Source organism: Eucalyptus grandis, chromosome 9 (genome assembly GCF_016545825.1).
Source record: "Eucalyptus grandis isolate ANBG69807.140 chromosome 9, ASM1654582v1, whole genome shotgun sequence".
NCBI classification, from domain to species: domain Eukaryota; kingdom Viridiplantae; phylum Streptophyta; class Magnoliopsida; order Myrtales; family Myrtaceae; genus Eucalyptus; species Eucalyptus grandis.
The window spans coordinates 11,749,773-11,804,999 of record NC_052620.1 but is presented as its reverse complement, the minus strand read 5'-3'; the positions used below and the strand labels follow the sequence as shown (position 1 = coordinate 11,804,999).

The window sequence follows — 55,227 nt, the reverse complement described above, 5'->3', positions numbered from 1 at the left end:
AATCAAACCGATGCAATGCGTACAATCCTCTCTCTTTCACCAACATCCTAAAAACATGTGGACTGCGTCGGTTGGCCCATAATAGGCCGAAGAGACCTAATCCATTCCCCAACAAATCTCGCGGCGTTTAGACAGCGACAATCAATTTAACCCAATGTTCATTTCCAACCCGAGCCATTAGGGTTTTTTTCTAACTTTTTCGTTTGAATGGTCCTTTTCTTATACCTGTTCTTTTGGCTAATAAACTTCTCAACTGTATCACGAGAATGTCGAGATCCGTAATGGAAATAAGTGCTCGTCATTCACCATGACATACGCACCCACGTCGTAATCTCTCTTTCGTTGTCCATCTTGCGTTCGATCATTAGACTTTTCCGATCAAATCCTCGTGCAGTCGGGTCTCTTGTCAAGCACATTTGTTGCACGTCTTATCATATGGATCAAGGTCAACGTCAAAGTTTTAATTCTAAAGGCAACCAGACTTTTCTCAAATTCCTTTCCACGCAATTTTTTCAGTTCTTTTTGTTTTTTTTGTTTTTTTTGGGTTTTTTGGGTTTTTCCGATTTATGGATCAAGCCAGCTGTCTCTGAACCTTTTATGTACATTACAATTGGATTTTAACTAGAAAAGAAAAAAAATAGCAAAATACCACAAGTTCTTGAGCACTTGAGATTACCATCATCTCATGTTACCTGAAAGGCAGGAATGGTTAGATGATAAAAATTCTCTAATATAGATTATTACTCAATGTTAAAAAATTGCAGCCATTGTTTATCTTATATACTTCATTCAATTGAATACTTTATACTTTTTTTGTTCAATGAACTATCTTGACATTTCAAATGTCAATGTGTACGAACAATGCTGGTGTGGGCACTAATCCTGCTGCTATATTAATATTCGATGTGACCTCTTAAAATGATTTAGGCTGTGTTTGGTTGCAAGTTGTTTCTGTTCCCAGGAACAAAAATTTCTGTTTTTTTGTTCGTGAAACAAAAAAAACAAAACGCGTTTGTGTGCGTTTTGTTCTAAAATTGTTTTTTTGTTCCCAGAAACACATCTGGAATGTAAAACAAGAAACAAAAAAGTTGTTTCTTGTTTCAAACAAAATTGAGAAACACTTTTTATTTTCTTCTTCTTTTTCTTTCTTTTTTTTTTTCGCCGGTCGCCGGCCTTGGCCATGGCCGGCGGCCGGCCGACGAGGGCCGGCGGCCTCGCCCGGCCACGGCGAGGCTCGCCGGCCTGGCGAGGCCGACCTCGCGTCGGGTTGGGCGAGCTCGATCTCGCCCCCGGATCCGGCGAGGCCGAGCTCGCCCGGCGGGCGGTGAGGCTCGGCCTCGCCGGATTTGGGCGAGATCAAGCTCGCCCGGCCAAGCGAGGCCGAGCCTCGCCTAGCTACGCGAGGCTCGGCCTCGTCGAGGGCCGGCAAGCCTTGCCGTGGCCGGGCGAGGCGGTCGCCGGCCAAAAGAAGAAAAAAGAAAAAAAGGAAAAAGAAAAAAGAAAAATAAATAAGAAAATAGAAAAAATAAAATAAAAATATTAAAAAATAAAAGAAATAAAAAAATTATACAAATTTTCCAAACATGTTTCGTTTATTTTTTATTCCCAAAAGTTTACCAAACGCGTTTTTTTGTTCAAAAATTGTTAACATAAACACTTTTTTCTATTTCTGTTTCCTGGAACAATTTTTAAACAGAAACGTTACCAAACGCACCCTTAACTTCCTTCCCTTTTCTCTTTTTCATCACAAAAAAAAAAAAAAAAAAAAAACTGTTCATTTAAGCAAATGGTCCACTGTCCGCCACTGCTAACAGCAACATAGTCATATAGTACCACCGCTCCCAACCTTATCAACTGTCGGCACCAATTCTCCGCCTCCACCATACTCTCTTACCACCGTGAACCTACTTTGTTATCTATGTCTTGGATATACCTTCCAATAGAGATTGACCCATGAGTCGAGGCGTGCAAAAGCTGCACGACCAATGGTTAGGAGTCATGCCTTAGATCGGTGGTCACGACCTCCAAATTCAAGTCTGTGGAGACCGCACGACCTCACCTAAGAGTTGCGACCATCCATCAAAGGAGGGAGGGAGCATGGTGCTAATGATAAATAATCTTGAAACAAAGTTCACTTTAGCCCTTATTTTGAGATAATGGCTTTAGTTTGACGTTTTCTTTGAAATTTTCCCAAAATGAAGAGACACTCTCCACTTCAAAGAGACAATGTGAAGTTACACACAGATTGGCCTGGCGGCCACCCTTCCCACATGGTAAAAAGAGGTGGGGAGGCCAATTCCCCAACTTTTCAAAGAAATTGTGGGTGAGAATGTTTATTTTTAGATGTGGCCTTAAACTCACATGCTCTACAAAGAGGTGGAATAAAAATCTGAGAGTAAGTTGCAGGTTACAATAGAATAGACAAAAAAAAAAAAAAAAAAAGAATTACACACTTGCAATTATATACATAATTTCTTTTTATGAAATTACAAATATATAGATAGCTTGGTAACAGCTTTTGCACTGTTCCAATAGCCTGGTAAGTATTAACCTTCCATAACTACTAGAAAATCAACGGATCATTGATGGTACTTTTAGTGGCTCTTCTCAATGGAACTTGAGAAGGAGAAGAAGAATAATTTGCTTCCGAAAGAAATTGAAGAGTTCCTCAGCGAATCTATGGTAGGCAAGAGAAAATCCAATGAACTGAATTGAAACGTCTTAGTAACTTAAGGAAAAGAAAGCGAAAATGACTCCAAATCGAGTATGTTTTACATGAAGAAGATTTGGTTTTCTTGGGTGTCCGACTTCATGTCATAAATTTTCGTGGGTTGTGATTTTCCAACCAACAGCATCATAGGGAATCGCCAACAACCTTTGAGCTCCACAGCCGCAATCTAATAGGGAATCACTCTTGATCATAAGTGTAATCGATACAAATTTTAGTGACATTATTATTTCCACAACCTATGTGATGCTTTGATTTGATAATTCTTATGCAGGACTACTAAATTGGAAAGTTAGAATGAGTCAACTAAAATTCTTTTTTATGGTGAGGCTCACCTAAAATCGATGAATCAGAGACCCTTGAAAAATCTTATTAATCTCATAAGTCCGGTAAGATTTTAGTTGAAATCTAGTTAAATACGTATCACAATAATGAAATTGCTTGCACTCGATGTGACCTAGAGGATCAAATTGTTGCTAATGCATACAATTCTCTCTTCCACCAATAATCCTAAAAAAACACTACAACATGTCAGACTCGTGGATTGTGCCAACGGGCCATAATAAGCTGAGGAGACCTAATCCTTTCGCCAACAAGTCCTGTGGAGTTCAGACAGCGGCAATCAATTTAACCCGACCCATGATCATCTCCAACCCGAGTCTTCAGGGTTTTTCTGGAACTTTTTCGTTAGAATGGTACTCTCTTATGCCTTTTCTTTTGGCTAATCCACTTTTCAACTGTATCACAAGATTGCCGAGATCCATGAAGGACAAATAGATTCTTTTGACGATAAGTTCTTCCTTACTTTTATACTCCATTCATACGACCATAGGACTTTTCTGTTCAAATCCTCAAGCCGTCGGGTCTCTTGTCAACCAGTTCTATTACACGTTATCACATGGCTCAAGGTCAACTACCTCCAGATTCGAGGTAGTGGAGGCCGCACGATCGGGGGAGAGAGAGAGAGAGAGAGAGAGAGAGGTGCTGATGAATAACTACAATAACATAATACTTATGTTAATATAATCACGTGTGTGCTAGAAATTTTATTTAATCATAAATGAACTATTAAAATATAGATAAATATATTATCTATAAAAACTTGACACACAATAATTTACATTTGGCTGAAACTTATGAATCACGGTTGACTCTGAAAGTTATAAATTTCATATTTTTTACATTCTAATTCGGATTTTGGGTGTATTTTAAGAATTCCGATGTTATTACCACTCATTACATTGTCATTTATGAAACGAAACAATGAAATAGTGTCGCATAGCTTAAGCCAGACAGCGTAATAGCTATCATATTACAGCCTCATTTTATGATTGCATAATCGTTGTTTAAGAATCAATTTGCTATGAGGCTTCTTCGAACATGGTCCTCTCTAGTCCTCTACAATTTTGAGATGTACCTTAGGAGAGGTCACGTTCACAGTGACGTTAATCGAACACCCGAAAATGCAACACCCGTGAAGCCGTGACCCTCCCCCATTTCCTCACGAGCTCAAACTCCCAAAAAGTTGATGGGCCATTTCGCATATAATGTGCATTCCCCATCCAATATCTCTCACTAAACGACATAGCTCTCTACACATTGGCAATTCTGTCTCTTGCTCAACATCACCAAGAAAAGAGAAATCCTTCGCAGGTCCAGAGAAATCAAAGAAGCCATATGTCGATCGAAGCACTGGCAATGGCCGGCGTCGACCACGCGAAATGCGACATCAAATGGCAGGATTTTGATATGGATGCTGAGCCGCCTCCTCCACATCTGCTGGATGAAGACAACGATATATTGAACTCCATCGTCGATGCACGAGATGATTGCCGGAGGAGGAGTTCGGGGATTGATGAAGATCGGCGGATGAAGTTGAAGATGGTCAGATGGGCCAAATATGTTGCTTCCGCGCATGGAATTCCACTCGAACTCAAAAGGAAAGAGGATCGACTTAGATAAAAAGTATTGCCTTTCTTTAAATGATTCTGAAGGGTTTTTTTTTTGGGGCTTGTACTGCCGTGTAATACCTGTGTTTGACTTTTAATCCTATACATTTGAAGGCTTATATTAGAATGGCCATCGGAATGCTTTTTTATGTGCTCATCAAGGGTGTTGATTTAAGAGCGAGTGTGTTCTAGATCGGGAACTTAAAACTTACCAGGTCAAAGCCACTTCCTAGTTATTAGAATTGAGAACTGAATTGATTCTAGGTTGATGCCAAGGTCAACCCCAAACCGGCCAATTTCTTTTTTTTTCGATTTCATTTCTTTTATTAATTAATCTATCATATACATGTTTTTGCAGAAGTTCTCAATTATTAGACCATAATGATATGCTAGCGTTAGAATGCTCAACCTCATTACTTTTCTAGCAAAATTTCTGAATTAAGAAACTTGGAGGTTTGGTTTTCAAGTAGTAAAAACCGGTTCTACCCAAGAACTGGCCTTGAACTGTTTCAAGGCCAAGAACCGAGATCCAAACAATCAAGGCTGGTTCCTAAATTTTTTATTTTGGAGCTGAATTGGTCCCCATGTGAACCGGCTTGGAATTAGCTGGGCAAGGCCAATTCCGTTTGATTTCTGAGTTGAATTGACCCGATTGCTCACTCCGAGTGCTCATATAACTGAAACTTGAGGTAGGTAATATAATGCGAGTGGAATTACTTGTTTTGCTGATGATCTGATCAATTAGTCTATTCTAGGCATGGTCTGCAAATTAAAAACTGCTTGTTTGAGACAAATTGATACTTGAGATATAGCTTGATTTTTCCATTTGACTTGCAAAATATTGGGGTTGTCAACCGCGGGGGTAAAAGTTATTGATATATTAAAAAATTAATATGTCTATAGTATTCTTATAATTTAAACCCAATGTTTATAAGATTTTCATTTACTAAACTAGGTTGTATACATATCACAAGGTCAGTTCTGCACCAGCAAAATGTGACATTAACATGTGATGACTGACGAGGTTGAGTTTGTCGTCCTCTTCTTGTCTTTTACTTTGCTTGTTTTTTTTCCTTTTTTTCTCTGTTAAATTGCAAATATAATCCTCTGGAGTATGAAGTTGCAAAGATCTCTCAGCCTGTTGAGTCTCAAGGACAGATAATTCCGAAAAGGGAAAGTTCATAGGGCATCTTGTATTACACTGCAGCTACGAGACAAACTTTTATTTCTTCGGCACTACAGAATACAAGATCACGTATACTTCTCCTATTACCTCAAAAGAAATGAACTCACAACAGAAACTGAGAATGGAATATTTCTATATAACCAAAATTTCAAGATTGACTGCTTTGCTTCAGGTCATGAATTAGATCTTCTTGTTGTGAGCCGATCTCTGCTGTCCGAGCTCTTGAAGCAAAGCTCCCAAATCAGACCAAGAAGACCCACCTTTTTCCCCACCCCCTCTTGCTATCTCTGCAAGTGCTTTCGCCCTCCTCCTCATTTCCTCTTCTTCCTCATTCACCAGGACTCTCTTCACTGCCTCCTCCACTCTCTCGCTCTTCACACTGTTGCCGAAGAACCTCGCCCACTGCTTAACCCCGATGTCAACCCCAATCTTGAGGGCCCGGGTCACAAACTTCTCGTTGTAGAATTGCTCTGCCGTGACGGCCAAGTACCATTGGCATGCCGGCCGTAACTGCCTCCAGGGTCGAGTTCCATCCGCAATGTGTCACAAAACCCCTGATTGCCTCATGATCGAGAATCAGCACCTCAGGAGTCCAGCCCCCGATGATGAGGCCCTTGTTTCGGATTTTGATTTGTACCCATCGGGCAACTACTCTTCTTTGCCTTCTTCCACATTCGGATCCTTCTTCACCACCCAGATGAATTGATGGCCTGATGCTTCTAGTCCGACTGCGGTCGCATTGAAATTTGCAATGCTTCTGAAGCAAATGTAGATTACTGAGTTGGGTCGCTTCGAATATAATATAATAGTTGGACTCTCTTTTCACTTGGTAGTGGGCTCCACTTTATTTTAAAAAAGAAAACAAAAGAAGGTTTGAAATGTCAAAAAATTGAAAAAACAAAAAGAAAGAAAACAAAAAAGAGAAAAAGGGTGAACAGTGGTCACTCACTTTTAAGAGCACGAACCACTTCGGGAGAGAGAGAAGAGAAGAAAGCAAAGAAAGAGAAAAGAAGAAGAAGAAGAAGAAAGGGAAAGAAAGGAAAGAGGATTTGGCGTGTGCATGCCGCGGACGCCTCGCCAAGCTAACTCGACTTCGTAACGTAACACCTGGCAGGAGATTAAGCTCCCCTTCATCCAATCGAAGTATTTTTCGAGTTTAGTGCTCAAATTCGGAATTTCAGGAAAATTGAGCGGCGAAGTCTGATTTTTGAGTCGTTAAACATTGTATTTTTGTAGAAATGATAATTTATGGTGTGATGGAGTCGTGGGATTCTACAGATCTTGATTTGAGCTTACGATTAACCTGAAACAAAATTTCGAAGTTTCCCACGTGTAGTGAACAATGTGCGTCTAGCAGATTCGGGCTCATATTTTGTTGGTTTTTGGCTTGATTTTGAGACGGTCAAGTTGGAATTCTTGTAGCATGTGTGAAGGGTTTAATATTAACTATAAATATGTTTGGAATGAGGTTCGGAGGCGAAAGTTATGGCGTAATCAAGTTATGTGCCGAAACTCCGTGTTGCGGACGGCTTGAATAATCACTTTGGGTATGCGATTTGTTAGATGGTAGGAGTCATTTTGTTAGCATTAAGGCGTAGTTTAGTCGATTTGTAGTCAAGGTAGAGTTTTATTTAATTTTAATATTATTTCTTGATTATTTGATAGGGCCACGAGTTCAACGATATGAGTATCGTTTATTGTTTGGCCGTAAGAGATGAGGTCAGTGGTGCTATATATTCTTTGGTTTTGTAAAACCATGCCTCGAAGCATATATGTATATATTTAATTAAGAAGCGCATTTTTATTGTATAAAAGCCGGATTGAGCATTTGTTAATCTTTGATCGATTATGAATGTTTCAAAAGCGTGTTATACAAAGTGTGTAGAGTAATATATATGAAAAATTGCTTTACAACTGGTTTATGGAAAGATTTATGATGATTTGAGAAATATATAGGAAATGAATGATGGGCTATGTTGCAAATGGTATTTGCTTGATTTATGTTGAATACTGGATTGGTTTTGTTGGTATTGGAGGATAGTTGTTTATACTCAATATGATTGTGAACCCAGTTAAATGTTTTTGGGGTATGCAGGGTAAGTACACTGGAAATACCAAATTCGACCCCCCTTCTTCTTCCTCCTCCTCCCCCCTTGCCTCATATTCTTCCCACCCCTTCTTGCTTGAGCAACAATCTCAGCCTCTCCTCACTCACCTGGTCGAGCAACTACGAAGGTGGTTGAGCGATGGTGCCCGAGCGACGGTGGGCGAACGACGGTGGGCGAACGACGTAGTCGAGTGACAGTGAGCGAACGACAAAGAAACCCTAATTTCAGTCCCCATATGAGCTATATTGCGTCATTTTTGTGAGGTTGTCCATGTATGATGACAAAATGACGTCGTTTCTTAAGGATGATGGAAAATGACGTCGTTTAAAAGCCACCATAACTTTTTTTTTTTAAATATAAAAGCCACGTAATTAATTTGGCCGAATCTTTTGCTAGGGGCATCAAAGTGATCGTTTTATCTCCAATTTGGCATTTAAGTAATTCAACGGAAAGTTTTGGCACCAAAGTAAGCGCCGTACACAACTTTTGACACTTCTAGTGTACTTTTCCCTAGGATATGCATACTGAGTTTAGGATATCCTTTTAGGCCAAGCAACTAGCTTTGTAGGTTAGACCTTGCCAATGGGGGAATCTTGGTCACTTTATCACTAGGCATTGTGTTGTAACCATGGTAGAGTATTAAGCAATAGATTAGTTAATGGATGGACCATTGATATGTGATATTTGATAGAGATTATTCAATGGACTTGACCATTGATAGTTGAATTGTGATACTGATTTAAATGAGTTTTTTTTTTTTTTTTTAGTATAAAGCTTTGATGATAAGAAATAATTTTTATATGATTCAATATGTATTTTATATATTGAGTTCGAATTATGAAGTTTGACATTGTTCTATATATATGCATAGTGATTGCTTGATCTGCTTAGAAAATATGTACTACTCACTGAGCTGTTGTTGCTTATTCCACTCGTCCTTTAATCTTTTAAGGTTCCCTGGTTAGCGGCGAATAGAGCAAGGACGTCGTCACTGGGAAACTTTTGGGAGTGCTATTTTTGGGTATAGCTTAAGAAAGTCGTGTATTCGGTTATTACTAATTGTTGGGTTGGCTGGGTTCTAGTTGTGAATGTTCTTTTTGGTAGATTTATAGTAACTTTGATGTTGTGATCAATCCGTTGGTTTATTTAATATGTATATATGTTTTGAGATATATATGTTGATATCAGGTTATTAATTATATTTGTGGCTATGTTTTTCGTGCGAAAGGATAGTCGTGTCATCCCCATTGTTTTTGTGGTTTTGGGGTGTGACAGCTTTGAGTCAAGCCATTGGAGGCACTCATGTTGGTCAATGGATGCTTGGGCTACGCATGACAACGTTTCATGACTGGAGAAGAGTTTTTTTTTTCTTTTAGAAATAGTTCTTTTTTATTTCTATTTCAGGGAACAATTTCTGAGTAAAATAAGATATTTGGTAACTATACAAAATTTATACTCTAGAAATAGAAAAAGAATAAAAATGCATTTGGTACGAAATGATTTCTTTTTTGTATTTATTCATTTGTTATTCTTGCTCACGGATTGCCGCTGGCCGCCGATGCGGTGGCAGCGGTGGCAGACGGCGGCCTGCGGTGGCTCCGGATGATTGGAGGTGGCCGCGGCAAGAGAGAGAAACAAAATAAAAAGAAAAAAGAAAATTGGCTTATTTCTAGAAATTGTTTTCGGGAACAAGAAGTTAAATTTTTTTTTTGTTTCTCGTTTCTATTCCAAAACTATTCTTGGGAACAAAAAAATAGAGAAATTATTCCTGAGAATAAAAGTTTTATCAAACAGATTTCTATTCTTTTTTTGTTCTAGGGAACAAAAGAACATAAATTGGGAGAAACAAAAACGTTGTCATACAGACCCTTGGTTGCCCTTGTGTGCTTTGTCCTCAGTCTCCTTATTGCACAATGAGAGTGGGCCGAAGAACCAGGAACGTCTGCCTAGGAACGTCCTGTAATGGTTAGCGTAAGCTGGCTAGAGATCGTAGAAGCTGTTCATGACAACTCCGAAACTCCTTTTCTCCGATTCCTTCACCTCGTTGTAGAACTTGGTGAACTCGGTCTCTTCCCTGACAAAGTGCGACAACTGCATCTTGGACAGGATGAATTCTCCGGGGAAATTGGGGATAACGAAGGGCTCCGAATTGCGCGACACCTTGTGAGGCTCATAAAGCCTCACACATTCTGTGCCAGCAATGGAAAAGTACTCGTCCTGTGGAAAACAAGCCCGGGGATTCCGCACATGGCCGCGACCTCGAGTGTCCAAGCGAAGAACATGTCTGAGACTAGACAATCAGGGGCAAGTTTCTCTATCAGCAGCTCGAGCTGTTGGTCCAGCATCATGATGGCCCTCATGAATTGCTTGCGCATTTCATCTGTAGTGACCTTATTCAGATTGTCAGTCTTCTGGCATGCCAACCTCTTTCAGGGGCAATGTCATCATGATGACATCAATGTTGAAGCCCGAATCCTTGGTTTTCATGATGGATTTCAAGAAGGTGGGCTTGTTAGGAGGGTGGCGATGAGGGTGGACTTGCAGCCTCTAATCGCGAAGAGTTTGGCCATGTCAATCGTCGGAATCATGTGGCCTGAAGACATGAAGGGAAGAAGAAAATGTGAAACTGATGGCTTTCACTTCCCATTTGGCCTCTCAGAGTTTCTGCTACGGGAACGTATTCAGGTATGATGCTGGGGAGCACGGTTGTGATGCTGTTGACCTTTCTAAGCCGGGGTTTGCTTGTAGACTTCAAACCTAGGACAAATATATAAGGAGGGGTTTGGGAATAGAGAAGGGGGTGATGAGAGAAAGATAAGTTTGATTTCTTCTATGCTTTAGCTGTCTTATAAAATTCCTAATTTAGATAAAATGGTGACGAGTTTCCGTGTTTGCCAAGAATTCTGGGATTGCAAAAGAGAACGAAGGAGCTCAGTCTAGATTTGGCGTGATTAACAAAAATGAGAGGAATCTATGTCTTCTAATGAGGATTACATATTCTCTCCCGTCAAGCATGGAAATCATGGCCAATCAATGAAAGAGGTAGTTGATTTACCTGTGGAGTTCTGCAGAGACGTCATCCCATCAGAATATACTACGGGACATCCAATTTGGAAGGTCCATTACAATATGTGAAAAGAAAATTCACTTCATTTTTATTTTTATTTTTTATGATCCTATCCTATCCTATATCTATTTTACAAGCCACTAATTGTGCTATGTACTGTGCACAAATTATGAAATCTAGTGACTTTTGCCTAGATCTGGTGAGGGCCTCCACACCCTTACCAACAACAAGTGAGGGCATCGGCTCTCACCCAAATTCGGACAAGGGCTATGATCCTTGGTAGAAGACGCCCTTGCCTTGACCTAACGAGGGTATCGTGGTCCTCGCCCAGACCAAGCAAGGGCATTGCGACCCGCACTTGGATCTGAGCAAGGATTGACGCCCTTGCCTGTGGCTAATGAGGTCATAGAGGTCCTCACCCATGGCTAGCAAGGGTCTGAGATGTAGGGTTACAAAAAAAAGGAAAAAAAATTTCAAAAACATATTAAATACTATTAAAAATTATTTATATCAAAGAATGGTGTGTTCACATAAGATGTTGGACATCCATGCCAGCAATTTCTTGCTAAAATTGGTTAGATAAATTCAATTGAAAAGACTTAAAAATATTTATGATTTAATAGATAAAATTGTAAAATTTAGAAATGAATCAATATAAATGCAATATGTTTAAAACTTTTAAGATAATTTTTATATTTATAGAATATGAAGTTGCAAAAATCTCTATGCTCTGTTGTGGAGAAAGATAATTCAGAAAAGGGAAAGTACATAGGGCAGCTTGCTATTGAATTGCAACTATGGGACCAACTTTAAGTTTTTGTTTTTTGGTCGGCAAAAGATTATTTTATATCAAAAAGGAAATGTAGATAGATACATCTTCAGAGTCCAAAAGGGGGTGCGGGAGAAATGAAACCCAATTAAAAGAAATGGCTGCACGCTTTGACCAGTTATCTTTCCTCCCACATGGGTTGCTCAGCACCAAAGGTCTTGCTAAACTAAAGATAGGTTGTCAGATTCAGCCATCCACTTTTGACGGGTTGAGGCAAAGCATACCGAAGACCTTGCACCAACTTTTTATTTCTTTGGCACCACAGAATTCAAGACAATGTATACTTTTCCTTTATCTCAAAAGAAATAAAGGCTTATCCTACACACTGAAGGATCACAACTCGTAAAATAAATCCACGAAAAGAAACGGCAAATCTAGCAAGTTTCTCTACGGCTAAGCAACAACAGAAGCTGAGAATGTAGGATTTCTGCACAACCAAAAATTCAAGATTGATTGCTTCAAGTCATGAATCAGATCTTGTTGTGAGCCAATCTCTGTTGTCCCAGCTCTTGAAGCAGAGCTCCCAAATCAGACCAAGAAGATCCCCCTTCTTCCACAGCCCCTCTTGCCATCTCTGCAAGTGCTTTCGCCCTCCTCCTCATTTCCTCTGCTTCCTCACTCACCAGGACTCTCTTCACTGCATCCTCCACTCTCTCGCTCTTCACGCTGTCGCCAAACAACCTCACCCACTGCTTCACCCCTATGCTGACCCCGACCTTGAGCACCTGGGTCACGAACTTCTCGTTGAAGAATTGCTCTGCCGCTACCGGCCAAGTCACCATTGGCACGCCAGCCGTGATCGCCTCCAGTGTGGAGTTCCACCCGCAATGTGTCACGAAACCCCCAATCGCCTCATGATCGAGAATCAGCACCTGAGGAGCCCAGCCCCTGATGATGAGGCCCTTGTTTCGGATTCTTGATTCGTACCCATCAGGCAACCACTCTTCTTTGCCTTCTTCCACATTCGGGTCCTTCTTCACCACCCAAATGAATTGTTGACCTGACGCTTCTAGTCCAACTGCAATCTCGTGGAGCTGAGCAGCATTGAAATTTGCCATGCTTCCGAAGCAAATGTAGATCACTGAGTTGGGTTGCCTCGAGTCGAGCCACTTGAGGCACTCGTGCTGGTCGATGGATGCTTGGTTGCCCCTGTGTGCTTTGTCCTCAGTCTCTTTATTGCACAATGAGAGCGGGCCGACGAACCAGGATTGTCTCCCTAGGAAGGTCCTGTAATGGTCAGCATAAGCTGGCTCGAGCTCGTAGAAGCTGTTCATGATGACCCCGAAACTCCTCTTCTCCGATTCCATCATGTCATTGAATAACTTGGTGAGCTCAGTCTCTTCCCTGTAAACGTCCGCCAACTGCATCCTGGACATTGTGATTTCCCCGGGGAAGTTGGGGATAACGAAGGGCTCCGAATCGCACGACACCTTCTTGTGAGGTTCATAAAGCCTCACACTTTCTATGCTCGCAATGGAGAAGGCACTTGTCCCGTGGAAAACGAGCCTAGGGATTCCCCACTTGGCAGCGATCTCGGTTGTCCAGGGGAGGAGCATGTCCGAGACTAGACAATTGGGGGCAAGTTTCTCTATCAGCCGCTCAAGCTGTTGGTCCAGCATCCGGATAGCTCTATAGAATTGCTTACGTATTTCCTCCGTAGTGATCTTGTTCATATTGTCACAGTCTTCTGCCAAGCCGACTTCTTTCAGGGGCAATGTCACTGTGACGACATCGATGTCGAAGCCAGCATCCTTGGTTTTCGTGATGGATTTCAAGAAGGTGGGCTTGTCATGGGGGGTGGCGATGAGAGTGGACTTACAGCCTCTAATGGCGAATAGTTTGGCCATTTCGGTCATTGGGATCATGTGGCCTGAAGCCATGAAAGGGAAGAAGAAAATGTGAACCTGATGGCTTTCACCCATTTGGCCTCTCAGGAGAGTTTCTGCTACAGGAACGTATTCGGGAATGATGCTGGGGAAGCACAAGAATGGTTGGGGTTGTGACGCTGTTGAATTTTGACAGCTGAGGTTTGTTTTTAGACCTCAAACCGAGGACAAATGTATAAGGAGGGGTTTGGAGGGAATAAAGAAAGGGGCGATGAGAGAAGACAAGTTTGATTTCTTCTACGCTTTAGATATCTTATTAAATTCCTGAACGTGTTTACCAATAACTTGTGATTGCGAAAGAGAACAAGAAAAATCAATCTAGATTCGGAATGATTAAGCAAGATTAGTCGACTACATGTATATCTTCTAGTCAATATCTCTTACGTGATGTATGACGAGTTGGGCAAGATGGGCCTCCCATCAGAATTGGCTACGGAACATCCAATTTGGAAAGTTCAGAACTTTGTGCGCGAGGAAAGGTCTCTGTGGATGACTAATACGGGGTCAATGAAGCTCGAAACATACTCATCTATCCATACAACTGCAGCGGGAAAAACGCAGCAATGGTGCCCCAACAAACGATTATTTATTTGCTGTGATTTTTCAAAAACGATCACTTGAATGACTTTAGTAATTCTAATTTGTCAGAAAATTTGACATGGCTCGCTGGAGTCACCTCAATGTGAGTTTTCAAGATATTTTTGTACTAAAGAGGTCATTTATAAAGTTTTGGGATTAGATTAATTACTAAGAAAATTTTTGCTCTAGAATTCATAAAATTAGAAATTGACAAAAGGTCAGAGCGAGCCAAAAGAAAAAATCAGAAAACTAAAATTCTAATTATGCCATTAATTTTATTTCTTTCAAAGGTCTCGAAAGCAATATCGTGGATGAAAAATTCTCTCCGAATAATTTCATTTAAAATCACAAAAATCTATTTGGTTTCCTAAAAAAAAAAAAAAACAAGAAGTAAATAAAACTTTCTTCACGTCTCTTAACTTTGGAGATAGGAATAGTAGGAACGTTGTAACTTTGGTTTGGCACTCACTTGAGTGCGATAATTTATGTTTTGTCCACTTAAGTGCCATATCGGGGTAGAATTGATTATCTGAGTGCCACTTTTGGCAAATCGTCCTGCGTGAATTTTTTAATTAATTTCCCATTCTAACATGCATTTTGTTTTTGTTTTTTTTTGTTTTTTGATTTTTTATTAATTATCCACGTCAGCAGCATTGATGATGCCAAGTAAGACTATTGGCGTCAACGTCGGATTTTCCATTAAGGCAAACCGCCAGTGGCACTTAAGTGAACAATTTTTCAAATTTATGGCCCTTGAGTGAGCGCCATACGAAAGCTATAATACTCCTTGTGTACTTATCCCAAAAATGATTATACATGTGTTCGTTGAAGGAGTAATTAGTTGAATATTTGGGAAAATCATCAATATAGTCTTAAACCTATTATACACATATCAATTCAGTTTCAATTCCAAATTTGTCAATAAAGTCCTACACATTTATGCAATATTTAAACGTCGTATTTCCTAATGAATGTCGTAACAAATTGTGGAACGTTGTAACTTTGGTTTGGCACTCACTTGAGTGCGATAATTTATGTTTTGTCCACTTAAGTGCCATATCGGGGTAGAATTGATTATCTGAGTGCCACTTTTGGCAAATCGTCTTGCGTGAATTTTTTAATTAATTTCCCATTCTAACATGTATTTTGTTTTTTGATTTTTTATTAATTATCCACGTCAGCAGCGTTGATGATGCCAAGTAAGACTATTGGCGTCAACGTCGGATTTTCCATTAAGGCAAACCGCCAGTGGCACTTAAGTGAACAATTTTTCAAATTTATGGCCCTTGAGTGAGCGCCATACGAAAGCTATTATACTCCTTGTGTACTTAAGTACTTATCCCAATATGTTTAAAAATTTTAAGATAATTTTTATATTTATAGAATATGAAGTTGTAAAAATCTCTATGCTCTGTTGTGGAGAAAGGTAATTCAGAAAGGGAAAGTACATAGGGCATCTTGCTATTGAATTGCAATTATGGGACCAACTTTAATATTTTTATTTTTTTGGTAGGCAAAAGATTATTTTATTTCAAAAAGGAAATGTAGATAGATACATCTTCAGAACATGACAAGTCCAAAAGAGGGTGCGGGAGAAATGAAACCCAATTAAAAGAAGAGAGTTGAGGAGTCGAACTTTGACGACCGAACAGGCAACATTACTCTCAGTTCTAGGATGGACTAAGCGAAAGTTGGACAAAAATGTCACTAAAGTGCTGCACGCTTTGACCAGTTATCTTTCATCCCACGTGGGTTGCTCAGCACCAAAGGTCTTGCTTAAACTAAAGATAGGTTGTCAGTTTCAGCCATCCACTTTTGACCGGGTCGAGACAAAGCATACCGAAGACCTTGCACCAACTTTTTATTTCTTTGGCACCGCAGAAATCGAGACAATGTATACTTTTCCTTTATCTCAAAAGAAGTGAAGGCTTATCCTAAACATTGAATGATCACAACTGGTAAAATAAATCCACGAAAAGAAACGGCAAATCTAGCAATTTTCTCTACGGCTAAGCCACAACGGAAACTGAGAATGGAGGATTTCTGCACAACCAAACATTCAAGATTGATTGCTTCAAGTCATGAATCAGATCTTGTTGTGAGCCAATCTCTGCTGTCCAAGCTCTTGAATCAGAGCTCCCAAATCAGACCAAGAAGATCCCCCTTCTTCCACAGCCCCTCTTGCCATCTCTGCAAGTGCTTTGGCCCTCCTCCTCATTTCCTCTGCTTCCTCACCCACCAGGACTCTCTTCACTGCATCCTCCACCCTCTCGCTCTTCATGCTGTCGCCGAACTGCTTCACCCACTGCTTCACCCCTATGCTGACCCCGACCTTGAGCACCTGGGTCACGAACTTCTCGTTGAAGAATTGCTCTGCCTCTACCGGCCAAGCCACCATTGGCACGCCGGCCGTGATCGCCTCCAGTGTGGAGTTCCACCCGCAATGTGTCAGGAAACCCCAATCGCCTCATGATCGAGAATCAGCACCTGAGGAGCCCAGCCTCTGATGATGAGGCCCTTGTTTTGGATTCTTGATTCGTACCCATCAGGCAACCACTCTTCTTTGCCTTCTTCCACATTCGGGTCCTTCTTCACCACCCAAATGAATTGTTGACCTGACGCTTCTAGTCCAACTGCGATCTCGTGGAGCTGAGGAACATTGAAATTTGCCATGCTTCCGAAGCAAATGTAGATCACTGAGTTGGGTTGCCTCGAGTCGAGCCACTTGAGGCACTCGTGCTGGTCGATGGATGCTTGGTTGCCCCTGTGTGCTTTGTCCTCACTCTCCTTATTGCACAATGAGAGCGGGCCCGACGAACCAGGATTGTCTCCCTAGGAATGTCCTGTAATGGTCAGCATAAGCTGGCTCGAGCTCGTAGAAGCTGTTCATGATGACCCCGAAACTCCTCTTCTCCGATTCCATCATCACATTGAGGAGCTTGGTGACCTGAGTCTCTTCCCTGTAAACGTCTGGCAACTGCATCCTGGACATTGTGATTTCCCCAGGGAAGTTGGGGATAACGAAGGGCTCCGAATCGCACGATACCCTCTTTTGAGGTTCATAGAGCCTCACACATTCCATGCTCGCAATGGAGAAGGCACTTGTCCCGTGGAAAACGAGCCTAGGGATTCCCCACTTGGCAGCAATCTCGGTTGTCCAGGGGAGGAGCATGTCCGAGACTAGACAATCGGGGGCAAGTTTCTCTATCAGCCGCTCGAGCTGTTGGTCCAGCATCTTTATAGCTCTAAAGAATTGCTTACGTACTTCCACCGTAGTGACCTTGTTCATATTGTCACAGTCTTCTGGCAAGCCGACTTCTTTCAGGGGCAATGTCACTGTGATGACATCGATGTCGAAGCCATCATCCTTGGTTTTCGCGATGGATTTCAAGAAGGTGGGCTTGTCATGGGGGGTGGCGATGAGAGTGGACTTACAGCCTCTCATGGCGAATAGTTTGGCCATGTCGATCATTGGGATCATGTGGCCTGAAGCCACGAAAGGGAAGAAGAAAATGTGAACCTGATGGCTTTCACCCATTTGGCCTCTCAGGAGAGTTTCTGCTACAGGAACGTATTCGGGAATGATGCTGGGGAAGCACAAGAATGGTTGGGGTTGTGACGCTGTTGAATTTTGAAAGATGAGGTTTGTTTATAGACAGCAAACTGAGGAGAAATGTATAAGGAGGGGTTTGGAGGGAATAAGGAAAGGGGCGATGAGAGAAGACAAGTTTGATTTCTTCTACGCGTTAGATATCTTATTAAATTCCTGACCGTGTTTACCAATAACTTGTGATTGCGAAAGAGAACAAGAAAAATCAATCTAGATTCGGAATGATTAAGCAAGATGAGTCGACTGCATGTATATCTTCTAGTCAATATCTCTTGCGTGATGTATGACGAGTTGGGCAAGATGGGCCTCCCATCAGAATTGGCTACGGGACATCCAATTTGGAAAGTTCAGAACTTTGTGCGCGAGGAAAGGTCTCTGTGGATGACTAATACGGGGTCAATGAAGCTCGAAACATACTCATCTATCCATACAACTGCAGCGGGAAAAAACGCAGCAATGGTGCCCCAACAAACGATTATTTATTTGCTGTGATTTTTCAAAAACGATCACTTGAATGACTTTAGTAATTCTAATTTTTCAGAAAATTTGACATGGCTCGCTAGAGTCACCTAAATGTGAGTTTTCAAGATATTTTTGTACTAAAGAGTGAGATAGCTAGTATAAGCACTTAGAGGGGGGTGAATAGGTGCACAAACAATTTATCGAGATACGGAAGCGATTCTTGGCAAACGATAGAAAGGAAATTCTTTCTTGATTAACAAAATGAAATACGATCAAAGTAGAGATAGTAAGGAAGAGAGAATTAAACACAGAATTTATAGTGGTTCGGCTTATTCCAAGCCTACGTCCACTCTTCCGCACTGACAGCCTACGGGCTGGATTTCACTATGATCAAAAGAGAAGTTACAGCACAGCTTTGCCTTGATTCTACAGTGTAGATGTTCTACCACACCTCCTCAAGGTTTCTCACAAATATAGACTCTCTTTTGTATACAAGTATTCGCTCAAAGTGATTGTCTAAACAAAAAGGAGCTTCAGACTTTGGAATTCTTCTATCGCGCACACCTCAACAACTTAGAACGTCTTCTTTATATACTCCTTTATGTCATCATACTTGTTGGCACTTACCAAAGGAATTCCTCCAATCTATCCATTGGACGGAATCAATTAGGAAGATTGTTCGAGCTATTAAAGGAACGTGTCGATAGCTCATCAATCCTATTCGCCCATACAATCAGGATCTCGGTTTCCATAAGTAAAACCTTCCAAGAATATTTAGGCAATCATCGAATCTTCAATCATGGAATCAATCTCGATCAATCAAAGGATTCCGTTACGTCCTTTCCAGCCACGAGATCTTCTCCAGTTGATAAGGTTAAATCCTTGACGAAACATCCAGTTCTGGATAACCTTTCTTCAACGGATTAGAGGCTCACAATGAGGATAGACTTTGAGTCTTGAGTCCGGCTGTCCTGGAGGTCTTCGACTTTAAATAGCGAGTCTGCAAGCCTTCAGACTAGACCGATGGAAACGTTTTGTCAACTTCAAAATACTTCAAGAAGATTTCTCCAACAATCTCTCCCTTTTTGATGGTGACAAAACTTTCGTGCAGATTTGGATAACTTTGACCTGCAAAACATTTCTCAAACACATATGCATATCTTATAGAGATAAATGGCTAAATGAATAACACTAGAATCTGCAACCACAGAAAATAGGTTAGTCTAGAATACGATAAAGCCATCCATAAGATATCAATACTAGTTAATAAAAGCAGTCAAGTCCAAATCTAGTTTAGTTTTCATCCAGACACAAAACAAAGTCAAACAGAGTTCAAACAACAAAACAATCCAACAAACAGTTAAAAGTTTAACAATTGAAAGTTTGATCAAATCTTGCATCTCTCCCCTTTTTGTCGGCATTAAAAGGTTGAGATGAAGTCAAGATTGCTTGGGAACGCGGACAAGCTGGAAATCTTCCATAGACTGAATGATGCCTTCCAGCCTTTTAAAGTCTTCCTTCAGTTGTGCAATCTCCTCATTCTTGGCATTGGCCTGATTCTGAACAGAGAGGGCTTGCATCTTATCATTCAATGAACATGAAGAAACTTGACCTGCATTCTTCAAGCTTTGAACCTCGCATCCCAAGGCATAAATTTGACCTCGCATCTCCAAGAGAATATCCATGATTCTGCGAAAATCTGTTGCATTATCTGTCTAAGTACTTGCTTCGGCCCGATCTGATGGAGTAAATGCGGACGATGGTAGATCGCATAATCTCGCAGGTTTGGCGATGAAACTTCATGACCTTCTTCGGAAACCGAGAGGTATAAACATCCTTTGGGTCACAGGTGAGCGATCGACTCCTTCACTTGCATCGGGATATGAAGACTTCCCTCCTTTCTCTTGATCTCCCCTGTTTTCATGCCTACGGTGGAGAAGAGAATTCCTCGGGTTCTCCTTCTTCTCTTCTTTCTTTTTCAGGTCTTTCCTCCTCTGCTTCTTTTTCAGCTTCTCTTTCTTCTTATTCCTTCTCCTTTGCTTCTTTCGTCATTTGTTCCGATTCTTTCTGTGGAACAGGACGACTTAAATTCTTCAAAGCCATTGCGAGAGATGGTGATGTCTTCCTCATCATCTTCATCCTCAACGAGGAGAGCTCTTCTTCTCTTGGATGGAGCAACCATGGGCTCCTTCCCTTTTCTTTTAGCCGCTGAAGAGGTTTGATGAGTTTTGGCAGAGTCTTCTCCTTGAATTTTTCCAACTCCTTTCTCGTTCCTTCGACGCATTTTGGTCACCATTTTCAGTCCTACCACCATATGATCGCATGGTCAAACACAGAAGATTTGTGGAGGCTGAATATTAAGATGTCTGAATAACTTCGTAACAAGGCTTGGGTAAGGAAGTTGACCTCCGTCCTTCATCATTGCTCTATACATGTGAAACATAACAGTGTGAGGGAGAAAAAACTTTTTTCCACAGAGGATGGCATACATCAACTTTGCCTCTGAACTTGAAACATCAGTTTTGGAAGTTGATTTTGGTCGGAGGCAATTAATCACAATCTTGTGAAGCAAGATGTTGAATGCACTCATCCTTAAATAGGTGATCTTCTCATCCTGTTCTCTACCGTCCTTCACCGGTTCCGGTGTGGCTCGAGCAATGGAAACTTTAATTGGTTGATGTCTTCCTCTTTCAACTCCTAACACATCTGCCAGCATATTCATATCCACAACATAATCTTGGTCTTTAATGCTGAAAGAGAATCTATTCGCATCCAAAAAGCTAAGATTTGAATAGAAATATGTAGTTAATCCAGCATAGGCCTCTGTAGAGTTAGAGCAGAACTTTTCAAGTTGAAGATAACTGAACTTTTCCCTCAAGTTCACATTCACAGCATCCAGAAAATCAAAATCCACACTCCTAGGGTTTATTACCCCACGCTTCAGCAATTTCGAGTACAAATCCTTTTGTTCCTTCGATCTGAACAAATCTCCCATTTTTCCTTGAATTTCAACCGCAATATCCATTTTCGGTTGAAATAGGCTGTACAAATTGTCATCATCATTCCCATCTACAGGATTCAGCCCCTAGTCACGAGGATCACTTGGGATATTCGCAAGGGTTTCCTCAGCCACCCCTTTACGAGCAATTCCCAAACTTTCCATTTTTCGCAGAAAGATATATTCGTTCTTATATCCTTTGTCTTTAAGAAAATCATCAACATAGTTCAAAGGAGTACGAATTCCTTTTAAGGCACGATATAGCTTGTAAATAAAAGCGGGCTTTTGAACTCTTACTGGGTCTGCATCCTCGATGATTTCTTCCTGTTGTTGATGATCAACGCCTTGAGGACTAGATGGTGGAGAATGACGCTGTTGAGAATGTTGTGGGCTCGGTTGCTGTTCTGGAGATACTTCTTCTTCAGTAAGATCGAAGTGCGTAGGCCCCTCACTCATTCACCATGGTCCCTTGCTTGCGATTCTCGAAGACTTCCTTGAAGATGACATCTTTCTCAGTTTTTGGAAGATTCCTTGCTTGACTTTCCCAAGAAAGATGACAACTTTTTGAAGATTAAACAAAGAAGACAAATGGGAATGGAGGATCGATGCTTTCTAGGGTTTTTGAGAGTAAAGTGAAGAGTGTACGATCGGTTAAAAAGAAATAAACGAATCGTCACAAAGGAAATAAAAAAAATGCCTTTTCAAAATAACTGTCTTTTTCCGCAAAAATAGTCATTTAAAAAATAACTTTTTTTTGGAAAAGGAAATGATGCAATAATTATGCCGATTAAAGATAGCAATAAAACATGGTTACCAATCGTACCTTTTCAAGATAAGATTCGAGAGAGAGAGAGAGAGAGAAAGATTAACTTACAGTCTGACGGTCGTACCAAGACTAACTTACAGTTGAAGTCTTGTATGTCTAAGTCTGAAAGTCTTTAGACTTTGATCTCCTCATACCTCAAAATGTTGAGTCTGGAACGGATAGATTCAAATTGATTTTTCTTCAACGGCTTTGTGAATATATTCGCCAGTTGGTTCTTTGAGTCAACAAATTGAATTAAAACATCTCCATTTTGAACATGGTCTCTAATAAAGTGATGTCGAATCTCTATATGCTTTGCTCTTGAGTGGAGAATTGGATTTTTGGTGAGATTGATAGCGCTGGTGTTGTTGCAATTGATCTCCGTGCATGAGTCTTTAATTCCAAAGTCTCTTAGCTGTTGTTTTATCCATAGAATTTGCGAACATCAACTTCCATGAGCTACATACTCTGCTTCTGTTGTTGAAAGAGCCACAGTGCTTTGTTTCCTTGAAAACCAAGACACTGTCTTGCTTCCAAGCAACTGGCAAGTTCCCGAAGTGCTTTTTCTATCAACTCTGCAACCGGCCAGATCTGCGTCTGAATATCCCATAAGATTAAAGTCTCCCTTCTTAGGATACCAAAGACCGATGCTTGAAGTTGATGAAACATATTTAATAATACGCTTCGCAGCATTCAAATGAGATTCTTTTAGGTCTGATTGAAATCTGACACAAATGCAAACACTAAACAAAATGTCAGGTCTAGAAGTAGTAAGATAAAGAAGAGATCCGATGATACTCCTGTACAGCTTTTGATCGACTTTCTTCCCTTCTTCATCTTTGTCTATCTTCAAGGCACTTAACATTGGTATGTCAGCCTTTTTGCAATTGTCCAGACCGAACTTTTTGACAAGTTCATTTGCATACTTTTCTTGATGAATAAAAGTTCCTTCCTCCAATTATTTTATTTGAAGTCCAAGAAAGAAGGTTAACTCTCCCATCATGCTCATTTCAAATTCATCCTGCATAGTCTTAGAAAATTTCTTGCACAGACTTTCATTAGAGGATCCAAAGATAATATCATCGACATATATTTGAACAAGCAGAAAGCTTTTGCTTTCTCTTTTAATAAAAAGAGTAGTGTCTACTTTACCTTTAACAAATCCATTTTGAATTAAAAACTTACTTAATCTGTCGTATAATGCTTGAGGTGCTTGCTTTAAGCCATATAAAGCCTTTTGAGTCTCGAATACCGAGTCTGGTTTCCTTGGGTCTTCAAACCCTGGTGGTTGTTCCACATAGACTTCCTCATGGATGAATCCATTTAGGAAAGCACTTTTGACATCCATTTGGAATAACCTGAAATTTTTATTGCAAGCAAATGCAAGTAATAAACGAATTGCTTCTAACCTTGCTACCGGTGCATAAGTCTCGTCATAGTCGATCCCTTCTTCTTGTGTGTATCCCTTGGCCACGAGTCTGGCCTTGTTTCTTACGACTTTACCTTTCTCGTCCATTTTGTTCCCGAAAACCCATTTAGCTCCAACAACTGATTTACCTTTCGGTTTTGGAGTTAATTCCCAGACATCATTAATTTTGAATTGTCTGAGTTCTTCTTGCATAGCTTCAATCCAGCTTTCATCGGATAAAGCTTCTTTTATGCTCTTGGGTTCTATTTCAGAAATAAGAGCCACGGCACTAGACTCTTCTCGCCTTTTGGATATTGTGCGTATTCCTTCATTGATGTCGCCAATAATAAGATCTTTGGGATGACTAGACTTATGCTTCTAGTTGCTTATTGATTGATGATCACTTCCTTCACTTGAATCTTCAACAGTTACTTGTTGCTGATCCTTCAATATCTGAGTTGCTTCTTGAGATTTAGACTTTGTTGAGTCTGGAGCAGATTCAGTCTCTTCAAGATGAGTCTGAATGGATTCATTTTGAATGGAATCTTGGAATTTGACATTCATTAATTCTTCCACGCTTTGAGTCTTCTTGTTGTAGACTCGTATGCTTTACTTGTGGTTGAATATCCAAGGAAGATGCCTTCATCTCGACTTTTCTTCAAACTTACCAACTCGATCATTTGCATTTTTCAATATGAAACATTTGCATCCGAAAACATGAAAATATGAAACAATTGGTTTCTTTTCTTTAAATAGTTCATAAGGGGTTTTTTCTAAAATAGGCCTTAGAAAGACTCTATTGATAATATAACATGATGTTGAAACTGCTTGACCAAAATCGTAAAGAGATATTGCTTTCAATTAAAAGTGTTCTAGCCATTTCTTGAAGAGATCTATTCTTCCTTTCCACGACTCCGTTTTGCTCTGGAGTATATGGAGAGGAGAACAAATGTTGAAAACCAAATTCATCACAAAATTTTGTAAATTCTTGATTTTCAAATTCTCCTCCATGGTCTGTTTTTGTACTTGAAATGATATACCCCTTTTCATTTTGAACCTTCTTAGCAAATTTTTCAAAGTAAGAGAAGGTTTCAGACTTACTTGACAAGAAATATACCCAAGTAAATCGTGAGTAGTCATCCACAATTACTAGGCAATATTTCTTACCTCCAATGCTCTGCGTTCTTGTTGGTCCGAAGAGATCCATATGCAAGAGCTGCAGTACACGGTTAGTGGAAACTTGATTTATTGGTTTAAAGGAATTTCTTACCTGTTTTCCCAATATACATGGTGTACATAGATCGGACTTTTGATATGATAAATTGGGTAGACCACGAACAAGCTTCTTTGCTGAGATTTTGGCTATCTCGCTTCATGTTGATATGCCCAAGCTTTTGTGCCATAAGTTCGCTTCGTCTTGGATTGAAATTAGACATTGCGATTCATCTGGTTTCATGTCCAAGAGGTAGATATTCCCATGTCTTCGGCCCATGAATGATTGAGTAGAGTCTTTACTGGTTCCTGAACAAATACCTTCTTGAAAGTTGATTCTAAAACCGGCATCACAAAGCTGACTGATACTGAGCAGATTGTAATTGAGCCCTTCAACTAAAGAAACATTGCTTATTGTGAGGTTCCCAATCTTTACAGTTCCAAATCCTACTATTTTTCCTTTGCTGTTTCCTCCAAATGAGACTTTTCCACCGTTCATTTGAGTGAGCTTTATGAAGTAATTTGAATCCCATGTCATATGTCTCAAGCATCCACTATCCAGATACCATTTTACTTTTTTCTTGATAGTGACCTGCATTCAAAAAGAAACTCAAGCTTTCTTTGGTACCCATATTTTCTTGGGTCCTTTTGAGTTAGTCTGATATACGGTTTTTGCCCAGACTTTGTTGATAGGTCTCCAAACCATAGGATATTCTTTCTCAAAATGATCTGCACTATTGCATTTTGAACATCTAAGAGCATTGCGACCTAAAGGTTTTACAAAGTTCCTTTCAAAATGATTTTTGTAAGCATTTTTTGTGGGTCTTTGTTTGATTCTTTCTTTTACTTTAGGAAAATCAATTAAAGGAATGGTTTCAGCAGTCATTCCCAATCCAGTTTATTGAAATAAGGTCTTTGAGCGAAAGTATTTTCTCCAGTTTTTCAGAACCTAAAGAAAATCTCTTGGAAATATTTGAAATATCATTTTTCAAGAATGCATTTTCTTTTAAAAGATTATTTTCACTTTCTTTGAGAGAAGAAACATTCTGATCTAAGCATTTCATTTTTTCTTCCAAAGCATTCTCTTGTTGTTTTAAAGCAGAATTTTCTTTTTTGAGTTCTGAAATTCTTTTAAGAGAAGCCTTAAGACTAAAACATAATTCATCAATGTATTTAGAAACTTTAGTAGGGATTTTAAAGTTACTTACCTCGAATTCACTTTCGAATCGAATCGTCTCGGAGTTTGATTCTGAATCCGATTGTGCCATTAGACATATGTTGGCATAATCATCATCACTATCTTCGCACTCTGTATCACTCTAGGTTTCAACTTTGAGAGCTTTTCGATATCTTTCAGTTTTTCCTTTCTTCTTCCTTAGAAGAGGACAGTTGGGTCCGATGTGTCCCTTTTTCTTACATTCAAAGCGACTACATCTTTGTTTGATTCTTCATCTTCAGCAGACTTGATCTGTTGCTTTTGAAAACTTTGTTTTTTTGCATTGAATCTTCTTCCTTTTCTATTCAGCTTTCTGAATCTTCTTATCATAAGAACAAGTTCTTCATCATCCATGTCGTCTTCAGAATCTGTTACATCAGAATCATGATTAGATTTTAATGCAATAGATTTCTTACCTTTAGGGTCTTCGTTTTCATTGATTCGTTCCACTTCATAGGATTGAAGAGTCCCAACTAACTCATCGACGCACAAAGTGGCATGATTCTTTGGGTCTCCCGATTGAGGTCTTTATGTGATTCCAATCCTTGGAGAGTCCACGCAGAACTTGTTTACTTTCATGGGATCATAAATTGGTTGGCCTTGATTTTCAAGACCATTCACGATATCTGTAAAACGACTAAACATGTCAGTTATAGATTCTTCTGGTTTCATTCTGAAGGCTTCGTATTGACCGAGAAGAATGTTGATTCTTGTCTCTTTCACTCGATCGGTTCCTTCATAGGTAATGTGTAATCTATCTCAGACTTCTTTGGCTGTATCACAAGAAGATATTCTGTTATATTCAAGAGGTGATAAAGCACAATATAAAGAATAAATTGCTTTTGCATCAAGAGCTTGTCTCTTGATTATCTCTTCCCGAGTCATTTCGCTAGACTCAATGTGTCTTTTCCTCTTTCTGAGATAGGAACAACTTTGGGAACAATTCCTTTTTCTACAACGTCCCATTCCAGAGATTCCTTTGATCTTAAGAACGCCTTCATCTTGTTTTTCCATATGTTATAGTCCTTTCCATCAAAGTAAGGTGGTCTCGTGTTGCTTTGCCCTTCTACCAGCCCTGGAGCCAACATACTAGCCATGGATCTTTAACTCTGAAGTAAAATACTCCAAACAAAGTGAGTACACAGGCTCTGATACCAATTGAGATAGCTAGTATAAGCACCTAGAGGGGGGGTGAATAGGTGCACAAACAATTTATCGAGATACGGAAGCGATTCTTGGCAAACGATAGAAAGGAAATTCTTTCTTGATTAACAAAATGAAATACGATCAAGGTAAAGAGAGTAAGGAAGAGAGAATTAAACACAGAATTTATAGTGGTTCGGTTTATTCCAAGCCTACGTCCACTCTTCCGCACCGACAGCCTACCGGCTGGATTTCACTATGATCAAAAGAGAAGTTACACCACAACTTTGCCTTGATTCCACAGTGTAGATGTTCTACCACACCTCCTCAAGGTTTCTCACAAATATAGACTCTCTTTTGTATACAAGTATTCGCTCAAAGTGATTGTCTAAACAAAAAGGAGCTTTAGACTTTGGAATTCTTCTATCGCGCACACCTCAACAACTTAGAACGTCTTCCTTATATACTCCTTTATGCCATCATACCCGTTGGCACTTACCAAAGGAATTCCTCCAATCTACCCATTGGACGGAATCAATTAGGAAGATTGTTCGAGCTATTAAAGGAACGTGTCGATAGCCCATCAATCATGTTCGCCCATACAATCAGGATCTCGGTTTCCATAAGTAAAACCTTCCAAGAATATTTAGGCAATCATCGAATCTTCAATCATAGAATCAATCTCGATCAATCAAAGGATTCCGTTACGTCCTTTCCAGCCACGAGATCTTCTCCAGTTGATAAGGTTAAATCCTTGACGAAACATCCAGTTCTGGATAACCTTTCTTCAACGGATTAGAGACTATCAATGAGGATAGACTTTGAGTCTTGAGTCCTCTGTCCTGAGGTCTTTAGACTTTAAATAGTAGAGTCTGCAAGCCTTCAGACTAGACTGATGGAAACGTTTTGTCAACTTCAAAATACTTCAAGAAGATTTCTCCAACAAAGAGGTCATTTATAAAGTTTTGGGATTAGATTGATTACTAAGAAAATTTTTGCTCTAGAATTCATAAAATTAGAAATTGACAAAAGGTTAGAGCGAGCCAAAAGAAAAAAAAATCAGAAAACTAAAATTCTAATTATGCCATTAATTTTATTTCTTTCAAAGGTCTCGAAAGCAATATCGTGGACGAAAAATTCTCTCCGAATAATTTCATTTAAAATCACAAAAATCTATTTGGTTTCCTAAAAAAAAAAAAAAAAAAAAGAAGCAAATAAAACTTTCTTCACGTCTCTTAACTTTGGAGATAGGAAAGTAGGAACGTTGTAACTTTGGTTTGGCACTCACTTGAGTGCGATAATTTATGTTTTGTCCACTTAAGTGCCATATCGGGGTAGAAGTGATTATCTGAGTGCCACTTTTGGCAAATCGTCTTGCGTGAATTTTTTAATTAATTTCCCATTCTAACATGCATTTTGTTTTTGTTTTTTTTTTTGTTTTTTGATTTTTATTAATTATCCACGTCAGCAGCGTTGATGATGCCAAGTAAGACTATTGGCGTCAACGTCGGATTTTCCATTAAGGCAAACCGCCAGTGGCACTTAAGTGAACAATTTTTCAAATTTATGGCCCTTGAGTGAGCGCCATACGAAAGCTATAATACTCCTTGTGTACTTATCCCAAAAATGATTATACATGTGTTCGTTGAAGGAGTAATTAGTTGAATATTTGGGAAAATCATCAATATAGTCTTAAACCTATTATACACATATCAATTCAGTTTTAATTCCAAATTTGTCAATAAAGTCCTACACATTTATGCAATATTTAAACGTCGTATTTCCTAATGAATGTCGTAACAAATTGTGGAACGTTGTAACTTTGGTTTGGCACTCACTTGAGTGCGATAATTTATGTTTTGTCCACTTAAGTGCCATATCGGGGTAGAATTGATTATCTGAGTGCCACTTTTGGCAAATCGTCTTGCGTGAATTTTTAATTAATTTCCCATTCTAACATGCATTTTGTTTTTTTGTTTTTTGATTTTTATTAATTATCCACGTAAGACTAGCATTGATGATGCCAAGTAAGACTATTACGGCGTCAACGTCGGATTTTCCATTAAGGCAAACCGCCAGCACTTAAGTGAACAATTTTTCAAATTTATGGCCCTTGAGTGAGCGCCATACGAAAGCTATTATACTCCTTGTGTACTTAAGTACTTATCCCAATATGTTTAAAAATTTTAAGATAATTTTTATATTTATAGAATATGAAGTTGTAAAAATCTCTATGCTCTGTTGTGGAGAAAGGTAATTCAGAAAGGGAAAGTACATAGGGCATCTTGCTATTGAATTGCAACTATGGGACCAACTTTAATATTTTTATTTTTTTGGTAGGCAAAAGATTATTTTATTTCAAAAGGAAATGTAGATAGATACATCTTCAGAACATGACAAGTCCAAAAGAAGGTGCGGGAGAAATGAAACCCAATTAAAAGAAGAGAGTTGAGGAGTCGAACTTTGACGACCGAACCGGCAACATTACTCTCAGTTCTAGGATGGACTAAGCGAAAGTTGGACAAAAATGTCACTAAAGTGCTGCACGCTTTGACCAGTTATCTTTCATCCCACGTGGGTTGCTCAGCACCAAAGGTCTTGCTTAAACTAAAGATAGGTTGTCAGTTTCAGCCATCCACTTTTGACCGGGTCGAGACAAAGCATACCGAAGACCTTGCACCAACTTTTTATTTCTTTGGCACCGCAGAAATCGAGACAATGTATACTTTTCCTTTATCTCAAAAGAAGTGAAGGCTTATCCTAAACATTGAATGATCACAACTGGTAAAATAAATCCACGAAAAGAAACGGCAAATCTAGTAATTTTCTCTACGGCTAAGCCACAACAGAAACTGAGAATGGAGGATTTCTGCACAACCAAACATTCAAGATTGATTGCTTCAAGTCATGAATCAGATCTTGTTGTGAGCCAATCTCTGCTGTCCCAGCTCTTGAATCAGAGCTCCCAAATCAGACCAAGAAGATCCCCTTCTTCCACAGCCCCTCTTGCCATCTCTGCAAGTGCTTTGGCCCTCCTCCTCATTTCCTCTGCTTCCTCACCCACCAGGACTCTCTTCACTGCATCCTCCACCCTCTCGCTCTTCATGCTGTCGCCGAACTGCTTCACCCACTGCTTCACCCCTATGCTGACCCCGACCTTGAGCACCTGGGTCACGAACTTCTCGTTGAAGAATTGCTCTGCCTCTACCGGCCAAGCCACCATTGGCACGCCGGCCGTGATCGCCTCCAGTGTGGAGTTCCACCCGCAATGTGTCAGGAAACCCCCAATCGCCTCATGATCGAGAATCAGCACCTGAGGAGCCCAGCCTCTGATGATGAGGCCCTTGTTTTGGATTCTTGATTCGTACCCATCAGGCAACCACTCTTCTTTGCCTTCTTCCACATTCGGGTCCTTCTTCACCACCCAAATGAATTGTTGACCTGACGCTTCTAGTCCAACTGCGATCTCGTGGAGCTGAGGAACATTGAAATTTGCCATGCTTCCGAAGCAAATGTAGATCACTGAGTTGGGTTGCCTCGAGTCGAGCCACTTGAGGCACTCGTGCTGGTCGATGGATGCTTGGTTGCCCCTGTGTGCTTTGTCCTCACTCTCCTTATTGCACAATGAGAGCGGGCCGACGAACCAGGATTGTCTCCCTAGGAATGTCCTGTAATGGTCAGCATAAGCTGGCTCGAGCTCGTAGAAGCTGTTCATGATGACCCCGAAACTCCTCTTCTCCGATTCCATCATCACATTGAGGAGCTTGGTGACCTCAGTCTCTTCCCTGTAAACGTCTGGCAACTGCATCCTGGACATTGTGATTTCCCCAGGGAAGTTGGGGATAACGAAGGGCTCCGAATCGCACGATACCCTCTTTTGAGGTTCATAGAGCCTCACACATTCCATGCTCGCAATGGAGAAGGCACTTGTCCCGTGGAAAACGAGCCTAGGGATTCCCCACTTGGCAGCAATCTCGGTTGTCCAGGGAGGAGCATGTCCGAGACTAGACAATCGGGGGCAAGTTTCTCTATCAGCCGCTCGAGCTGTTGGTCCAGCATCTTTATAGCTCTAAAGAATTGCTTACGTACTTCCACCGTAGTGACCTTGTTCATATTGTCACAGTCTTCTGGCAAGCCGACTTCTTTCAGGGGCAATGTCACTGTGATGACATCGATGTCGAAGCCATCATCCTTGGTTTTCGCGATGGATTTCAAGAAGGTGGGCTTGTCATGGGGGGTGGCGATGAGAGTGGACTTACAGCCTCTCATGGCGAATAGTTTGGCCATGTCGATCATTGGGATCATGTGGCCTGAAGCCACGAAAGGGAAGAAGAAAATGTGAACCTGATGGCTTTCACCCATTTGGCCTCTCAGGAGAGTTTCTGCTACAGGAACGTATTCGGGAATGATGCTGGGGAAGCACAAGAATGGTTGGGGTTGTGACGCTGTTGAATTTTGAAAGATGAGGTTTGTTTATAGACAGCAAACTGAGGAGAAATGTATAAGGAGGGGTTTGGAGGGAATAAGGAAAGGGGCGATGAGAGAAGACAAGTTTGATTTCTTCTACGCGTTAGATATCTTATTAAATTCCTGACCGTGTTTACCAATAACTTGTGATTGCGAAAGAGAACAAGAAAAATCAATCTAGATTCGGAATGATTAAGCAAGATGAGTCGACTACATGTATATCTTCTAGTCAATATCTCTTACGTGATGTATGACGAGTTGGGCAAGATGGGCCTCCCATCAGAATTGGCTACGGACATCCAATTTGGAAAGTTCAGAACTTTGTGCGCGAGGAAAGGTCTCTGTGGATGACTAATACGGGGTCAATGAAGCTCGAAACATACTCATCTATCCATACAACTGCAGCGGGAAAACGCAGCAATGGTGCCCCAACAAACGATTATTTATTTGCTGTGATTTTTCAAAACGATCACTTGAATGACTTTAGTAATTCTAATTTGTCAGAAAATTTGACATGGCTCGCTGGAGTCACCTAAATGTGAGTTTTCAAGATATTTTTGTACTAAAGAGGTCATTTATAAAGTTTTGGGATTAGATTGATTTTTTTTTTTTGGTCATCCTCTACTCTACGCCTACTCTACACTCACTGCAGACTCATGGAGTGCCCTACCTCTTGCGGGCGTGTGAGTCGCAACCCACTCTCGAAACTTACGCGTCCCTACCCCCCATCCCCGAGAAGGTGGGGATTTGACCTCACCTCCCCTTCCAAGTTGGAAGGGTGGCCACCCCAACTCCCCCCAGTGGTTGGGATTAGATTGATTATGAAGAAAATTTTTGCTCTAGAATTCATAAAATTAGAAATTGACAAAAGGTCAGAGCGAGCCAAAAGAAAAATCAGAAAACTAAAATTCTAATTATGCCATTAATTTTATTTCTTTCAAAGGTCTCGAAAGCAATATCGTGGATGAAAAATTCTCTCCGAATAATTTCATTTAAAATCACAAAAATCTATTTGGTTTCCTAAAAAAAAAAAAAAAAAGAAGTAAATAAAACTTTCTTCACGTCTCTTAACTTTGGAGATAGGAATAGTAGGAATGTTGGAACTTTGGTTTGGCACTCACTTGAGTGCGATAATTTATGTTTTGTCCACTTAAGTGCCATATCGGGGTAGAATTGATTATTTGAGTGCCACTTTTGGCAAATCGTCTTGCGTGGATTTTTTAATTAATTTCCCATTCTAACATGCATTTTGTTTTGTTTTGTTTTTTTTTTGTTTTTTGATTTTTTTATTAATTATCCACATCAGCGTTGATGATGCCACGTAAGACTATTGGCGTCAACATTGGATTTTCCATTAAGGCAAACCACCAAAGGTGGCACTTAAGTGAACAATTTTTCAAATTTATGGCCCTTGAGTGAGCGCCATACGAAAGCTATAATACTCCTTGTGTACTTATCCCAAAAATGATTATACATGTGTTCGTTGAAGGAGTAATTAGTTGAATATTTGGGAAAATCATCAATATAGTCTTAAACCTATTATACACATATCAATTCAGTTTTAATTCCAAATTTGTCAATAAAGTCCTACACATTTATGCAATATTTAAAGGTCGTATTTCCTAATGAATGTCGTAGCAAATTGTGGAACGTTGTAACTTTGGTTTGGCACTCACTTGAGTGTGATAATTTATGTTTTGTCCACTTAAGTGCCATATCGGGGTAGAATTGATTATCTGAGTGCCACTTTTGGCAAATTGTCTTGCGTGAATTTTTTAATTAATTTCCCATTCTAACATGCATTTTGTTTTTTTTTTTGTTTTTTGATTTTTTATTAATTATCCATGTCAGCGTTGATGATGCCACGTAAGACAATAGGCATCAACGTCGGATTTTCCATTAAGGCAAACTGCCAGTGGCACTTAAGTGATCAATTTTTCAAATTTATGGCCCTTGAGTGAGCGCCATACGAAAGCTATTATACTCCTTGTGTACTTATCCCAAAAATGATTATACATGTGTTCGTTGAAGGTGTAATTAGTTAAATATTTGGGAAAATCATCAATATAGTCTTAAACCTATTATACACATATCAATTCAGTTTTAATTCCAAATTTGTCAATAAATCCTACACATTTATGCAATATTTAAAGGTAGTCTTTCCTAATGAATGTCGTAGCGAATTGTGATGTGGAAATCAGTAGTTTGCCTCTATCAGCATGTCACTTAAGACAGCCGATGATGATTAGACATCATGTCAGTGATTTTCGGTGGTAATTGGTGGGAAAGACTACATTAAAATATTGGCCAAAAGTTTATGACTACATTGGCCAATCTGAAAAGTAGGGCCAATTAGTAGAATAATTAGTTATTGACAAGAAAATTATGATAATTGTAATTGCATTATAAGACAATTCAATTAAACCATTGGAAAAAAACATATTTTTTGTCAACTTTAAATGCATCAAAATTTCTAAAGAAAGAGAAGAAAAAAAATGTACAAAATAATTTTCAATTTGAGACCTATAAGAGATATTGTAATCTATCAAAAGTAAAAAAAAAAAAAAAAAAATGGATAGAAAAAGCATGGGCCTTTATGTTTAACCTAACTTACTTATTTATTTTTGAGTTGATGTGAGTAAAATAAGTAGAGAGTATGATGGGTTTCTGGATTCAAGAAAGTCTGTATGGTGGTAGGGAAAATGGAGAGGCAAAGAAGGTAATTTATAATTAATACTACTTATGTATTAGTACATAATAATTGTTTGATGATATTTCAATTTCAATCTTTGTTGAAAATTAAATTTAAAATATTTTGGATTGTATATGCCATGGGCATCATTCATGAGAAATATCTAGTTTTATATATGGTACCCACTTCTATTAACATGTCTTATAAAAAATTAATTAATGCAAGGCATTTGTCTAGGTGTGATCGTTATGGTAAAGTTCAAAGGGATAGCTGCATTGATCCTCCCCAACATTCTCACTTATAAATAAAATGACAGAATAAGAATAGCAGGTGTGCCATAACTTTCATATTACACTTACTTAAGTGTTATAACTTCTTTTTTTTTACTCACTTAAGTGCCATATCAAAGCGAAATCAATCATTTGAATGTTATTTCTAGCGAATTGTCCTAGGCGGATTTTTTAAAATTAATTTTCTATTTTGACATGGATTTTTTGTTGTTGAATCTTTTAAATTGTCCATGTTAGCACTGATGAGGCACATTGTAGGCACTTTGGTGGTCAGTTTTTCAGATTTATGGCAGTTAAGTGAGCGAAAAAATAGTTATGGAACTCAAGTGAGTGCTGACAAAAGTTATAACACTTGCGTTGTTCTTCTCCCTGTAACTTTGCATTTATGTCTTCTTTGACCTTGCTCTACTTTGAGATGGATTTAATTAATTTTCCATTTTGACATGGATTTTTTGCTGTTGAATCTTTTAAATTGTCCATGTCAGCACTAATGAGGCACATTGTAGGCACTTTGGTGTTAGTTTTTCAAATTTATGGCAGTTAAGTGAGCAAAAAATTAGTTATGGAACTCAAGTGAGTGCTGTACAAAAATTATAACGCTTGCGTTGTTCTTCTCCTTGTAACTTTGCATTTATGTCTTCTTTGACATCGCTCTTCTCGCTCTGCTTTGAGATTGAAGAGCAGAGCTAGGAGACTTATTGAAATGGACTTCTTCTCTTTGATCAACTAGGAGGATTAATGGAAAGGAACATTTCGGAACCAATTTAACTCCAAGTTTTCCAATGAAAAAGTGATGGATTCTATGACGTTATGTGGTACATAAATTACACACCATACTATTTTAAAATATTTTGTGTGAATTCTTCAAAATTGATCATTTCGGTGTCAAAACTTAATTAGACTAATTTAGTGCCAAAACTATTTGGTAAGTCACGTCAAATATTTTGTTGCTAGAGTCACTTAATTTATTGTTATGACACTTAAATAATCATTTTAAAAGTTTTGGGCCCAAAGCGAGTATCTTATAATAATTATAACATTGATATTGTGTTATTCTCCATTTGCAAATTGTTTTGGGTTTTTATATTCAGTTGCACAAGTGATACAATCAGACTTCTCTCATTGAAATAGCATATGAAAGAAGTATATTTCAGGTGCTAGAACTTGGCACGAGTGGACATATAAATGCTAAAACTTCCGAAAGATCCATTTAAGTGCTAAAATCGGAGAAGAAATGAACACTTAAGTATCAACAACAAAATTTTTTGGCCAAACAGCTAACGTGGCATTTTCCGATAACAATTTTAAATGATGTGGCATTTTTTTATTTTAAAAAATCATTTTGAAGCTAAGATATGATGATTTAAGGGTGTCACGTCCCGAACTTCGAGCGCGTACACATCCCTTGGTGGTTGATAAAATTTGTGACGTTCCTAGGTTGCGTCGCCAACCCAATCGATTATGCACATGCAGAAGAGAACAACCATCTCCAGACACAATCAACATGAGATAGAAAAGCATGACAATCAATTTAAACAGATACACTTTATAAACAAACCAGGTTAGCCTACAAGGTTATATACAAAAGTGAAGGCTTCAAAAAGGGCTACCTAGCTAACCCTACCTTGGACCCTATCTACTTGGGATTCGAATCTATCACGATACCGTCAGCGATGTCAATGTCAAGTGGGTCAGCTACCTCCTCACCCTCAACGGCGGGTGTGTTGAAACCAATCAGGGGACTCTCCCATTCCCCGTTAGTCCCATGACGAAACCACGCCTTGAATCAATGAGGTACCAACTGTGGTAGGCCCTCATCGACCAAGATTGTGGTCATGATGAGCTCACGGGTTCAGGGGGTCCCGGGGATAGGGAAGAGGGTACTCTGCTCACTATACCCTCACGGCTGCCCAAAGCGAACCGGACGAACTTCCATCTAGGGTCTTGTAAAAAGTTAAACCACGACTGGGTGAAACAATGTCTCAATGAGTTCACACCCTAAATGGACGAGGAAGCAGAGGAGGATGAAGATTGGTGGCAGCGAGATGAAGACTTTGTTGATTTCAACCGGTGCAGAGGCTTGGCTTCATGGGCTAAAGACACAAGCGGATGGAGAAGGCAGCGTTGGGGGTGTGGATACATGGACGATGTTGGCAAATTGGGGGGTCGACTTTGCTGGGGTTTTTCCCTTGATTGACCGAGGGAGCTCGATACTTGGACGTGTGGCAAATTAATGCTCTTAATATATTGAGATATATACTTAAGTTTCTTCACAGAAAATGTTAATCTATGTCTCTTCTATAACATACTAAAATTTCGTAATATTCCGATAAGATTAGACATACTTTCTGTGTCTATGTTCGAACCTGCCCACAATTGCTCATATACTGCCATGATCCGAGAATGTGCATTTGTTGTTGTGTCCTTTGTACTTGGCTTTCATGACATATATGGAGTCTAATGACCTCATGATAGTGGTTAGTTCAAGTATGAGCATGCCTCTTCCATCATTTGAAGTGAAGTGATTGTATAGTTACCAAGAGTGACATATGTGTGCAATGAATGCGATGCGTTGCGCTTAATTATGGGGCAAAACTGTTAGGCATGGTATGGGACGTGCCAAAATGGTTTTACTTTATAATCAGGACTTGTGTGATGTTTGGCGCATGGGAGTGATGTGTTCTGATTATTGATTATGCTTGAGTGAATTGTGTGTTCTTGAGGTCTTGTAAATGATGTGATGACATTAATCAAAGGTGTGATATGTGAAATGTGCGCTTGAATGTGTAAGAGATTTCCATCGGTACTGAGATGCCAGTGATGCCCCGGGGAGTGGGATGCCCATGCTGTGTGTTCTTGGATGCCTCGGTTATGGGATACTGGGACGCCTCAGAGTGAGATGCCCCATGCTGTATGTTCTTGGGATGCCTCGATTGTGCGATACTGAGATGCCTCAGAGTGAGATGCCTATGATAGAAATATTGTGGATGTTCGGATGTGGGATTCTGGAAGTGACTCGATCGGGCTGGCGGCGTTTTGGTGGGTAAACTAATCGAGGGTGGACTTGATATTCACACTATAATATAAATTCCACGTGGCGTGTGAGTTCATCCGCTGTTATTGCATTACATCTTGGCACAAATTTAGAGCATGAGGTATATAGGTGCATTTAGCATGTTGGGTATAGAGCGATCATTCATGTGGTGCATCAATATTTATTTAGTATTTCTTGTGACAATCCCGACTTAGTATCTTAAGCTATTTGATTGTGTTTCTCTTGTCTTCTTTGGCAGCTGTGGATTGTCTAGGTTAGAGTATTATTATTTTTTTACTGGGCATCGCTCATTGCTTTTTTTTTTTTTTTTTCCAGATTGTTAGTATGGACGTGCCTTCGATTGCTTGTTGCGGGATGATAGCACGTATCGAGGTTTCTTTTCATGATGTGTTTGATCTTGATGTCAAGATGACCTTTTTGAAGTATGAGGCTACTCTGTGGATGGACGACGGTAGAGAGGATATAAATCTGATGAAGTTTGTTGCGTGGTTCATAAACCACGAAGGGGAGATGTTTGGCCCCCTTCCTTTTGGTGCTGGAGGACCTGGAGCTGAGACGGATGGCGCTTAGGCATCTAGATCATGTAGAAGCTAGAGGAACACCTTTTGTTTTTTTATGGATGTGGGCTTGTGTGGGATAGTGGAGTTAGAAACCCCCCACCCTTTTCCCCTGGTTGTTTACTTACACCTTTGCTTTTGAACTTGTAAGTATGTTGTACATAGGTGGAAAAACTATGTAGGTAATCCAGGTTGATATTTGTAAGCCCGAATGTTGTTAAAAGAAAAGTAATGAAGCTTCTCTTGATCTTTATATATGATCCTGGTTGTATTATCTAATGTTAGTTGACAGGATTATTGCAGGATAACCTTGTTATATAAAGTTTAGATTTCAAAATATTCATGTTATACATGCTAACCTTTAAAGGTGAACGTTGTAGTTGAACGATTGAAATTAATAAGTCCTATAAGTTGATAATCCATATAATTTTCACTTGGGCTTAGTACATGACGCAATTGGGACGTCACACGTGCACTATCACATTCGATGCCATATTTGAACATTCGATTTTTTACAAATTCATATTATTTTTAATTTTTGGCTTGATAAGATATGTGCAACCCCATAGGTTGGGGGTTGCATTTCTTGGAAATGAACCGAGGCCCCACCTTCTTTATGTAACTCATCAAGTCACTGAAACTCTGTCAAGACCCGAACACTGGGCTCATGCACATCCCAGGAATTGTTGCCGACCCATTCATTATTTTGCACATGCAGAAATGTAAAACAATCTCCATACAACAAAACAATGGGATAGAAATGTAGGATATAATTTTTCACAAGCCACACCTACAACATCACAGTACTTATATATATATACACCACTTTAACACCCCAATGTTTGATACAAAAAGTGAAGCGGTTCGATTACCCACTAACTAAACTTCTATCTATAAGACTGGGGTTTACTACTGCACTACCATACTTCTCGATTTCTCAGGGGTGAGCTGTCACCCTACATCTAGTCTTGACGGAAAACCCATCATCACTTGGAAGGAGATAGCGAGAGTCCTATTCCTCCTTTACTGTGACCGACTGTACACGACCTAGCCTTCCTCCATTTAGGGACCTGAAAAATTTTAGACCACGACGGGGTGAGATCACATCTCAGCAAGTAAATCCCCTAAATCCAAATTAGGAGAAGGGTACACTCAACATGCAATCTAATCGCTTTTCTCACACTTTTTTAATACCAATACTTTCCTGCATGTTAGTGTCAATTAAATCATGCATAAGATATCGAGATCATATATCATCATAATACTTTTAACACATACATATGTAAGGATATAAATGTCACATAATTACACGAACCCACAATTACCATACTAAACCGTTATGGCACGTCCCATACCGCACCACAAAGTTCTATCTTTTAATTAGGTCACTCACTTTTACTCATTCATGCGTCACAAATGATTTCAATACTCATATAACAGTCTTCCGGCATAACTGGGCATTTCATGTGTCACAAATGATTTCAATGCTCAGATAACAGTCTTCCGGCATAACCGGGCATCGCCTCGCACCGTCGAGCGCGGCATCGTCTACATCTAGACGGCATTCCATATAGGAGCATCGGTCCAGCCTCCACTGCGACCGGCATCCGTTGACTTGGGGCATTCCCGAAGGAGCATCGCCCGGCCCCAAAGGCTCGTGGTGGAATCTTATGCCATGAATGCATATGATCAATGTCACACTTCAATAATTAGTTACACATAGCATTCACAGTCACAATTAAGCAATTTCATAGCAAGAATACTTCAAAAAAAACGTACACTCTTACTAACCCAAATTCACAGAAAACAGTCCAATTACACTATCCCAAATTCGAAGTCAGAAACCCACTCGTATGAGCTCGAAAAATTCTCAAATTTGGACATGTGCTAGAAAACACAAAAAAAAAAAAATTTTTCATGAAGACACCGAGATCCAGATCCCTTTGGATTCGGCCTAGAAATTCTTTTTATCTAGCACAAAAATCGGGTCCAGTTCTAGAGAGCCTAACTCATTGAAATGAGTTCGTTTTTGGGTCGAAATCTAGTCCGTTTGATTTGAAATTCAAGTATGTTAAACTAAAATTTATAACGAACAACTTTCATGAAGAAACTGATTGGAAATTCGACTTCTAAAGGTCAGTAACAGCCCTCGGTATCATAACAGGTCACGGTTTAAACTGCTCACCATTGCTTCAAGGATGACGTCATGAAAATCGTCATCCTTTTAAATTCTAAAAATTCTGAGAACACTATATGTTATTATTTAGGATATCGAAAACATTTCTTCAGAATATAATTCCTTCAAAATCGCAACACACAATTGTCTACGAAATTAGTAAAACACCAAGGTCCTGGAAACTGTTTCAGAAATCAGCTACTGTTCTAGTCCGAATCTTCCTCCACGACGTTTGTCTTGCTCTCTAAACCCTATCTAAGTTTTTCTATGTCTATCCTAACATCCCTAACCAACATTCATATATAACGCCATCTACATCTTTTTAACTTGTATGAATTCCTAATAGAGGTACTCATCCCCTAGTCCAGATTTAGAAGACAACTCACATATTCACGGCTAACGGCAGTTCTCGTTGGTGGTTGGACAGTAACACAGAGACCAGCCTTGAGCCTCTTGGTGATGGTGTTGAGCCGAAACTGCAGAGGAATGTGCTGTGGTGTGATGGCAACAGCAACACACGAATTTTTAAATTTTTCGATAGAGGGAACTAAATATGGATTTTGGTTGGTTGCGCGGTTCTTGTCCGGGTGAGGGGGTTTTTTCCTGACTCGAACTATCCGACCTATATATGAAAACCATGGTTGTAGGCGATCGACATTTATGTGGGTCCAAGAATTTTTTGGTAATGTCACGTTCACGCCTTGCTTTGTTTTGTTTCTTAATCTCCGGTTTGTCGTTCAAGAGGGAGCAGAAATGGAAGTTGCACATTCAAGGGAAGAGAAAGCAACATCTTGTATGTTGAAAGAGACAAGGGAGAAGAAAAAAATTAGAGGAAGAAAGGAAAATGTGGAAGTTGCCATCGTAAAATACAGCAGACGTCCATGCGTGAGAAAAGGGTGGGGAAGGAGAGAGGAAATTGCTTGGAAGTTTCATTGAAATTTCCTTCAGCTTTTGGCATATTTTTCAATGGAAATTTTGGCCACCTATCACTATCATAGGCCCCACAAAGTTTTCAACGTTGTCTCTTCTAAATGGGATAAAAGAAAAGGTTGGAATCCATGTAAACTGCTGAATACGAATTTTGAAGTTGATTCTCGTAGTTTTTTCCCATGGAAATTGAGTTCCTTTCCCTATCAAGTGGTCCCTCTATCTTTTCCAAGTCCATCTCCATTAAATACCAAGGAAATTGAGGTGAAATTGTAGGAGAGAGGGATTCGTACGAATTTCCTTTTGAGGAGACTTCTCTTCTTTCTTTAATTACTAATCTAGCATCTAATTTAATAGGGTCAAGTCCCTTTGTAACAACTTATAATACCTCTTAAATTGCTTCACATTAGAGGCCTTAAAATCCTACTTAAAATGTGGCAATTCCTTGCTCTTTTAATTTGCTGATCTTGCACATTTCGTGAACAATTCCCATCATCAATAAATTTTGAGAAGATGCAACAATGTCCTTGGGATGAATTGTGACACGTGACAATTCTTAATTTCTGTAATCGACATCATTTCCTTGGTTAATTTCAGTCAAACGTGATTTTAGCGCAACCTATATTATCGGTTAGTTTTTAGGAATTTTCGGTGCAACTGACCCGTGGTCGATTATTCCCGAGCAACAATGTACATCTTCGACGCATTGACGACTCTCGATTGTCGTAAAAAATCTCGAGGTTTCAATTATGAGCACATGCTACCAAAACAACAGAAAATTCGTTTAGTGCCGATCGACGAGAAATTTGTAATTAGTTGGAATCACCCAAGTCTAATTTTATCTCTATTGAATCGACCTATTTCCGATTTCTGATAGATTTTCGACTGTGCCGAACTGATTCTTGTAGACTAACACGGTCGAGCAGTCGATTCCTAGTTGAATTCTCAAGTCTGTTGCATCAAAATCCTTTAATAACTTTCCTGATTAGTCAAGTTATCTCATGAGTGATTAGCTCAGAGAATAGCGCTAAAAGCACGTCGACAAAAGCCCGATTTATTTAATTGAAAACAGAAGCGGAAAATCAAACCGTCACAAAGTCAATCCTATTTCTTGGTAAATTTATTCTTTTAATATAGCTGGAGAATCCCACTGGTAATAAGGGACACACAGTCATGGACAAGTCAGAATCATTCACAAAAGAATAGGAGGGCTTTTCTATCGTTTTTTCACGGAAGAAACAAAAGTTGGTCAGCTCACATTAAAATCAAATATAGTTGTCTATTTCTCACCTAATATTATGCATTTGCAAGTGGACGCCGTTAAAGGCACTAGGACTTTTTAACATGTTTTGGAATTTTTCAAAGACTTCTTAGACGACCATAATGGCCAATCAAAAGCGCTTGAATGAGTAAGAGATTTCCATCGGTTTGAGATGCCGGTGATGCCCCGGGGAGTGGAATGCCCGTGTTGTATGTTCTTGGATGCCTCGGTTGTGGGATACTGAGATGCCTCGGAGTGACATACCCCATGCTGTGTGTTCTTGGGATGCTTCGATTGTGCGATACTGAGATGTCTTGGAGTGAGATACTCATGATAGAAATATTGTGGATGTCCAGCTGTGGGATTCTGGAAGTGACTCGATCGGGCAGGCGGCATTTCGGTGGGTAAATTGATCGAGGGTGGACTTGATATTCACACTATAAAATAAATTCCAGTTGGCGTGTGAGTTCATCCGCTGCTGTTGCATTACATCTTGGCACGGATTTAGAGCATGAGGTGTATGGGTGCATTTAGTATGTTGGGTATAGAGTGATCATTCATGTGGTGCATCAATATTTATTTAGTATTACCTATGACAATCCTGTTGTAGTATCTTAAGCTATTTGGTTGTGTTTCTCTTGTCTTCTTTGGCAGTTGTGGATTGTCTAGGTTAGAGTCTTATTATTTTTTACTGGGCGTTGCTCATTACTTTTTTTTTTTATTTATCAGATTGTTAGTATGGATGTGGCTCCGATTGCTCGTTATGGGGTGATAGCACATATCGAGGTTTCTTTTCACGATGTGTTTGATCCTGATGTCGAGATGACCTTTTCAGTATGAGGCTACTGTGTGGATGGACGACGGTAGTTCGGATATGATTCAATTACCTGTTCTTTAATTATGCTAGTGGTGGACCACGTGCACCGCACATGATCTTGACGTATTGAGCTTTAAATTTTCCACCAGGACATAAACGTAGACCCTGCCCGCTTTTTGTGGACCCCTCTCTGTCTTCGCGCGCCTCCCCGCGTTGACTGCCCTCCTTCTCTTCACCGCGTCGATCTTTCTTCGCTGAACCGTCCCAATTAGCCATCTTTACAGAACGGAGAACCGCTCTGGGTGAATAGAGCTGAGAGGATCGGCCCACAGATGGGATCCAATGGAGGTCAGGCTCCTATAATCACTATCGTCGCTTTGGCTGTAGCGAAAGTGTAAGTAATTTAATTCCACTTCTTTTCGATCTCTTGTTTACAGATAATGCACAATATAATAAAACTTTGCTCCTATACATGTTTAATTCAATTCAGCCTGCTTGTGCAATTCACATTCCTTATCTTACGTCTGGATCAGGTTACAAGTCTGTAATTTTGGTATCACGAACTCGAGGAGTAGGGGTTCGAAGTCAACCTCGAGACTGGACGATTGGTCTGGAGAAGAGGAGGAGGCATTAAGGAGGGACTCAGAGTCAAACTTGAGAACCCAAAATGCATCTAACGAAGAGTACGATGTGTTCCTGAGCTTCCGGGGACCAGATACTCGCAATGGATTCACCAGTTGCCTCAACAGTAGCTTGAGAAATGCAGGAATCCGCGTTTTCTTCGACAACGAAGAACTCAAATTCGGAAAAAAAATTGGTGGCGAGCTGTTGAAAGCACTTGACAAGTCTCAAATTTACATACCTATCTTCTCTAAGGGTTACGCTAATAGTTCATGGTGTCTCCAGGAGATTGCATACATGGTAGAATGCACATCAACATCTAAGGGGAAGAAAGAAATACTTCCCATCTTCTATGATGTGAAAACTGATGATGTTAAGCTCAAAACCAAGTTGTATAAAAAAGCCATGCCCGAGCACCAGAAGAAGTTTGGCTCCGATGAATTGAAGCGGTGGGAAGATGCCCTTCTCGAGGTTGCACATATAAAGGGATGGAATCTTAAAGGCAAACGGTAAATTTCCTCTACTTTTTATGGTTAATATGCACAGTATTTACATTTCATTGAATGAAAGTTCGTCCCTCGAAATTTCCAAACATAAAGCATTTTGACATTTTTATTTAAGATTTGCATTAGAAGTTAATGAAAGCTAGACCAAAACAGCCGAGAACCCATAATAGAAAATAGGAAATGGCTATTTTTTTTAAGCTCATCAAATCGAGTCAAACCCAACCCAAACAAGGCATTTTTTAAAATCGTATTTTTCACTAAATCAATTATTTTACTTAACTGTATTACCACAATAAGTATAGTACAAATCATGTGATTTTCCGTATTTTTCACCTCTGGTGGTAATCATCAATTTTGTACAATAAAAAAACTCATGTAAAATTGTTCGATTAATAGGAGTAAGGCAATTTTAAAATTATTCCAAGACATGATTAGATTTTCTATTTATAAAAAGTGCATAATTAACATTATAAAAGCGCACATACGATGCATCCATGCGAAAAAGGGACAGTTAAAAGATTTTACAAAATTTCCATATTATGAAATATTATAATTATTATTTAATGAAAGGAAAATATTGACGTAGTATGAAGAAATTGAACACACACACATCTTTTAAAGGGATAATTCCAAAAAAAAAAAAAAAAAACAAAACCCAAACTCTAGGTCCAATCTCAAATTTGCCCCGAACTTTTTTTTTTTTGTCTCATAAAAAACCCGAACTTTAGGTCCAGTCCTAAATCAGCCCCAAACTTTTTTTCATCTCAGAAAATATTCCAAACTTTAGGTTTAGTTCCAAATCTGCCCTAAACCTTTCTTTTATCTCAAAAAAAAAAAAAAAAAAACTCAAAACTTTAGGTCTAGTCCCAATTCTACCCATATGTTTTTGTCAAAAAGAAAATCATCAATTTTTACTATATTCCTAAATTTGCCACCATTATCCCTCTGTCCAAAAGTCACAGTTAGTAGTTCTTAATTTTTTATATCCTAGAATGGTTTCATCTTGGTTTTAATTTTCCACGTCACCTTAACGATGTGTATTTATTATCGATGTGGAAATGCCACTTTAAGTTGAGACAAGACTATGGGATAGATTTGAGAATATATTAAGAGTTTTTTTTTTTTTGTACAAACGGAGGGTAAAACCCCAAATTGGTACATTTATTGATTGACACGCGTCATTTAACTTAGCAATTTGATAGTAAAATTTAATAGAAATTGATGGAAGGTGGTTAGAAAATTAGTTTGGGGTAAATTTGTTACATGTCTACTAGTATGGTATTTTTTGTGATATTAACTCTTTTTTTAAGACAAAACAAAATTAGGGACAAATTTGGGACTTGACATAAAGTTAGGGTTTCTTCTGAAAAAAAAAAAAAAAAAGTTTGGGGTAGATTTGAAACTGAACCTAAACTTTGAAGTTTTTTATGAGACAAAAAAAATTCCGGACATATTCGTAAATGGATCTAAAATTTGGAGTTTTTTTTTTTTTTTTTTTTTTTGAATTGGCCCTATAGAGGAGGAGGAAAGACGTGGCGCTGAAAAAACAAAAACAAAAGAACATAGTGATGGTTAATATTAACTATGATTTAGTGAAGTTGCTTTATGCCATGTCGGTCATGTGCTAATTATCATCTTGCCTCTTCCATCAACCTTACGACAGTATGCCTTCACAAATGTGAACTTGAGTAGCTAGGCCTTTGTGAATACTCACTGGACCTAGCTCCACCCTACCCGTCCTATCTCTTTTATTGCACGTTGTGATTGTGACGTACCAACGAAATCACCGACAACTAATCTTACATTTTTATGATTCCCTTTGGAAAAAGAGAAAGTAAGGAAAAAACAAAAGGACAAGGGAAAAAGTGGACACATCATATCAAAGGACAATGATACCGTGAATTTCAAGTTTTGTACTCTCATGAACCTTAGCATATATATAGTCTTGCCTTGAACAAGTTTTTACACTTTTTTGGCTTGAAACCCGTTAAATTTTCATAACTATTAAATCTTGATATGTAATTTGGGCCAATTCCAAAATAAATCCCAAACTTTAGGTTCGGTTTTGAATCTACCCCAAACCCTTTTCTATCTCATAAAAAATCTCAAACTTTAGGTCTAGTCTCAAATATGCCCCAAACTTTTCTCTTTTCTCAGAAAAAACCCTAAGCTTGAAGTCCAATCCCAAATTTGCCCCAAATTTTCTTTTGTCTAAAAAAAAGAGTTAATACCACAAAAAATCTTGAATTGGTAGACATGTAACAAATTTACCGCAAATTAATTTTTTGACCACCCTCCGTTAGTTTTCGTTAAATTTTACTATTAAATTGTTGAATTAAATGACACATGGCAATTGATGGGTGTATCGATTTGGTATTTTACCTTATGTTTGTGTATAAAAAGATCAACTTTTAGTATATTCTTAAATCTATCAAGTGGTCATGTCCCAATATAAAGTGGCATTTTCACATTGATAATAAATACACATCGACAAGGCGACATGGAAAATTATTTCCAAAATAAATTTTTTCCAGGATATAAAATATTAAGAACTAATAACAACAACTTTTGGACATAGGGCTAATAGGAATTTAGGAATATAATAAAAATTGATGATTTTCTTTATGACAAAAAAATTTAGGGTGGCTTTGGGATTGGATCTAAAGTTTTGAGTTTTTTCTAAGACAAAGGAAAAGTTTGGGGTAGATTTAGGATTAGACCTAAAGTTTGAGGTTTTTTCTGAGACAAAAAAAAAATTTAGGGTAGATTTAGGACTGGACCTAAAGTTTGGGGTTTTATATAAGACAAAAAAGTTCGGGGCAAATTTGAAATTTGACCTAAAGTTTTGGGTTTTTTTTTAAATTGGCCCTCTTTTAAACATTGTGTGTGTGAAAAGCATCTCCATGCGCAAAAAGAAGTTTGGCCCTAATGGACTGAAAGAAGGCTCTTACAGAGGGGAATTTTCCTGCACTTTTTCTTTGGAAGAAACTTTGTGTGTCCAAAATTTCAAACTATATCGGTGTGGCATTAGATTTAGAAGTTAATGGAATCCTGACTAAGATTGTGCTTGAGAACCTACAAAAGGTAATGAGGTGTGGATGAAAAATGTTTTCTCAAACCCGTAGAAAATTGTGTCTAACCCAACCTGCACCTGAAAATTTCCTGTTCAACTAATTATAATGTATAATTTCCATGCGTAGAGTTATGTATCTACATGTTCCTTGGAGGCCTGTAGTCTATCATGTCTTTGACTAAAACGAAATTTTCATGCTTTGCTGCAGCCAAGGAGAGCAAATTGAATTGATTGTAGAAGAGGTTTCCCGTAAGCTTAATTCAAGACACATGATTGTGACTGGACATTGGGTTGAAGATAGCGCTCGGGTGGAAGACATAATGAAATTGTTGGATGTTGGGTCTAATGGTGTACGTTTCGTTGGTATCCATGGTATGGGTGGTGTTGGAAAAACAACTCTTGCTAAAGTCGTGTTCAACAAATTATTATCCCACTTTGAACGCTATACTTTCCTTGAAGACGTTCGAGCATCATCACAATCTCATGGTGGTCTCCTAGAATTGCAAAAAAAGCTCTTATCAGATTTGGCCGGTCATGGGATTGCTAACCAAATTAAAGATGTTGATTGTGGAATCAAGATGATAAAAAAAGCATTGAGCAATAAAGAAGTACTTATTGTACTTGATGATCTAGACAAGAAAGAGCAACTCGAAAATTTAGCTGGAAAATCTGATTGGTTTTGTTCTAGTAGCAGAATCATTATCACAACTAGAGACGAAAGCGTCCTGACGGCTCAAGTGGGCGTATCTAGTAAAGAGGTCCTCAACCAACCTGAAGGTATTTTCCGTTATGAAGTTTGTGAAATGAGATTTGATTTAGCACTTCATTTGTTTTGTAAGCATGCATTTAGAAGTGACTCTGCTCCAGAAGAATATGGTGCTCTTTCAACAGAAATTGTTCGTACAGTGGGCATGCTTCCCTTGGCTGTCACGGTGATAGGGTCCAATCTTTTTGACTGGGGTAAAGATTTGGAGCATTCGGATAAAAGAGAAGTATGGGATGAGACACTACAGAAGTTAAAGAAAGGTCCTTTTAAGGATGTCCAAGATACATTAATGATAAGTTATGAAAGATTAGAGGATAAGCACCAAGAAATATTTTTGGATATTGCCTGCTTTTTCATCAATACTGACAAAACATATCCGATTATCATGTGGAAGGATTGTGGATACTTTCCTAGCATTGCAGTGAGGGTTCTCTCTCAAAGGTCCTTATCAAATTTAAAGAGGATAGATTTTGGATGCATGATCAAGTTTGGCATAATAGAATTTGGATGCATGATCAGGTTCGAGACTTTGGAAGGTACATTGTTCTTCAAATATATCCTCGCAAGTTTTGTAGGGTGTGGATTCACGAGGATGCCCTGAAACTACTGGAAGGAGAAAAGGTAAACGGGAACTGCATATGTTTGATTTCTTTGAATTTTTCTTTCCCATTTAAAGCAGCAATTTGATTAAAATATGCATCCAAAAGATAGCTTCATTTTCCGTCGCTTTTGTCTTGTCGGGGTCACATCTTCTGTCAAACCTTCGGTCAAGTGTCTCAAAGTTTGAAGGGGAGCCAAAAGAGATTGCCTGAAGGTTTGCTTTATTTTCTTAGTTCCAGTGAATTTTTGAAAAACTAAGAACAGTTTACGTGTGTTCCAGGTGAAATGAAAAAAAAATTGCTTTATCAAGAAATATTTAGATTATTTTCACTCCGATTTTCTTAGAATAAATGAAGAAGAATTTTAATTAATATGTTGAATTATATTTCCTGAAAAGTAGAAATCGAAAATTTGATTCCTTCATACGCGAAAATTAGTTGATGCAGAAGAGGAGGAAACAACCACTTGTTGAGAAAAAGAGTATGCCATAGTTCGAGAAAGCGCATGTGGCGAGTTCAACCACCACAGAAATTGTTTGACCATGCTTTTGAGCCCTCTCTGTTGTAGCTCTGTAAATCGTATGTTGCATGCTCAATATCGAGTTTGTCATGTGCAGAGAAACGAAGATGTGGTAGCACTAAGCCTGACTTCCGATGGCTGCAGCCGTAGCATTGAATCTAAAGAATTAGTTGCTCTACCAAATCTAAGGTTCTTTCGAATGAAAGGCATCGATATTTTGGGCAACTTCGAGAACCTTCTTTTGGAGCTAAGATGGTTTTCTTGGGAAATTATGCATAAGGAATTTTATGTGAAGAGTTTTCAATTTCCTAATTTGATTGTGCTAGACCTTTCAAGGAGCAATATTGAAGATGACTGGGGTGGATGGAGTCAAATGCAGGTACAATATATCTTGCTCTGTTCACCTTCTTTCCATGTTTACAGATTATTCAAGCATGGTACACAGGTGGCGTTCTGCCTTGATCTAAAATTTTCTGTGGTAGTCTAACTTCTAGAGTCGACTACTAACAACTAAACACATTTGAAAAGAAAATGAGAGGAAACTATAGAATCACATGGCATCAGCATATCATCCCAGCAAGTGATATTAGGAGTGGAACATCATTGTTTTACTATATTTCGTCCATTCATTACAGACTGCTTTAGTAATCGAGGCACAGAAAAAAATGATAAGCGTAAAATCGGTGCTAGCAAGAATCGTTAGCTGTGCTCACCGGTCCATAGTATTATTCAAGCAGCCAGTATCGCCTTGGTTTGAGGAATTCAAAGATATACGTACTTTGGAGTTTGGAGTTTAGATGCTTTATGGCTTGTTGAAGTCTCTTTTTCCAACGGGTCCTATATACTCTTATATTCATTCTGTCTCTTTCAATTTATCATCTTAAGTTTTTTGGTTGAATTTTTTAATTTTATATCAAAGCCAGTGCTATCTCTTCTTTTGCATATATGTGTCTACCCCCATGTGCTGTGGTCAAATTCCACGAGTCTCTCCTAGACTTCGGTCTTCCTTTGGTACAACCTTGTACTCTGCATATTTTTTTCTCCACACTTTTAAAACTCGATCACGATGGATTATTGTGACATCTTAAGTTTCTTTTATGATGCTTTACAATTTTCCTTTTTGTAACTTAATTATGACTCTACACCATGAAGATGCACGAGTGAGGGATATACAGAAGTGCCCAATTCTCGTATAGTTGATAGACTCGAAATATAGTTTTATGTGTAACGGTCTTAAAACATGGGAAGATTTAAACTTCAATGGCAATTTGCAAGCAGATTTCTATTAATTCAATACTGAAACGAAAACTTGTTTGTGCATTGTAAAATTTGAATGATAGATGGTAAGTTCGAAATCTTGTTGATAAGTAAGAACTGACTGGCAAATTTTTAGTTCAATAAATTATCAACAAAATAACGATTTTACCATCATCAAATCTAAAAGCGGAATACCAATTGTTTTTGAATATTACAACTGAACCCCTTCATATAATAGTAGATTATGATTTGCGTAGATACTTTAACAAACAAAGTACTATTTTCCATGGTAAATGGTTAGTAAATAGTGGCCTTTGCTTTGATTTTACCGAGTACCGAGTTTTATTTTTCAGTAACATACAAATATATTAATTGATAATCAAGTTGAAGTACTCTTTTAGACTACGAACTATCGTTCGCTGGTAGATTATGGAGTGCTTACATACTTTACTAGTAGTATTGGTTAACAATTGCAACTTATGGACAGAAAAACTATCCGTGTACTATAAAATCGCAGTAAATTGTTAGATTTATTTTGATTTTACAAGTACTTAAGCTTGCGAGTCAGAAAAAGACTAACGACATGATTGATTTACCAGGCTTGCCCTAGTAGAATATAAACAGCCTTTCGTTTTTGTACAAATGAGCTGGTTTTTATTTTGTAGAAAATATGAATTAATTGCTTATATAGTTTACTAGTGGTGTCGACCAGCAGTGATATTCTACAAACAAACTGTTTTATCACTACAAATCTCTAGTAGATTATGAATTTTAGTACTAACTTACTATTCCACCGCTAAGGTTTAGACACGAGTAGTAAATTTATAAAAAAGGAAATAATTTTCAATTACATTGACCGTATATGCTTACCATGAACGGAAGATTATTCCGTTTTCTCCAAAGGAAGTGTTAGAAGTGACCTAGTTGCGCCAATTGCAAGTAAATGAAAGAGTATATTGAGTTATAAAAATGAGAATATTTACTGTAAAAAATATAGGATGATTGATGTGTTTCATTCTTTTTAACTCCACATTTTCTTTTCCTACAGATGACTAAAAAATTAAAAATTTTGGATTTAACGGATTGCACAAAGTTGATGAGGGCACCTGACTTCTCTAATTTCACATCTTTGGAGACATTAATACTTGCTCGGTGTTCCAACTTAATCACAATTCACCCCTCCATTTCTAAGCTTCAACTCCTAGAGACTTTGAATGTCAAAGGGTGTGGTTCTCTTCGGGAGTTGCCTGAAGAAGTCAGTTCTCTACAATCTTTGAAGCATATCATCATGCCTGAAAATTTTCAACCCTTGAAGCTTCCGGAGAGATTTGGCAACTTGAAATCTTTGTTGAGTCTCAGATTAAGCCTGCACCCCAAAATTTGCCGAATTCCAGACTCAATTGGGGGGGCAATGAATCTTACACGCGTAACTTTACGCGAGTGTGTGGGGATAAAGGAACTTCCAAGCTCAATTGGAGAATTAAAATTGTTGGAAGAGTTGGATATATCAAACTCAGGCATAGTTGAACTACCCGATCCGATTGGAAACTTAAAGAAACTAAGGGTGTTGACAGTAAGTAGAACGAAGATAAAGGAGTTTCCCCATACTATTGGAGGATTGGAGATGCTTGAAGTTTTAGATGGCTACAAATCTTGGGATCTGACAGATAAGAACTTGGAGGAAATTGGGAAGCTATTTCATTTGAAGACATTGAACTTAGCATTTACTAGTGTTTCTAGACTGCCTCCAGAGATAAGTCATCTCCATCTCCAAAAACTTGAAGTGGGTTCAATTGACCTTCAACAAGTGCCGTCTCTTCCATCAAGTTTGAAATTCCTTGCGGTTCAAGCTATGGACTTCTCTCTTGTCCCTCACCCCTCAAGCATCACCGATTTAGGACATCTGGAATTATATAGATTCAGCAATTTGAGAATTAGATATCACTCTACTAGGCAGGACTATGACTCAAAACTTAAAGCAGCTTTGATGAGGGAGCAACCGTGCTATCAGCTTCCATCTCATTTGTCGCACTTGAAACTCAAAAGTATTAGTCCACTGCCACAATTTTCCAACTTATTAAATTTGAGAGTTCTGCATTTAATTGAATGTCCAATATCACACCTGCCGGTCAATCCAGGTCTAACACATCTGAGGGAACTGAACATAACAAGATGTGAATCCCTTGAGGAAATACCAGGTCTGTCACTTTTGAGGAGTCTGGAGCACTTGGAACTAAATGGCTTGAATAGGCTAGTTGAGATTCAAGGTTTGTCGGAACTGGAAACTTTGCAGTACCTCCTCCTTTCCAGTTGCGATTTAATTGGAAAGTTACCCAATTTATCCAAGTTGGGTAAGCTACAACATCTAGAGCTAGAAGCTTGTCTGAATTTAACATCCATTGAGGGCATCGAGGGCTTAGAAAGCTGGGTGTTTGGTAGTCGTGGCCGCACTATCTTGAAAAGATTGTTGAATATCCCGAGATCGACTTGGCTTTGCCACAGATTGCCTATAACCGATGTGTTCTTGAGTTTTAAGGGACCAGACACTCATCATAGTATTGTCAGTTATCTTCACTCTCGGTTGCTTTGGAATCAAATGTCTGTTTATAGTGATAATGATGACTTGAGGTCCAATGAAGAGACTGAGGAAATGATTCAAGAGTCACTCGCTAACTCTAATATCTACATACCCATCTTCTCTAGGAACTATGTTTCTGGTCATTGGTGTCTCCGCATACTTGCTCACATGGTAAAATGCACGTCAAAATCAAAGGGAAAAAGAAGAATTCTCCCCATTTTCTACGATGTGGAGATTGATGATGTTAAGCTCAAAACTGATTTATACAAAAGCGACCTAGACAAGCACCAGGTGAACTTCGACCACGATGAAGTGAAGTCATGGAAAGAGGCCCTCATTAAGGTCGCAGCATTGAGGGGTTTCGTCTTGAAAAACAACAGGTAAATCTGCTATTTCGCCACTAAATCATGAGGTAAATAAGTCATTCAATTGAACTTTCCCAACACCGAGAGTTTCAAAGTTACCGGAATGCAACCCTTTTGCATACAAATTGTCCACTCAAGCAAATTCAATCTTGTAGAATAAGAAGCGGATCCTTCTTGTCTGTAGTATCTGGAGGAACTCTATGGTCGAATAGAACAAAATTGCATACTGTTACAGCCCCGCGCACACACACACACACATATATTTTCCGGAGTTAAAGATCTTCAGGTTACAGGTGTTTGAGAAATCAAATCAATGGTTAGATCATCATTTTAAGGGAAAAGAGCACCACAAGTTCTGTAATTTTTGTACAACGCTCACTTAAATACCTTAACTTATATATAGTGCTTACTTGAATATCAGAACTTTCTTTCCGATTATTTGAGTGCCATACAACTTTTCAACTGATTATTTAAGTGTTATAACTTTTTTAAAATGTTCACCATAAATGCTATGCCACATCGTTTTTTCAGGTGCTTGTGTGAACTTTTAAAAAAAAAAAATTGGATGATTAATTGAAAATAATGGTACTTGAGCAAACTTTTTTACAAGTTATGAAACTTATGTGGTTGAAAAAAAAGTTATGGCACTCAAGTAAATGCCATACGAAAGTGTAGCGTTGTGGTGTCCTTATCCATCATTTTGAAAACCTTTAAACTTCTGTTTGTCCAACTAAAATGAGCTGTCCTTCAATTGTGCATTGCTGCAGCTACGAAGAAGTACTTCAATCAGTTACTGAAGAGGTTTATAAGGCAAGGAAATTGCTAGATGTTGACTCTTGAAGCCTTCTTTCGTTGGTTGTCAAAGTAAAGGTGAATGTGTTTGCTATCAATGTAATGAAATTCTTGCCAACTCCATTCTGATTCTATTGTTTGGAGGATCTAGATATTTCATGTGTTAATGAAATTGGTTTACGAGTGTGCATTATTTACAAGGTTAACTAATATGTATGAACGAGTATAGCAGTGAACTCCCATGCTTTATTAGAGGGTTAGTTAAGATAATTCGTCAAGATTTACAAGTGTGCTTTGCAATAAAAGAAAAGGAGCTCCATACATAGTTGGGAAAATTTGAATCGTTGGTAGAGTTGGATTGGCAACTCTTAAAGATAGTTGATTTGCCTAATTTAATTGTAAGAGTTTTCCTAGTAAAGGTTACATTAATTAATATTATAATTTCCTATTTTACAAGGTTGGTCTAAGGTGAGATAGAATGTTTCTTAATCAGTTTAATATGGGCCTAGCTAGTGTGGACCGAGTTGAGCCCTGCCTGTAATGAGAGAACGTGGTTGGAAACTCTATAAATAATGCTCAGATCTCTCCTTTAACCTTAACACTCATCATTTGGACTACTTTTCCATTTTTTTCAAAGTCAGATTATAATCTGAATAATGAATCAAATTCGGACCCCTGTTTTAACCCCTATTTGGACAGACCTTTGATATTTTTGTTCCATT

At 38.9% G+C, this 55,227-nt stretch overlaps 4 protein-coding genes across 4 annotated transcripts; 1 reads left to right on the top strand and 3 right to left on the bottom strand.

Annotated features, from left to right (window-relative positions):
* Positions 1-12,088: 12,088 nt before the first annotated feature.
* On the bottom strand, positions 12,089-13,929 carry LOC104420273 (scopoletin glucosyltransferase-like). Its single transcript, XM_039301581.1, has one exon. It carries the CDS (start codon positions 13,787-13,789, stop codon positions 12,338-12,340), a length of 1,452 nt encoding a protein of 483 aa, XP_039157515.1. The 5' UTR covers positions 13,790-13,929; the 3' UTR covers positions 12,089-12,337.
* A 2,240-nt stretch (positions 13,930-16,169) lies between these two features.
* LOC104418279 (scopoletin glucosyltransferase) lies at positions 16,170-18,079 on the bottom strand. Its single transcript, XM_010029565.3, is given in 3 exon segments — positions 16,170-16,789; positions 16,792-17,143; positions 17,145-18,079. Coding segments are annotated over 3 exon segments (1,449 nt in total). The 5' UTR covers positions 17,871-18,079; the 3' UTR covers positions 16,170-16,418.
* An 11,770-nt stretch (positions 18,080-29,849) lies between these two features.
* On the bottom strand, positions 29,850-31,754 carry LOC104420272 (scopoletin glucosyltransferase). Its single transcript, XM_039301448.1, is given in 3 exon segments — positions 29,850-30,175; positions 30,178-31,176; positions 31,179-31,754. Coding segments are annotated over 3 exon segments (1,446 nt in total). The 5' UTR covers positions 31,549-31,754; the 3' UTR covers positions 29,850-30,098.
* An 11,055-nt stretch (positions 31,755-42,809) lies between these two features.
* Positions 42,810-49,975, top strand: LOC104420271 (TMV resistance protein N-like). Its single transcript, XM_039302343.1, has 8 exons — positions 42,810-42,983; positions 43,341-43,445; positions 43,713-43,822; positions 43,962-44,558; positions 47,837-48,821; positions 48,914-49,015; positions 49,611-49,892; positions 49,937-49,975. The coding sequence occupies exons 1-8, from the start codon at positions 42,810-42,812 to the stop codon at positions 49,973-49,975; spliced, it is 2,394 nt and encodes a 797-aa protein (XP_039158277.1).
* The last annotated feature ends 5,252 nt before the right edge of the window (positions 49,976-55,227 follow it).

What these genes read in the sequence shown, in the direction of transcription:
- LOC104420273 (XM_039301581.1), bottom strand. Translation starts at nt 13,789, where the DNA reads ATGGGTGAAAGCCATCAGGTTCACATTTTCTTCTTCCCTTTCATGGCT.
- LOC104420271 (XM_039302343.1), top strand. Translation starts at nt 42,810, where the DNA reads ATGCCCGTGTTGTATGTTCTTGGATGCCTCGGTTGTGGGATACTGAGA. An exon ending in CCAGCTGTGGGATTCTGGAA is followed by an intron (nt 42,984 to 43,340) that starts GTGACTCGATCG and finishes TTTATTTATCAG; the next exon opens with ATTGTTAGTATGGATGTGGC. An exon ending in AACTACTGGAAGGAGAAAAG is followed by an intron (nt 49,016 to 49,610) that starts GTAAACGGGAAC and finishes TGTCATGTGCAG; the next exon opens with AGAAACGAAGATGTGGTAGC.